The 59,214-nt window shown below is 38.5% G+C and overlaps 2 protein-coding genes across 4 annotated transcripts; both read right to left on the bottom strand.

Annotated features, from left to right (window-relative positions):
• Positions 1-1,540: 1,540 nt before the first annotated feature.
• Positions 1,541-20,059, bottom strand: prkcda (protein kinase C, delta a). 2 transcript variants are annotated; one of them, XM_061727615.1, is made up of 18 exons: positions 19,958-20,059; positions 16,956-17,090; positions 16,616-16,815; positions 16,471-16,537; positions 16,085-16,241; positions 13,198-13,229; positions 12,954-13,039; positions 12,104-12,233; positions 11,923-12,023; positions 9,823-9,919; positions 9,568-9,698; positions 9,258-9,431; positions 9,068-9,159; positions 4,941-5,003; positions 3,514-3,652; positions 3,226-3,414; positions 2,597-2,725; positions 1,541-2,478 (listed from the first exon to the last, which is right to left on the bottom strand). In XM_061727615.1, the coding sequence occupies exons 2-18, from the start codon at positions 17,062-17,064 to the stop codon at positions 2,320-2,322; spliced, it is 2,055 nt and encodes a 684-aa protein (XP_061583599.1). In that variant the 5' UTR covers positions 17,065-17,090; positions 19,958-20,059; the 3' UTR covers positions 1,541-2,319. The 2 variants fall into 2 exon arrangements, with proteins under 2 accessions (XP_061583599.1, XP_061583600.1); XM_061727616.1 differs by having other exon boundaries at positions 16,956-17,085; positions 19,958-20,042.
• A 4,301-nt stretch (positions 20,060-24,360) lies between these two features.
• LOC133448764 (FYVE, RhoGEF and PH domain-containing protein 5-like) lies at positions 24,361-56,098 on the bottom strand. 2 transcript variants are annotated; one of them, XM_061727614.1, is made up of 21 exons: positions 55,773-56,098; positions 52,013-54,536; positions 42,732-42,879; positions 42,320-42,378; positions 42,187-42,217; positions 39,556-39,707; positions 39,221-39,377; positions 36,323-36,407; positions 36,147-36,197; positions 35,642-35,700; positions 33,263-33,334; positions 32,949-33,017; positions 31,540-31,623; positions 31,177-31,256; positions 30,909-31,005; positions 30,642-30,779; positions 30,302-30,404; positions 26,841-26,977; positions 26,629-26,754; positions 26,413-26,471; positions 24,361-25,409 (listed from the first exon to the last, which is right to left on the bottom strand). In XM_061727614.1, the coding sequence occupies exons 1-21, from the start codon at positions 55,780-55,782 to the stop codon at positions 25,373-25,375; spliced, it is 4,278 nt and encodes a 1,425-aa protein (XP_061583598.1). In that variant the 5' UTR covers positions 55,783-56,098; the 3' UTR covers positions 24,361-25,372. The 2 variants fall into 2 exon arrangements, with proteins under 2 accessions (XP_061583598.1, XP_061583597.1); XM_061727613.1 differs by having other exon boundaries at positions 26,317-26,471; positions 55,773-56,095.
• Between the last annotated feature and the right edge of the window lie 3,116 nt (positions 56,099-59,214).

Below are 59,214 nucleotides of genomic sequence, written 5' to 3'. Positions count from 1 at the left end.
ATTAATCAAGAGAAAATCCTTCTTTTACAAAGAATGGATGGAGAATGGATATCTGGTCCATTAAACATATGTTGGATACTGTAGGTGATTATTTTAACATATGATGCTTTCATTGCAAAATACAACCTTGTTTGTACAATTACACAATATAACACAGTAATTAAGGCAGTTCCACAAGCAACGATTCTCCAACTTAAAGGAATGATGACTTATTCTGTGGTTAGTCCACAAATGCCTTCTTTAGTTATAGATGGTTGTATTTTTTTAGATAAAAAATGCAATAATACATTCTTGAGAACTAATTTTACTTTGGTTTGTTTCTCTTCACCTTTGAAGAGGAAACATATGATTCAACATTATACTATTAGTTTTTTAATTAAGATAAGAACCAATTACTTCTCCTTTCCACTTCCACCTAAGGGTAAATAAGTTCATTTTAAAATAATGAATGAGGTCTATCCATGTAATGATTTTTTACATAAAAGGTTTAATTTCCATCCATTATCTATACCTGCTTTTATCCTTTGCAGGGTCACAGGGATCTGCTGGAGCCTATCCCAGCTCGTATTCAGGTGAGAGGCAGGGGTTACACCCTGGACAGGTCTCCAGTCCATCGCAGGGCCACATATAAACACACAACCAGACATACTCACACACACCCTATGCATGTTTTTGGACTGTGGGAGGAAACCAGAGTACCCGGAGGGAACCCACGCAAGCACGGGGAGAACATGCAAATTCCACACAGAAAGGCCCCTGCCGGGCCTGGGAGTCGAACCGGGGACCTTCTTGCTGTGAGACAACAGTGCTAACCACTAAGCCACCCTTTTTGTAACGCAGACATTGAAACCTTAGAGCATCTTCTTTTCTCTTGTAGCCTAACTAGGACCTTTTTGGATGCTTTCCAATACTGGATAACCTATAATGATCAAACCATTCCTATTATTACATTTGAAAGCCTTACATTTGGTTTACAAGTTCGAGGACAAAAAAATAAACTTTGGAATCAATAATTTAATTATATTGGCTACATTTTTTATTCATAAATGTTGCTTTTTGAAAATGAATCCAATCTTTATTGCATATCTAAACAAAATAATTCAGTACAAAAAATATTTAAAATCTTGCACGATTCAAAAAGCCCAGCATCTTCATAAGTATCTTTGTATCCTAATTCCTGACTGATCACTTGCATTTTTTTATTTCATTGTTTATTCCTTTCTTTTTCGCTCTATCTTCTTTGTTTTTATATTTTTCAGTCGTATTTGGTATCAAAACTAGACACCTTGCTCCTATCTGATATATAATGACCCACCAACAATTCTTTTTATCAGAATTATGGAAAATTACTTAATTTACTTACTAAGAATGGGATAAATAGTCACATCTATCAGTAGTAGAATAACCATTAATTCATAATCCTGCACCACATATAATGTCTGAATTCATCTCTATTAGTTTCATAGTTTCAGAATGTTGGTTAATTCTTAAAATAGTGTGCTCTTAAATAATTCATCACACAACAATGCGCAAAGCCTTGGGAGCTGATGGTTTTTTAATCAGATGTAAAATATGGAGACAGTAAAAAAAAAAAGTACATCATCAGTAAACCAATATACATGTTACAATATACATCTAAAATGTTTCTGTACAGCATTTCAGTGATCTCTTACTCACTAACCAATCTAAAAATCAATAAACGTAACCATAGTAGTATCCACCATCTACAGACAGCTAATTTCTCTAAATCTGAGAACAGCTGTAGATCTCTTAATTTGATCAATACATAAGTCATCCATACAACCACCACCGCTTCTTCCTGTTAATTTTCTATTTTATCAAGTCAAATGAAAGAATTGAAATGTTTCAGACAGATAACATTCACTATTAACTTACATTTTTAACATTGGCCAGTTATTTATTTTTTTTATTGTTATACATGCAGTCACGTAATTTACACGATGATTCTATATCTAAAGTACACAATTCAGTGTTTACGGAGCATTTTCCCTTTCGTAACTTTCTATCCCTAGCTGGCTTGAGCTGCATGTAGAAGGAACACAACATGGTTACAGATGGTAGCAGTGATGTTACGTATAATGTTGGGATCTTCAACCTCCCACCATACGATTACTCAACGGTTTCACAGCCTCAACAAATAATAAGCATGCACACAAACATAATAACATCAATATAGACAGTGCAAGGGCTTATTCTATACGTAACCAAGGAAAAATGCTCACGCTTAAAAATAGTTACACGAATACTGACTAAAGAAATAGCCAGGGGGTCTTGTGAGTCAGGCTGATATTGCAACAATCATTTTTCTAGTAGGTGCTCCATCTTGGGGTTTATGAAGGAAAAACCAGCAAATGCAGACTGGTCCATGGAATCTATGAAGTTCTTGTCGCTGTAGGAGAGCCGCGGCTTCTCACTGAGGAACTCCCGATCAAAGTTACTGCAGTCATTCGGTGCTTTCTGCAGTTGAGAGAAAAAAAAATCTCAGTGAAATGATAAACAGCACAATCATCACCTAGCAGACATGTGTAAATAGAGCACAACAATGTCAATCCTCAGTGCGAGCCGTGGAGCATACCACTTTGGGTTTGAAGGGGGGTTCCAGCTCTCTCCTCTCCAAGGCTTGCCAGTTAATAGACTGAAAGAAGGAGTGTAACCGGACATTCCCCACAATTCCTAGCCTGCGGGTCGGGTCTCTCTCAAACAACTGAAGGGAAGCAAAGTCAGAAAGTTTAAGCAAGGAATATACACCATTACACCTCAAACACATTTTCAGTCACAGTTATTGCTATCGTAAATTTGGGAACATTTACTCATCAAGCTGTCATAGAGTGGAACCATCAATTTTAAGCAATAAAATAAGGAACCATGGAAATAAAATATTATCTATGCAGTAGCAATAGTGCCATGTAACGAAATGTGTACAGTCTTAAAGAAATTCATACACTTAAAATAAGTAATTCAACATCTTTATTACTAAACAATTGATATGTATTTAGAATATTAACAAAACCATAGCTGGACCAAGAGTAGTGTCACTAAAGATCTCATTTAATGATTAAATTTACCATCCATAATTAGGTGAAACTGCCCAAGCCTGTAATCACTTTGTCTTTTTTAATAACAGTAAAAGTTTCCTTCACAGTACAAAACTGCTAACATAGTTTCTGTTCATATGTCCACTACATAAAAAGGTATAGTACACACCTTCTCCATGAGATCTTTGGCATCCTTGTTGATCCATCGGGGATAGTGGGGAGTGTCCATGCGGATGGACTCAAACAACTCATCCTCGTCATCTCCATGAAAAGGCGACTGGCCAATCAGCATCTCGTAGAGCAACACCCCAAATGACCACCAGTCAACTGAGAATGAGTATTTCTGTCCCAGGAGGATCTGAGTTGAAGCACAAAAGAATAAAGAAATATTAAAAAGACAATAAAACGTGTGTGCATGTAGAGTGATGACAGCGTTTCTAACTGTTAAGTACTATACCTCTGGAGCGATGTAGTCAGGAGTGCCACAAAAAGTTGTGGCGCGATTTTCTCCAAAAACCTTCTCCTTGCACATACCAAAGTCAGCAATCTTTATGTGCCCCTCATGATCCAGCATCACATTGTCTAACTTCAGATCTCTGGAAACGAAACAAAAAAGGAGGATTGTAAATAAATGAGTGAAATCAGCTGAAGATGGCAGACTACGAGGTTTGAATTTAGCCCGAGAATTTTTTGATACGTTTTGCCAGCTAGACTGTGAAGTCATGCCAGTGAAAACAGAACAAATAAAAGGTTAAAAACAGCCCGTATGTTGGCTTTTCCACCAGAAAATAAGATTGTAGCTTTCCTGCACCTTCAGATCAGGTTACTGGTTCTGACTGTATTTAAACACCAAACAACAGTTCAGAGTATCCAGTGTTCTTGAAGTCCTTGGGGTGGACTGGAAAGGGGTCTACATTGTTATTCTGGTCGACTTCAACACTGGGTAACACAAGTGTTTCCTGGAGGGGTGTGATTGGGACGAACACAGTCTCTAATCTGATCAGAAGTGCTGTTTTGTGGTTTGACTTCTGTGCTGGTTACAGATTGTCCATAACAAACACCATGTTTGAACATAAGGTTTGCCATAAGTTTACACGGCACCAGAACACCGGAGGATGTAGTCCGATGATAAACTTTATATTTGTGTCTTCAGATTTGTGACATTATGTTTTAGATCAATGTTCCTTATTCCAGATCTTCAGGGCACAGTCTCCTGCCCTTTTTTAGATGTTTCTTTCGTCCAAACACACATTATTCAAATAAAGAGATCACTATCAGCTCGTCATCAAGGTCAGCAAAAGTCTGTTAATGACCCATCGATCTGAGCCTCCCTGTGGCAGTATCGGGGGCATGTCCGAGCTGGAGGACACCCTTGCGTAAACTCAGGACACGGCTGCTTTGGGAAGACCTCAGTAATGCTGAGGTAGAGCTGGGGGAGGTGGCCAGGCATCAGATAAGAAATAAGGAATCGTTTTTTTATCAGAAATCCAAATCTGGCAGAGATCTAAAAGCTGCTAATGCATGTAATCAAAGTAAACACTACATCCGCGTTATGTTGCTAGAAGGTCTATAGCTTACCACTAACACAAGAAAATGAAGTTGGAAGTTAGTAATCGGTTCTCTCCCACAGTCACTTTTTTCTCCTTCCTCAAAACTGCATTACCAAACAATGATATTTACAGAAAGGCAAAAAAAAAGTGTCAAAGTGTGTGGGATTACCTAACCAAGTTGCTCTACTGTTTCTAAACTCTTTATCACAAAAAAGCTGAAGTTGAACTGAAAAATTTGGCAAGTAAAATCTAAAACCATCAGCTGTAAAGACAGCAATGCCTCTCAAGTGCATGTACTGTACATTCAGAAGTATTTTATATTTTTTGCTCTGACCTGTAGATGATCCCTTTGGAGTGCAAGAACTGAAGGCCACATATGATCTCAGCTGAGTAGAACCTGGGAAGACAGATGGAGACAGTCAGATATCAGTCACTCAGCCCTGATGAAAAGCAGCAGTCTGGCAATCTCACTGCAGAGCTGGCAGCTGAACGCTGGTGTCACTGCAGACTCGCTTCAGCGTAGACCTGAATTATTGAGGAGGGCATTTGTATAGAGTAGAAGACAAGTGAATAACACTCTCATAATGTGAAACCCAAGAGCTTGGTGGGCTGAAGGATTAGCCTATTGCTGACCTGCTTCCCTTGCCATGTGTCAGGTGAGTTCTGAAAGCGGACAGACATGTAACTCACCTCCCTGTCATTCACTGTAGCTGATGCACTGAGTAAGCTGTCTGGTTTTAAACGATTAATACAACTCCCTGAACATCACTTGTCATAAATATATAACAGTGAAACTGTACCATGAAAAAAAACAAAGATGAAAAAGAAAAAGAAGTCTAGATTGTGCAGATAAGGCAGAAATATTGTAGGTTCTGGTTTTAAAACAAAAGAAAAAGTGAAATGATGGAATATTTTCTCTTTGATGGTTTAACAGGTTGGTTATATCTCCTGAGATAACAAGCTTTCTGTTGGTTACGGTGCTTATAACCACATACATGTGATACTTTCATTCTACTATGACAGCTTATTCAACATCATTTTACATTGTAATAATGTATAAATTATGGATCCGTCATACTGTGAATGATGTCAAAATTATATTCTGATACCAGCATCGCAAAAACAAAGGCATCAGGATCTGTGAGTATTTACATTTTTGCACCATCTGATACCGAATGTGTTTTATAAACGGAACCACAAAAGTGTTACAAAATTGATTTTGAGTTGCAAGTTAGGGGAACAGTGGCGCAAGCTGCTGGAGTGAGTCAGCAGCGCAGCGTTATCATTGTCACCAATATAAAGATGTTTTACATTGTGTTACACAAGCAAAGTAATAGCGTATCTAAGGAGCTGTCACATAAAAGTGGATGAGGAGTTTAGTCAACAGGAAAGCCAGATCAGATGCTGCAGCAATATATGCTTTTCAGAAACAAGAGAATTTCCTTGAAGAAAGCCAGAAAGCCACACCAATAATGGACAAAATTGATAAATTCATCATCATTTCTTGCTCATTTCTTGCTCCTACTGGTGGTTGAAAATGTCTGATTCCACAGATTAGTTAAACTTTTGGAATATCCATACATTTCGCCAGGTCCAGAATACACCTGTGAAACTCCTCTACCAAAACTGTATGAGACTGACTGGACATATGCATGTAAGCAAAAAGAGATGCAGGCAAGAAGCGTTACGATGGACATTTGGACATCCAATGTATTCCCCATGTCTTTTTTTTCAAGGTGGAGTCGATGTTGCCGTAAACTTTTAACTTTTTGCGAAACTGCAAATGATTTCTGTGGGTTAAATGCAGAAATGTAAATATTCATGGCAACGATGGGGATGCTGGCAAATCTTAGATGTCTTTATGTAACACATATTCAATAGATAATCTTTATTTGACATTAAATTAACATGACTGTCATAATAAATAATAGTGTGACAATTAGTCTTTGTATGTTTATCCATCAATCAATCTGAGCTAAGCTATACAATGACAGTCATAAACAACAATAATACTAAAAAAGTACAAAATAATATCAATTAAAATAACAATTTTAAAATAACACGACATCAGCTCTTGCTCAGGTGGTCTGAGTGTGTCCAACATGCTAAAGTGAGTTTACGAAGTGTAAGTGGTAATCCTTTTAAACCCGGATCATGGCAGAGTTGGAGTGTGGTGCTGTGACTTAAAGCAATAATGAAATATTTCACCAGGGCACTCATTCAGGAATGCAATAAAATTGGAAAAAAAAGAGAAGGAAGTGTTTGCTGATCATGCTGAGAAAAAAAGTTTCTTTGCAGATTAGTGGCACTAACACAGCCATCCACTATAAAATGGTTGAAACATTCCATGAAGGCATCTACACAAGCAAATTGCAAGTAATTAATAACGTAGAATTACCTAGAGAGAGGAAAAAAAAGCATGACATAAATCACTGTAGTTGCTTAAGTAGGTGAGAGTTTTATATGGGACAAAGGCCGCAGCAGAAGAGCTACCGACCCGCCTGTATGGGATGTGGATGTTTCATATCAGTCGATATTTGCTAACCAGCTCCTGATCCAAACTGGTCACAGTCCTGCAGCTCTGTGAGCAGTATGGATACAGAGTTGTGACTGAAGACAAGTGAAAGGAGCAGCCAGTTAGTTTCAGATTGAAGAAGAGGGTTAGATATCCTAAATGATCCTAATTAAAATGAATTATCTCATTATGCACCAATAAGCCTGAATGTTGGCCAGTGTTAATTGATATTTAAAGGTCTGTCTGAACACTCACCTTTTCTCCCCCTGTTGTGCTGCTACTGTCCTTAATAATAATGTGTCTGAAAGCAGCATGAATGACTTTGGCTCGTTAACTTTTAACAACAATGTAGTCAGAATGTCTTACTAAATATTGATTGAAAAATGCATCTCATGCATCCGATGCAGCATTGCTACACATGCAGCATTTATGAACACTTGCTTTTTTGGGCTAACACAATGACAGTTTACATCATAAACTGGGTCATATAATTAATATTGTATTGTTGATTTAGAATTTTGTATATAAAGCATATTTGGTGCTTTGTGTAAGTTTGTGGTTTAATGGCATTCTTAAGTAAAAGCAATTCTGAAAAGGACAAGCATGAAAAAAGAATAAATAAATAAATTATGAGATGATGAAATTGACCCCTTCACAGAGTTGCTCGCTGAGGAACAAATAGTCACTGAGTGAGCAGGATGTTACGAGATGCCAACACAAGATCGAGTTTAGTGTTTACAAGTACAGAGTTGCTCTTGTCATCTCACAAGACACAACTACATGTTTAACCACAGGAGAGACACCGTGAGAGGAGTCAGGGCACCCAGTGACCAGGTGAAAAAGCGATATACTGCTTTAAATAGGAGTGGACTTTTGATAACAAAAGTCTGATCTCTCATGGCTCTCAAAATACATTTAATTACCTTTTTTTTTTCTTCTTTTTTAAAATCGTTTATAGAGCTGTTGACTGTAGGCGCTAACATATTACTGTTCTGTAACATTCCTGTAAAAGTGAGGTACCAGTTTTACTCCATAGGCTGTTACATACTGGCCCAAGGAAGAGAGAAAAATCCTGCAAACGTGTGTCCTTACTGACACGAAACCGGCATCCCGGAAATGAAGCATGACTCGACTAGTGTGAGTGAAACGAGACGGCAAGGCTCAATCATGTTCATTGCGGTCATATTTATAATAATTCTTAAAACATAGCAGAGCTTTCAGCTTTCTTCATATTGTTATGGTCCTTTTAACAGGAAGGTGTGTAAGCGTGCACGCACAATTCCCGATGAGAGGCGCTTGGACGAGAGAATGGCGGTGTGTGTGGAGAAGTTGACCAGGCGGAAAAAACAGGTGATCAAATTGTACATACAGGCACCGAGACCGGCTAAAGGGGGAAATGTTACGGAAAGAAATACCAGTATGTAAGCGCCTTGTGTCATTTCCTTTAAACATCACATGACATCATTATTACTCTTTGATTCATCCAGCTTAAGCTTGATTGTTCAGTTTCACAGTGCCCAAACAATGTTACAAAATGTTTATAATTGCATGGTATTTTAAAAATCTAAGTGGTGGTTGATGTGTTACCAAGTTTTAAATGCTTTATTTCACCAGCTTGTAATGTTTTTCGGGTGATACTCCTTCAGTAAGATGAGAGCTGGGTGATTGTAACTGATACCGCCCCGTAAACACAGTACATGGGTACTAGTAATTTGTAACTCCTTACAAGGCATGTCTGCTAATGATCCCAAACAACTTTTAGACCATCTGCCTTCAGTATATCATGTACAAGAAAATGCCCAAATAACTTTAACAGGGCATAGTAATGACATGTTCTCTTCTTTACAAGTATCAGTTTCAATTATCATAATTCTTTTAAATGTGTGAAGTCCTGAGCAGCTAAATAAGCATGCGAGTACTCATAAATGATGGTAAGTGTGACTTACGTGGATCTGAAAAGTTCAAAGCGTCCTTTCTCCTGAATGTGAAACATCAGGTCGCCTCCATTCAGATATTCCATCACAAAGAACAGATGCTCCTGTAGACAAGATTCATTGTCGGTGTCAAGGAGTTAATCTCCATCAGGGCTGTAGGGAAAATGTGGTTTAACGGATCAAAGACATGGAGATTGAGTACCTTTGTCTGAAAGGTGGAGTAAAGGTGTGTGAGAAAGGGGTTTTCCCAGGCTAAAGCCAAGACTCTCTTCTCTACCATTGTGCACTCCACATCATCATCCATGAGAACAACATCCTTCTTCAGAGCCTTTACTGCAAAATACTCTCCACGCCCCTTCAGCTCTGCGAGGAGAACCTAAAAGAAGAGATAGATGTTGATAAATGTATGTATCTTTACTGCAGCTTACTACTTGATAGATCTTCAACATCTGTTTTAGAAAGTTAGTTTCCAGTGCAGTTGTAAAAGCTGATGAGTGTAACCTGGAGGTTACCTTGCCAAAGCTGCCTTTTCCTAACACTTTATGGAAGATAAAGTTGTCCACATTGATGCGGGTCAAATGGGTAAGGCGAGACTGTGGCCGTGGGCTGGATCCATCCCAAAGTCTGCCATAGTGTGACCCGTCTAATGGATAAACAATTAATAGACATAGCAATTACCAATTCACATAATTAGTTAAAACTCTAAACTATTATCCTCAACAATGCACGATGGTAACTGCACAAACAAACAAAAAATGCCCTCTCACCATTGATATCAAGCCCAGCAAGCTTGTTTACTTCATCATATATTCCAATTTCAGGCAGATTTGGCAGGTTTGGATCTGAGCGGCGAGTGGATGATTTCTGAAATACAGGTAAAAACATAAATGAATAAGCATAAAAGAGTCAGAAAACTAGTTTTCCACTAATGATTACACACTTGGCTATTGTGCATTCTAGACCAACACTTTCAATTTGATTTATCCTCTTAACAGTTTTAAAAATGTACTTAAAACAAATGCATTTCATTTTCGATTTTTGATTGTTGTTTGCTGGTTTTCAAGGGACAGACCTGAGTGATTTGATGCTCTGTCTCACAAAGGACTCATTTGAACACTGGCATAAATTCTACAACTTTAAAAGGGGGCCCAGTTGTGACATGGTTAGGGTAAAAATAAAAATAAATAAAAGCAAACTACATTGAACATCAGGACATTTATCTTTTGTAAGAAATCTTTTCGCTAAGAAATCTATTTGCTGTCTAGAGCTCTCCTTTCAATTTATGTTGCAATTATCTTGATAAGTTAAATGTAAATATTTGTATTATTTTACATAATTATTGAGCAGATCATTTAATACAGACACATTATTATAACTTTTTGATTGCTGTTTTTTCTGATCATTATCACTTATAATTAAGAAAAAATAAGTACTGTGAAATATTGGTAATTATTTGCATATTTCAGAAAACTCGTCAGGGCTTGGTCAAAGCATTAAAAAAAAAAAAAGACTGTTTCAAACATACACAGCTATGCATTAAATTGGTTGCGACTGAACAAGTCATGTCCCGTCCAAATTAACCCACTGGTGCACATTTTTTCCCAGGCTCCACTGATTAAGTCGGGTCTCGTATTCATTTCAACAGGGCACAAGTCTGAACTGCTCAGTCACATTCATGGACAGACATGCACAGAAGCTGTGGGTTAATCTAATATCTTATCAGCTGCTAAGAGAAATCCGACTGATCATATTATTATATGATAAAATGATAGAGTTGCCTAAACCTTCTTCCTTCATGGTTTCATCTATGATAAGTAGAGAGAGTACCAACTCGCGTTGCACAGCGTGAACCTGCACTTGAAGCTTCTGCTCTCTGTCTGATTGTAGATCAGTATCCTCAACTGCTCCCATCCATATATATTATATATATATATATATATATATATATATATATATATATATATATATATATATATACATACACACACACACACACTGTTTTTTCTAGCACATTTGCATTGCTGAGGATTGTGAGAATACCCCTATAATTGAAAACGAACTTCCAGAGCCCCATTATTAACAAGGGAGAACCATCACCCCATTCTGCCGATACAGAGGCACTGCAAGCAATGTCCCCCTGATGTTGCAGAGGAAACTCAGTCTCAGTCTGCACAAACAGAGTAAGAGTTTGGTTCAACTGTGCTGGTAGTAAGTTAAATTTGTTCGAGGAGCTAGTCGGAATCTGTCGGGGCTGCCCTTTGTCACAGATTCTGTTCACAACTTCTATGGACAGAACTTATAAATGCAGTCAAAGGGTGCAAGCGGTCTGATTTAGTGGCCTAAGGATTACATCTTTGCTTTTTGCAGATAATGTGGTGCTGTTAGCATCGTCAAGCAGCCAAGTGTGAAGTGGTGATGGTCGAAAACAGCACCTTTAAATCTAAGACTACGGTTCTCAGTTGGCAAAGGCTAGTAGTTTAATGACACTATGAGATATTCATTCTTTAATTATATGTATATCATGTCTGAAAAGTGCTCAAGAATGACTAAACTTAAAGACCTGCTTTCAGACTAACAAGTTTGGAAGAGGAAACAATTCAACTGATATAAGTAGATCTGTGCATAAATGTTTATAAAAAAAAAATGTTGCCTTTAAAAGGACATGGTAGTACTCTAAAAAAAAAAAAAACATTCCCAGTTTATAAATCATAACGTAATAGATTATAATTATAATGTATCTGGAGTGTATTAAAAGACATTTAATGAGGTGGCAGTTGAGTGGGACTGTGTTGCACTTGGCTCAAAAAGCAAAACACACCAGAGCTCACCATGCACTTACATACTCGAGACTATGCCCGTTAACTCACCTGACTGACTTGCGTTAGAGCTTCAGCTAGTAGTTTCTGGTTGATACCACAGAGGTTGGCTACTTTATCTTGACACTTGTGATGGACATTCATGCCACAATCTGCAAAAAGAATAATATGTGTCTTTCAAAAACACACATACGGGTCATTAACCACCTGCTTAATCATATCTGCAATGTACCTTCACACTTGAGGCCTTGTTTGACCAGACCCCACAGGAGGCTTCCACAGTGGTCGCAAAAGGTTGGACTCATGTAGTTGTGGATCTTGAAACGATGTGGCATGTCAATTTTAAACCGCTCCTTCTGGAACTGCGGAGAAAAAAAAAAAAAGGATTCATCATCTCCATGGATGACTAATGTTGTACCAGCTGGGAAGTGGCCTCATCTTTTTCTTTTTTGGGGGGGGGGCTTTGTTTTTTAATCATTATCACTCCGTTTAATCTATCTTGAGGGTTTGCAAGGCTGGATAAAAAAAGTTTATCCCCAAATCTTATTTAAAAAGAGGGAGTGTTATCATTTCCATGTGTCCTTCATCGAGGCCATTTTGACCGTAACCCTATAATGCCAGATGTATAATATTTGATACATGAAATTTGAAGACCTGTGAAGTACCCCCATAAGAGGAAAAAAAAAAGTTTTTTACAAAAAAAAAACGTTTTAAAATAAATAGAAACAATTAAATACAAAAAAATAGATAAACGTCCCTTATGTTTTCATAATGATAGGAAAAGTAATTATTTAGAAATGGTTAAATACAAAATTAGAAGTGTTTTTTATTTCATTATATAAACAACACTTCAAATAAAAATAAAAGAAACATTTTTGGGGTGTTAAAGGGTTAATCATCTCTAATCTTAAAATTGTGGTCATTAAAAATATTCAGTTGTGTGTTAAACTGATGAAATAGACACTTCTAAGAAAGAATACAGCGAAAAAAGAAAAAGCTCATCTGATTATTGGACACTAAACTTGAGGCATACGGAGAATGTTAACAGTATGTGGTGCGTTCCAGAAATGTGTGTTACATACCACAGTATCACGACTGTTGGCAGCAGTACCGGTACATCTGCCAATGATTTTGTCTATGCATTTCTTATGGATTGCCGCATTGCATTCTGTGAAAGAGCAGAGAGTTAAGGACTATATTTGTTATAGCTTTAACAGTGAGGAGGTATTTTCATCATTGTTCAAAAACACATTTTAATACATACACCATCAGGCTGCTATTTCAGTTTTATCTCAAATAATCTTTTCTTTAATTTAGTAAACTTACGTCTGCATTTATAGCCTTGCTTGTTGAGTCCCCTGTAGGAGATATAAAGATAGAAATGTTACGGGGATTTTTGTTTTCTCTTTTCACAACACTCTTTGATCGTGTGAATGAAACTGAAGTAGTTGACAATGAAGAGGAGCATGGAAAGTACAATATAATTATCTGTGCATCAGATCTCACTATTGCACCATTATGTTTTAAATGGGGACAAATGGAGGCAAAAAAATCCTCTAAAAAGAGTAGCACACAAACATCATTGCATTAATTTGGAGAGTGTGGTGCCAAAATATCTGACATACAGTCCAGACAGAGTGTAGGCTAATTTAATTTAGGATTATTATAATGTAGCATATTTGTATCATTGAGTATAACTTTCATGAATCAAGTGCTGAATGTTTAAATGTTCCTTAAAAACAATATTAGGAGACATTTTTTCTGTTTTTTGTGTACACTTCCAGGCCATGAAGCCTGTGTTATGTAAATGTCATCATTTGCACCGGTCCTCAAGGGTCTTTTGGGACCTTCATCAGTGGGACATCCATCTGAGACATGGATCGCATGTAGCCCTAAAATGTGTTATCACTCACACTTTGCAAGCCTACTTCATGTGTGCCTGGATCCATCTCTCATTCAGAAAAAAACTAACCATAAAAAGAAAAGATGAAACAAAACAACAAAATGGACATTTGTTTTGAGGGAAATCGCCCATTATCTACATTTCTACAATGCACTGATCGACCGAAGCTGACCTAAAGAATATTATGAAAAAGACGCAGAACGAAAAGCTAAAGATTTAATATCAAACAACAAATGTAAAAGCTTGCTTGCTTACTGCCTCCTAGATATATCACACTATCTATCCTGCTTGGTCTCTTCCCAGTAGCGAATAATAAATGTTTGTTGGTCTAATTGCTCTAGACACCCACCCGCCATCAATCATCCTGGGTTTTAGGATGTGGTCTCCTGAGAAGATAGGTGTCCTTTACCTGGGTGCCTCAGTGCTCCCCAGTGTGTCACAGTTAACGTTTTTCCTACAAGCACAATTGCAATGGTGTAATTGTTGCTGATGTCAAACTGGCTATTTGCAGTCAAACAGCCACACTTTTTGCTCGAAATGACATGATGTCAGCGTACGTATTGAGGCCATGCGCAGGTGCCCTTGTACTGTGATTTCCAGTCTGCCCCTAAAAACTTTAACCTCGACACTGTACTATAGTTTAACCCTGGCTGTCTTTTAATCCCATGCATGAGTGTCCAACTCTCCACTCTATCCTCCACCGGACAAACATTGGGTTTGATGTTAGAGGCTTCAGTGTGCCAGTTAAAGTTTTAAAAATGAGATCATTTGAAATACTATGGAAAGCTTTGGCATTATGGACCATGTTACAACCAAAAACGTAATAACGACCAATAACGTAATAACTGCCAATAATGTAATAATTTTGGCCATTTCAAATGTAATAAAGCCAATAGTGTAATAATGTGCCAATAATGTAATAAAACTTTTGAGTCAATAATGTAATAACTTTTTGCCGATAATGTAATAATTTTGTAATAATTTTTTAATACCAAGCCAATAACGTAATAACCAGCCAATAATGTAATGCCTTATTACATTATCGGCAAAAAGTTATTACGTTATTGGCTCAAAAGTTTTATTACATTATTGGCACATTATTACACTATTGGCCTTATTACATTTGAAATGGCCAAAATTATTACGTTATTGGCAGTTATTACGTTATTGGCCATTATTACGTTTTTGGTTGTAACAGACCACAATAGACAATACAGAGGGAAATGTTATGTCGAAAAATATCCTCCCATCCAAGCACTGCACCTTTAAACAACTTTTTTAACAGATTTTTTGTTTTCCACCATAACAAAACATGATTGACTGATACTGAAAATGTGCGCTCCCGCTAGTACAACCCAAAGCAAAAACAAATCAAGTGTTATGGACGAATAACACTATGGTATACATTTAAGCCGATACACATCTGTTCTTTGTAAATGCTTTGGCCTTAAAGCAAACGATGTTACTCAAGAACAGAATACATGCAAATTATACGCAAAGAGTGCTGAAGAGTTGTGGCTATGCCACAACGCAACACAGTAACTTATTTGACCACCTGAAAACGCAGCATAATATGATACTGAATGATGTATTTATGGAGGCTAATGAAAAATCCACTGGGCAAAGGTCCGTAAAGCAACAGTGCTATATTTTTCATTAATGTTTTTTTTTGTTTTTTTTCCCCATTTGTTTAAAAGGAAAAAAACAGTCATGTAGTTATTTGAAATAGCTGAAATAAACTCTATGCTGAGTCTGACTGTGGTTATGTCTGTGCTTGCTCCTTCATTTCAAAGGGGGTCACCACAGTGGATCATCTCAGTCCACATATTGATTTGGCACAGGGTTACACCAGATGCTGACGCCATCCTGCAAGCACGGGCAAAACACGCAAACCCACCAAATAAAGATCCCTGTCGGTAGTCAACGGTGCCAACAACTCAGCCACAACGATCCCCTGTAAATGTCTCTAAATACTAAAACTAATACAATAACTTCCCTCATTTCTGCTGCAGTTGTGGGGAACTAAAACATACTTTAAATGGAAATAAATATGAAAAGCAACTACAGTCTCATACTGGTTAAAATAATAATGATAGTCCTTTTGATTATAATAGTACAGCCCTTTCACTCTCTTCAAGGAATGAAAACTATTCAATACCTAATCTGACTTAACTTAATCTTAAAGAGATAACATCATGAGAGAGCTGTAAATAAGGAAGTTTCTGCCAGCTGTATCATTCTGTCTGGTGTTGCAATCTGTTCACGAGCTCTAAGGCATGTTTATAGAAGTGTAATGGAGACTGGATTTACCAGACAAATTCTCTGCACACAGAGCAGAAAGTGGGCTGTCGGAAGAATGTTGCGATGAACTCGTGGTTCTTTATGAAGTGGATCTTGGCCTGTTTGATGGCTCCTCGTCTACGGTTCAGGGTAGGGGCCTCTTCCTCTTTCGCAGCCTGCTTACTCTCTTCCAGATACAGAGAGAAACACAGATCAATTATTGCACAACACTGGAAAGAACCAAGGGCGTTATGCAGGTACAATTTGATAACCTCAATCATTATCTTTGGGGATATTTAGTAACTGCTCATGTCAACGCCTATGAACAATCTCTTGTGGTCTGTTTCAAAGCAAACACTTAAAATATTTGAGGAACGGAAGTAGAAAGAAGATGTTTCAATTGTATTTCCTTTTACCTGTATCCGCGTCCTCCAGGAAATACTGCACTGCCATCATCACTTTCCCAGAAGGATGGAGATCCACCTAACGGCAAAATACACAGTTAAACAAGACTCTCGGGCATGTGCCATAAGGGACAAGGAAGGATTTCCCATGTCTTACCCAGAATTCAGCACGTCCATTGGCTTTTTTGCATCGCTCAGCAAGTACAGACACGCCTACGGTGACCTCAGCCAAAGGTTCCTCTGCTGTCTTCATCAACAATATCTCTAGCACACGGCCCTCGTATATGTGTGCATCAAAGCTGGCCTTCCAGGCAGGGTACATGGTGGGTTTTCTCTGAACCAGGGTCTTACCCCGTTCTAATCAAAATAGAGGAGAGGATAAAGATATGGATCTTTCTGTTCTTTCTAGCACAGGAAACAAGATGATATGACAACTTTGTTTACATAAATGTCAACTTCTTTAAAATATAAAATGACATTAACTATGATTCTCTCACCAGTTGTCAAAGCTTCCTTCATCTTGATGGCACAGAAGGGCGCATCAGCCGTGGGAGACAGGATACCCAAGTCAAACGAATTAAAGGCAATCCTCAAAAAAGGAGCCATGGTGACGACTACCAGCACAACCTGTTCTGACACAAGGACAAACACAGTGTTATCCTGGCGGCATTCATGTATCACAACATACTAGTTACACAGACAGTTAGCTCATCTTCATATGCAGCTCATATTTCAGAACATGTGCACTGAGAGACCAAACAATGTTAGAGGAACAAGATAATGTTCCTGTTGTTGGTGTATCAGAAATATATCCCATTCCTCTTCGCCTGTGCAACACCTGCACTCAAAATCAACAGAAAAGATGCACTTTGAGGCATTCAAATGTCAAGACAATGCAATATTTAAACCCTTTCATCAACTGCCCTCCTTTCTGCATAGTACTACAAAGCTGCTATGTGCTTTCTTTGGTCAACTCAAAAACGAACTGTAGCGAAACACAAATAAAACTAAAGCATAATTATTCTAGTACCCTGATTTTGGATTTCACGTCTTCTTCAAAACAGCCACCCCCAATTAAACAGTAGAAAATATAGCTCCACCAGTTGTGCATCAAAGGTTAAATATCTGCTGATGGTAAAACACTAGGGAATGATCAATACCCCTTTTGTGCAGGGCATCAGTTACTGCTTGCATCATTTAGTGCTTGCATAAGCTTACACGTGCTGTAGAAAAGTCACATCATTTTCTATAACAGCCGATTTGTCTTTCATTTATCCGTGTGTAATACAGCGGATAACGCTCATTAATCACATGTTGGCCTGGCGTGCTAATACTGTTTTACATGATTATTATTTAAATTCAATGCTCAATAAGTAGAAATGCACAATGCCAGATGGATCCTGCATCATTATTGTGCTTCTGCTAATTGTTTACTTCTCTGTCACTGTGCGTTTGAAGTCTTAAGTCTCTCCAAGGTTGCAGCTGCAACAGTGGAGATGTTTGACTGTACTACAAAAGCACAACGAGCCTCAACACGTCCAAATAAAAACATGCTGTGCTCTGCAGTCAGCCTAGAAGATATTCGCATCCCCGAAACCATAACCACCCACACTGAGCAGGGAAAAGACAGAAGAAAAACAAACAACCCAAAACCACTCAAGAAAACAAGGATGCGCTAAAAGAGGAGGGGGGGTGGGCTCAACGACAATGTTCACCCACTCACTGCTACTGTCAGCTGTGATGTCTGGTTTTTGAAGTTAATCAATAGCAAGCACAGTGTGTGATTGAGGGCAGTAGTGATTGATTCCCTGGCAGACTATCCATGTGGAGTTTTGATTTATCCCATCTGTTAGATTCCCAAGTTACATCACATGCACAAACATAGTGAAGATGTAAATTTAAATGTCAGTTTCTTAAAGTCTATTTCCTGATCTCTGATATCAGACCAACAACCAAAAAATGTTTGTTTGGAGGAGAAAGATAGTATCAATATTATAGGCATACTAAAAATACCCTAATGCAGCCACAAGCTGTGCTTAAAAGCCATGAAATCAAAATGTAATGTTTGCTTGCATGTATTTATAGTTTTTTTTTAATTAGACAACATTAATACGGCTGCAAATATGATGTACGAGGCATCTGTAATAGTGTCATATGCAATAACAATAATGATCGTATGCTGATGAAGGTTCTTGTGGGTGTGTTGATGTGGAAGGGTGAATGTGTCATATATATATATATATATATATATATATATATATATATATATATATATATTTTTTTTTTTTTTCTTTTTTTTATTTATTTGTTTATATTTTAAATTACATTTTATTGGATTATTTCTCAGTTATTTCATTTTTTTATATATGATGTGCTGACTGGAGAGCACTTTTAATTTCGTTGTACATAAGTTATAATGACAATAAAGAACTATCTATCTATCTATCTATCTATCTATCTATCTATCTATCTATCTATCTATCTATCTATCTATCTATCTATATGCAGCATATCTAACACTAACATACTAACTAACATTATTATCAATCTATTATAAATTAAATAAATCAACAGGAACCAAAACTTGGAAAGTCAAGAAAAAAGATTGCAAAGTAATCAGCTGTTTGGAAATAGCACAATTTACAGCTATTTCTGGAGTTGCTCAAGTGGATACAGCGTGTTTGCATTTGACTGACTTCTTGCTGGTTGATGATGGAAATAAAAGGACCTGCAGGTGCCACACACTGCTCTCCAGCCACTTATATAGTCTCTGATTTTCTTTTTGTCAGCACGGATGTGGTTGGTTTTCAGTCAGTTGAGCAGATGTCACCTCACGTATGATGACTCGCACAGCAAGTTTGCAGCCAGATTTCTATATGAAGACATCTTTACACCCTCGTCCGTCTTTTTCCGGACTGGTTCTCCCCCCTTTGATGAGTCAATGTGGCCGTGAGACTTTTCTGGGACTGAAGGAGTCCCGTGTTGCCGCCGCAGCCGCCATGGCCACATCCCACACTAGTGTCACACACTTTGACAGCTTTTAAAGTCAGCCCCGAGACACCACCTGTCAACACCTGGCCATTTTGTGCCCTTTCTTCTTCTTCTTCTCCTTTGAACTCGTACCGCCTGATTTATGCTTCCGCGTTACACCGACGCAGAGCCTACGGCGTAGGCTCTGCGTCGGTGTAACGCGGAACCATAAATCAGCCTTGACAGGTCACAGTCACATTTCCAGCACAAGTTGTGAGTTAAAATCATCCTTGTCGGTATTTTTTTTTAAATCGGCCACACCAACACCATGTTTAAAGATGGAAACGTGGATAGACCGTAGACAAGTAAACAACTAGTTCCTGAACAGAAGAAGGAGACGGAGAGGAGGAGGAGGAGGAGGAGGTGAAGCTCAGGAGCTTCATCGTGTAACTTTCTGCAAAACTGCAAATGTGACAGAGTCCAAACCTGAGAAAAGTTCGACTGTAAAAGAGGATGTTGACTGTCTTACCTCAGCAGGATCAAAGCTGGGTCCGTTTCCCTCCACGTCCCGGTGAAACTTTACTCTTGTTTCTTCTCTGGTTTTTCACTCTGTGATTCCGTCGATTGAGGAAGTGTCTGTGGCGCGCGCTCGCGGGGGCTGTGACGTTTACCTGGTGCACGCGCACTCTCTCTCTCTCCCTCCCTCTTCTCTCTCTTTATTTGTGTAGTACAATTCAACACAAGGTTATTCAAAGTGCTTTACATCAACATTCAAAGTGGCAAGATACAATTAAACAGTAAATAACAAATAAAATGATAAGAAAAGAGGTAAAATAAGAGTAAAAAGTAAGGGCAGTAGAGTATAGCAGGCAAGTAAGGTGAGTACGCTTCAGTAAACAGTAATGTTTTTAGGCCTGATTTAAAGGGGACCTATTATGGCATCTAATACCTATTTTAATCAGGCTTTGAATGTCTTTTTTTTTTTGTTATTTATAATTTTTATTTTTCAAAATGAAGACAGGGACAATAAATAAAAAACAAAAAAGGTTAACAACACCACATTTCACATAATCAAAAAGAAACATTACAATAACACCAAAAAAAAAAGACAAGGGGGTGGGGGGAAGGGTTGGTACAGATAACTTTAAGAATGATGGTGCCTCTAGCGTCAGTTCAGGTCCAGCTCTAAAAGAAGAATAAGTCAAATAAAATAAGAAGCATGTGACCAACACAACAGGTCGTATTATTATTACCGTACATTATTTTCAACCCCTGTCTAATGACAGTCCATGGGGCAAATTGGTCATTTTCATTATCTTTGAGGATTGCGGTTGCCTTTTCCATTGATAATAAATCCAAAAAGTCCTTCAGCCAATTGTATTTGTGAAAGCAGTTTGGTTTGCGAATCTTCCAGTTCATAAGTATTGACCTCTTCACAGACAGAAAGGCGAGAGCAATGATACGTTACATAATCTTCCCATGCACGTTCTCCACTGCACTCCCCAATAAACACACAGGCCTTGAGTGTTTTAAAAACAAGCTTTTGATTGTTTTTGCCAAATAAATTAGAAATTCAGCCTCTGAGCCATGTCTTTATCATCCCTGTTTCTAACCTCATTATCTATGAGGGATTCTGAGTGGGCGGGGCTATGATAATGAGGCACTGTGCTGATTGGCTGCCTGAATGACGCGATGCACCGCTACGAAAAAATGGAGGAAGATCCGGCCGGCGGAGTTAGTTGTGGGCGTGGTTTCACGCATCGGAGGCCAACCTATGTAAATTGCGCCCGTCGTTTCGTAACGAAGGGAGCAGAATCTGAACGGCTCGTAGAAGCCACATCACACTGGAAGGATCATCCGGGCGGCTGTACAGACACTGCAGAATTTGGTTGCTTTCCTCCTTCTCTGAGTTGGCAGGCTGAGGGGAGACCACTTTATATATGTTAAAGCAAGAAAAAACGTGTTTTTCATAATAGGTCCCCTTTAAAGGAGCTGACAGTTGGAGCAGACCTCAGGTCTACAGGAAGTTTGTTCCACCGGTGAGGAGCAGAATAACTGAACGCTGCCTCACCTTGCTTGGTTCTTGTTCTTGGGACACACAACAAACCAGATGAACCTCAGGGGTTTGGGAGCTTCATAGGGAACTAACAGATCAAGCATTATTAGCAGTATTTTGGTCCAAGACCATTCAGTGCTTTGTAGACCAGCAGTAAGATTTTAAACTCCCACCCAATTAAATAGCAGTTATTACAATGTACATTTACACTTGGCAGTCTTTCCTTTCATATACAGATATACAGATCCTCTGGATGGGTGTGTAGATGCATCACCGCAGACCTGTTGATCACCTGAGATGGAAAAAAAAGGGCTGTGCAAATCTATTTCATCTGCAATGCTAGTGAGTCTGCCCTAGATTTATACCCTGATATATGAGGATATAGCACTTGAACTGTTCCTTTGGTAAAGGGGTGGAGTCACGTGGCTGGTACTCTAGGCTGCAAGGGTAGTTTTGAGGTTTGAGCAGAAGATTTTGCTTTTAAGGGGGACTCATCTGCTTCCTGCAGCCAAATGATATTGTCTTGTTCTAAATCAGCACATGCATTCCAAATTATATGTTTTCTTTATTTTTTCTTCTCCTATATGCCTCCATACTCACACATCCACACAGGAATGGGCAAAAGAAAAATCTCATTTGTGCCAAGCGAGCTATTGTGATGTGATTTTACTAAAATAAATATTGGCTGAAGTGAAAAGAGACCAAAATGGGTCATTATCCGAAGATGAGCCACAATTAAAGGCGCAGTTTACATTGAGCTCCATTTGCAGCTTTAAGTAAATAAAAGAAGCTGGTAGGGACAGGCTAACAGAGCATGGGTGTGCCAGTGTTCCCCTCTCACATTTGAGGAATTACATAACAGGCAGGTTCTGACTCATGGCAGACACAGGAAGTCTACAGAGGAGACTTGGTGCGAGTGCTCTCTGAAGATTTCTCTGACAGGCACGCCTTCAAAGCTCATGAAACCTGGTTCTTCTTGTTTTTTCTTCCTCTCACACACAACCACATTTGCGATCTCTGTCATGATCCACTGTGGGATGCATAGGCTGGAGAACAGACTTGTGTTAAATCTAGCACGCAGAGCCTGTTGATCTAGATAGAAAACCACGAGCACAGAGATATGTTTGGAGAAAGAAAGGAGAGCACAATGCATATTCCTTGTTTAGGCATCAAATACAGAGGTGTGGTGAACATTGTGTGTGTGGGTTTTAGTTTTTTCCATATTTGTCCCGTGAAGAGAGAGTGGGTTATTTAAAGCTTTAGGGGACGTGGTATAGGTTGAACATTGACTTGGCAGAGACAACATTAAGTTTACAAAGTGGGACAGAAGAGTGTGTCCTGCAGTTCCTCTAGCCTTTCTACTTCTTTTCTTTTCTCTCCTTCTCAGAAAGATGCAGAGAAACTCAAAAAGAGGGAACCTAAAAATGTCATGGCAATGTCAAGTGGACTGAGCTTTTTTTCTACTTTTTGTTAAATATCCTGCTATTGCGTAATGAACTATTTTCCTTTCCCCCTGAGGATATGCTGCCCACACAAGTATGAAATATGAGGAGCTGTGCTGTTGGAGCTCCAGACATCTTTTTTAAACACCACATTGCCTTTTCAGACTAACACTGTTGGGAGTGTGTGACTGTGGGTTTGTCATTTAATAAAGTGAAGTTTACAAAACTATGTTGTCATAAGAGTGTGGGTAAAAAAAAAAATCCACAAAGGAGGAAGTTCAGCGCAGAACATATTTCAACTTTTTTAGAAACAGTTAATGATTCCCGAGGCTGTGCACATATAACAGAGCTGAATATATTTGACCTCACTGAGTAGGATGTGTGAACAATTGATTATTTGCTTCTCTTTGTATTGTTCCTCCCTGCAGCAATGTAGAAGAAATATAAGACATTCCTCCTTCCGCATTACAAGAATTCCTATCACTTAAAGCATGCATTTCATGATGAAATTGCATATACAGAATAATTAAGAGAGTATCCAGGAAATGAGATACAGTCCTCATACATTATATTTGACAAACAGAAGCCAATACAATTTCCTGTTTCCAGAAAAAATATTCCAAGTCAAAGTATAAACAGGAATAGTCCATCTTGCACATTGTGCCAGATAATTTTCAAAAATTACCCTGTAACCCCCTCGAATTTTGACTATTGGCAGCCTTTAAGTTTTGGATTTGTTGGACTCATTGAATCTGGAGTAATGGGTAAATCATGAGATAATCCTTTTTTGGTGGCATTTGCATAGTACACTGACCCAATGATAATTAGGAGAACTTATTTGGTAAAGTTAAATGTCATTTGTAAGGAATTTATGCACTTCTTTCATGTAAAATAGTGGTTCTGGCAAGAAAAGATAAAACTGATGACAGTGACCGAAAAGAGAGAAATCATAACTGGGACAAGAAAGGGAGAGCAGAGTGATGAATGATCTGTCCTTTATATAGGACAAGGTGTCTGCAACTTTTCTGCAGCCCCAGAAAGCAAACTTTGTGCTTGATGTTATTCTGGGTCACGTAGCCTCAGGGGGGAGAGGGGGGTGGGTGGAGGCGTGCGGGCCTGGCCTTTCATTGGCCAAACAGCACTCAATCCCCCCAGTGTGCTCTCTCCAACAGCTCAGGGTGGGATTTGAGCCATTTGCCAGCATGATGTTTCCTCAGAACAGGCTACACATTGACCATGTATCAGCACAGACACCAAATGGGGGTCCTACAAGTGGGGCAGAAGGAGTTTAGCTGAGTGTGCTGAGCATCATTTGCAATGAGAGAGGAAGCGGGTGACGGCCCTCTAAACTTTCAAGTTTAAGCCACCTGCCATCTAGAGGACATTACAGGAATTAAAAAAGAAAAAGACAAAGACAAAAAGACTGTTTCCATCATTTTATGCACAATTGAAATGATACCATTGTAAATACATTTTGTCAATCAAGTACAGTACAAGATGAAGACACTGATTACGTAGGTCAGTGCAGACATGATTTAGTCCAAGTTAACACCTCTATGCTCAGATGGATGAGGAATCTTTACACAAATATAAATTTACATTGCACTTACTGTAGGAATTTAAATTATGTCTCCATTCTCCACGTAGTTAGTAAATCATGTGTAGTAGTTGATGTTTTCAGTTCCTGTGATGATGTCCACTCGTTCCTGTATTCTTTTAATGCTTTATATCAGTGCAAAACCCATCAAAAATATGGAGTCACTCACAGGATGAATGTCCAACAACACTGAACTTAGCTAAGCAACTCTTTTGTACATTCTTTGACACAACCTGTGCCTCCAAGTATTAGTCATGGAAATGGAGTGAAAGAGCACTTGTTGAAATTAAGGCATAACTAGTTCAAAAGTAAAAATTAGGCCATTACAGATTTGGACATTTCTGAGTTAGGCCTAAGTGTGTTGCTTATTTTTATTTTTTTCCACCCTCTATGTAAACAGTAGCAAGAATTCCTGTTCGTGAAAGTGTAGTTTTGTCAATTTTTTTTAAAACAAGTTAATATGTTCTACATGTCCGTAATATAGTTTAAAATGTATCTTCCTTTTCAAAAATGACGTGAATCGGAGGAATGTTGCCGCTGAGCTGCCGCGTGCATTGCAGTCCGGGTCATTGTTGTTCCACCCTGGCAGGTATCTGGGCCAATGCTTCTCATGGCTCTTAGTATTGCACCTGCTGTAACAGCAGGCAGGACACACCGGAGGTTGACAAAGTAGGTGATCGTGTCCTCTCCCAGAGAACACAATGTCTTCTTCTCCTTCATCCTGCTGGACAAGTTGCAACATGCAGACCTGTCGGGGTAGTGTCTCCGTGATCTCTCCATTTTGGTTTTCACAGTCAGTCACAGCCATCAGTAATTTGTTGGAGAAGAAAGACATCCGAGTGGTCGATTCTATAAATTTGTGGCTTCCTCCATGGCATTTACCCACCTGCACCAGGAAAAGACTTTAGATTAGGGAAAACAAATACATAATCAGCGGTTTTGCAGTAAGAGTAATTTTCAGCTATTTCACCAAGGTAGAGAGAAAGAGTAAAAAATAGGCTTTTCTGTGGAAGAAAACCAAGGAAGGTCCAAGGAAAAACCAGTGACTAATGTGCATGTTATAAACCTGACTTTTTTTCCCAAGAACTTGAATATTTATTTTCCAATAGCAAGACGGATGTCATTACTGCGACATTCCGTTTTTTTTTTAACAGAGTGACTATTTGCACCAGGGCACAAATAGCAAGTCCCCATCAGCTGAGCTATTCACACCCTGTTGACATATGAAAACAATATTAAAACAAATGCGTTGCCCATGCGCATGTGCACCAACGTGTCTGCACTGGAAGGCGCAATTTCATTCAATTTTCATTCGTTCACATTTCACTGCCCTGTGATGAAGAAAGAATGAAGAAAATTATTCTGAAACGGAATTCAGAGGTAACGTTACGCTTTGTATTTGTACGGAAGAGTATTAGGGCCATGCAGGAGAAAAATATTTGAGAGGGGAATATTTTTTTTATTGTGCACTTGAAAAAAGTCGAAATGTCGAGAAAAAATTTGAATTGTCGAGATTAATGTTGAAATATAATTTCGAGAAAAAAGTCGAAATCTCGTGAATAAAGTCGAAATTTTGTGAATAAAGTCGAAATTTCGAGAATAAAGTTGAATAAAGAAGTGCACAATAAACATTTTTTTTAATATTTTGCTTTCTAATAATACATGGGTGCAAATAGCATACGTTGATATTGGTAGCAGGGTGTAAATAGCCTAAGCCTCAGTACTTGCACCCAAATAGCCTAAGTCTTTTTTTAATGCCATATCATTATCGCTCATTTATTCACATTTCTCACCTTTGGGCTGTAAAGTTATCCTCAGCTTTAAAAGTGTAATACAAAGTGTTTTTGTGGTACAGCTGGAAGACGCTGGACTCCTCATCTCCCCCATACCTGTCAGGCAGCTTCACTGTGAAACCCAGTAGAGGTAAACTCTCCGATGCTACCTTCTCCTGCACATACAAGAGTCATCGCCAGAACAATGCATGGATCAGTCATAACAATCTGTAGTATTTTTTACATTCAGGCAATGGCTTTGAATAAAATTGATGCTTTCATGCTGAGTAAAGGTAAGGGTGAATATGTGCTGTTCAGGTTGTTTCCTCTCACCTCTTGGGCTCGGTAGGTGTAAAGCACCTTGTCTTTTAGAAGAAACCAAAGTCTCTTCCAGTTCCTTTTGGTCTTTTTGCTTCGCTGTAGACTGCCGCTGATGGAGCCTTCTTCTGACACTGTCACCTGCACATCAAAAGCAATTTTAGCAGTTAAAACAAATGCATAACCGTTTCATTTTGCAAGAGGACCTTTTTTTTTGTAAAAGTTACCCGGGTGAAGGTGACGGTGCCTTTCCGATGTCTCCAAATATTGGGAGGATGGATGTTTTGGAACATTGCAGAGAGTGGACGACTGGACCGGCTCACCTGGGGACTACCTTTGCCCGACAACGAGGTCACATCTCCTCCTTTAAAGACAAACAACGTACTTTCACCCAAAGTGAAACGCAGGAACAAGCATAATATTCCATAAATCTAGACAAAATGTTCATATTTTAGGCAAAAAATATCTTTGTCCATGGGGTAAGAGTTTTTTTCTTGTCTAAAACTCTTAAAACTAGCAAAACAGACTAAAATAGTATTTTTAATCTTCTTGAAACAATTTTTTTTTCTAACGTAGATATGAGTGTTTGCACTGTTGGTGAATGATTTGTTTCCGAGGCAGATTAGCGAGAGAATACATTTTCCTCAGTCTCACCTGGGATTGAATCTGGGAGCTAAAACAGACCAGAGCCAAAGTGGTGCTCACACTGATGAGTGAATGAAAAAGCGCCTCAGATAAGCTACACCTGTACTTTTGTCTTACCTGAACTACAGCGTCCACTGTCGGACGACTGACCAAGTCAGCAAAGACATCAACGTGAGTATTTTATTGAAATATTTAAAACTGTTCAAAGATTATTAGGGAGTAATTTGACCATTTTTTACATCATGTACATCTACGGTATCTCTACATATATCTACATATGTCTACATAATAGCTTGTGTAGACAATGTAGGTATGTTGTGCAACTTGGCATAAGAGGTGTCTATCGTATTACAAGATTATTCAAGCAGTAACAACAGAAATTATAGCGTGACAACATTTATATTTGGATATTTGTTTTGATGTAGTTATTATAATCCTTGCAGCATCCATCCATCCTTTTTCCGCCGCTTATGCATTACCGGGTAGCGGGGGCAGCAGTCTAAACAGAGATGCCCAGACTTCCCTCACCCCAGACACTTCCTCCAGCTAGATGTTCCCAGGCCAGCCGAGAGACATAGTCTCTCCAGCGTGTCCTGGGTCTTCCCCGGGGTCTCCTCCCGGTGGGACATGCCTGGAACACCTCCCTAGGGAGGAGGGACATGTCTGGAACACCTCCCTAGGGAGGAGGGACATGCCTGGAACACCTCCCTAGGGAGGAGGGACATGCCTGGAACACCTCCCTAGGGAGGAGGGACATGCCTGGAACACCTCCCTAGGGAGGCGTCCAGGAGGATCCGATACAGATGCCCAAGCCACCTCAGCTGACTCCTCTCAATGTGAAGGAGCAGCGGCTCGACTCCGAGCTCCTCCCGGGTAACCGAACTCCTCACCCTATCTCTAAGGGAGCGTCCAGCCACCCTGCGGAGGAAACTCATCTCAGCCGCTTGTATCCGCGATCTTGTCCTTTCGGTCACTACCCAAAGTGAGGGTGGGAGCGTAGATTGACCGGTAAATCGAGAGCTTCGCCTTTCGACTCAGATCTGTCAATTTCAGACTCCATCTTTCCCTCACTCAAGACCCCGAAATGCTTGAACTCCTCCACCTGAGGCAGGACTTCTCCACCCATCTGGAGAAGGCACGCCACCCTTTCCCGGTGGAGAACCATGGCCTCGGTTTTGGAGTTGCTGATTCTCATTCCCGCCGCGTCGCACTCGGCTTCAAACGGCCCCAGCACATGCTGAAGGTCCCGGTTTGAGGAAGCCAACAGGACAACGTCATCCGCAAAAAGCAGAGATGAAATCCTGAGGTTCCCAAACTGGATCCCCTCCGGTCCCTGGCTACGTCTAGAAATCCTGTCCATAGAAATTATGAACAGAATCAGTGACAAAGGGCAGCTCATTGTAGCATCCACCTCCATCTTATCCTACCGTCTGTATTGTTGTCTCTCACACCAAATAACTTCCATGTCCTCTTTCACTACATCCATAAATCTTCTTATTGCTCTTCCTCGTGGCAATCCTAACCTCATCATCCTTCTACCCAGACATTTGCTATCTCTCCTCTGTATATGTGCAAACCCTCTCAGTCTGGCCTCTCTGACCTTCTCACCAAAACATCAATCACATGCTGTCCTTCTGATATAATCATTCCCAATCCTGTCCTCGTCACTCCCAAAGAGAACTTCAACATTCTGATCTCTACTACTTCCAACCCTGGCTTTTCCTGTCTTATCCTCCCAGTGCCACAGTCTCTAAACCAGACAACGTTGTGGGTCTCTCCACTGTCTTGAACACGTTTCTTTTCATTCTTGAAGATACTCTTTTATCATACTTAACCTCTGACACTTTTCTCCACCTGTTCCAACCTACTTGCACATGCTTCTTCACTTCTTTGCTACCCGTTACTCTCGACCGTTGACCCTGAGTACTTAAAATTCTCCACCTTCTTTATCGGTGCTCCTTGTAGCCACACCTTTTCACTTGAGTCCCTCTCATTCAAACATGTAATTAGCCTGGGCATTTCCTCCATCATACACCCTGTCTGCTTCACCCGTATCACTTAGAGTGCAGCAATTATTTTCTATTTTACTAGCCTGAAAAATGGTCTCCAAGTATTGATAGTTAAGGGTAACCATGTTGCAACAACATTTAAAGATATGCGTATAACCTAAAAATGTAAAATGTAAATAAGAACAGAGTGCTGTGATTTAGCATAAACAACATACCAGATTTTATATATAAGTAAATAGGAGGAACATTTCAGAGTGGGAGCACCTCTCAGATGTAAAAATGGGCAGAGTTTCACCAATCTGTGTCCAAACATTGTGGAAGAGTTTCAGGAAAAAGTTCCCAACGTAAAATTGTGAAGCTTTTCAAGATCCCACCATGTACTACTGTACTACTGTATAATATCATCAAAAGGAATCTCTGTGTGTATGAGATAAGGCTGGAGGTCAAAACTGTACGCTCATGATCTTTGGGCCCTCTAGTGGCGCTGCATTAAAAACAGAGGTTTTGGAGAAGCATACAGTATGTGCCCTTCCAGACAATGTCTCTCTCAGAGAAGGCATTGCATATTTCATTAAGACAATTCTAAACCACATACTGGATCTACCACAGGAGGAGAGTCCTGGCGGTTATCTGGCCTGCCTGCAGTTCAGGTCTTTCACTAATAGAAAACATTTGGAGCATCATTTAATTGAAAATCCTGCAACAGAAGTCCAGGACTGTTCAGCAGCTAGAATTATGCATCAGACAAGAATGGGACAACAGTCCTCTTCTGAAACTGGTCTCCCCACTGCCCAGACGTTTACAGGTAAATATTACAGTTTCAACTTCTTTCAGATGTGTTGCAGGTATCAAATTCCAAATAAGCAATTTTTTTTATGAAATTGCAAACTGTCTCAGTTTCAATATCTATGTTTTTAACGGGGAATAAAATATGGGTTTATAAGATTTGGAAATCATTGCATTCTGGTTTATTTACATTTTATACTGTGTTGGAATTGGGGTTGTTGTTTAATTCTTCCAAACATTTTTCTTACCTCTCTTTTTTAGCTCGTTGTAGCAGTGATCACACACTTTGGCCATGCGGTCTTTCATGTATTTCAGTGGATACCTGTTCCTGGAGCAGCTTCGACAAACAATCTGTGTCAAACAAACAAAACGTAAACATGTAAAATTAAACAAGATCTGAAAACTTTACGTGAATTATGCACAGTCAATAATCTGATAACAAGGTTTTGTCAGTCCAGCAGAAATTCCTCTCAAGCCAGGTCCTAAATTTTGTAGAATAAAAATTCAATTTGATTCATTCATGAGTCATTTTGGAGGGCCTTGAAATTAGAATCTTAGATTATTTAGGTTTGTTTCAATGAGACGTACTCTTCCGCAGCCTTGGCAGTGGTGTCTGCGGAGAGTGAGGCTGAAATCAGAGGTGCAGTTCATGCACATCATCACTTGTGAGACAGGAACAAGGGTGGGAGCTTTCTCTCCAAGGAACAGTCTAAGACGATCTCTGGGCTGGGAGACACACACAAACAGATCCAATGCTTTATCACAACGACGTGCTGGATTACTAATAAATCTCATCCTGGTGAGTGCAAAAGAAGAATATTAGTCAAGATATGATAAAGGACAGAGTTTGTTCACCTCTCGTGAGCAGTTGTTGAAAGCTCCAGAGCCTCTTGTATTTTCAGTCACAGCACGGTTAAGAGTATAAAACCAGTCCTCTCTTTCAAGGAAGGAACTGCAAGAAGTACACAAGATCCCTCACACCAAATACCTTGACTGTGTTAATTTAAATGTCTTAACACAAAATATTTATTGTATTAGCGACACTAATTTAGTGTGTTAAAAGAGTATTATCTTTAGATCATCGTTACCATTATTACAATTTGAAGGTAACCGTGTGACCTACCTGGCAGATAAAGTGATCGAGATGTCTGCTCCCTCTATTTTCAGTGCATTTTGAACATTTTCTATAAAGGGCTTGGTGACCTAGGTTATAAAATAGACACATCAGTGATCAAGGATAAGACAAGACATTCAGAGCAAGGTGAAATGTAAAAAAAATGAAAATAAAAAATAAAAAATCAATCAGACCAGCAATAGCCACACACTTGCTATAAATTATCTAAAACTTTAATTGCTGCAGTGTGTGTGTATAGCACATGTTGGAATAACATTTGAATGCATGTTAGTCATGGAAATTTTGTGCGAGAAAGAAATATTGGAAATCAAAGCAATAACAACATCAGGTGATTTGATGAAAGACTTTGACCTTTAAGTCAGTGAGCGGGAGAGTATTCTTCAGCCTGTATTTTCCATTCTGCTGAGGGTAGGTGTAGAGCAGCACATCATTCATCTGACAAAAGACAAAACACTCACAGTAATCTTAGATAACACACAAGTCTTGCGTGCTAGCAGATAAAACAGACAAATGATCGCTCACTTCATTATTAATGTCTATACAACATCTCTCCAGTAGATGTCACTATAAGCATATGCAGAACGCTTTTGAGTCCATATACAGTCGTCTATGTCTATCTCTCATTGGGAGTAAAATATCCCTTTCTCTTGTTAACTTCAACAAGGTGGTTAACAGTTAAGAGTAAACGGCAAAACTTGAATCAATATAATTTATGTCTACCCGCTTAGATACAGGCACATGCTCGACAACTGTGTTCACATCGCTCAAAGCAGCAATTTGTTTACGCCTCATTTAAACCATAGATTTGACATTATTCATTAAAGTAAAAGTTTTTTTTTATTATTATTTTTAGGGCAATAATCAAGACAATCCATTAATGACACAAATGCGAAGCATGGGATTTAGTCTGTCTGTGAGGTGATTGATTTAAAACACATCCTGGATTTTTATAACAAACTATTGAGATATTTTAGTAAACGAGCGTCAAATTATATTAATGAAGTGTGTATAATTTTTGCACCACATAATTTTTCTTAGTGTCCCAGTGTATTTTAGGACTTGCTTTAGGGAATACCGGCTCCTCCAGATTTGTTTCATTATCCGTTCTCTGGCACTGATATTATCTAATGGCGCGTGATCTTCAGTTGGGGGGATTGAGTGGCAAAAGTTATGCAGCAATTATTAAAAGAGACATGTGTGAGCTTTCTTACAGAGCTGAACCCACACCACATCACAGGAGGGATAAGAAGTGCCATTTCTGTGTTAAGATTATGTTTATACGAGTCTGCAACCCTTCGTTGGCAAATTAATCATGTGGTGTTGACCCAGCTGTGACAGGTGGTGGAGAGTGACCTCAATTACATTTTTACTCAGCTCATACTTACAGCTTAATCAATTAAATCCCTCCCCCGCTCCCTCCTCAGCTGTTTTTTCTCACTTTGTCTTGGTGCGTTTACATTCAACGGGCTTGGGACACATTCACATTGAGCATCACAAAAGGTCTACATGGATCCTTAAGAATGTAGAGAACAGACCGTCTCCGTAAAGTAAAGAGCAAGCTCGGGAAGTCAACATTTAGAAACATCCTGCCAGGAAACCCTGCTTAATAGCTCAGTCTGGATGGAGAGAAAGCTCAGGCAGAAAATGCAAGACTCTAAATTTGACATTGATTTATATGATCAAAGAAATTATGATGAAGCAAGCCATATATATCTTACTTAAAAAAGCGATGAATAAGATAAACACAAAACATAATTTACCAAAAAAAGATGGCGGGGCTGGCGACTCTTTCTGCTGACCTTCATCAGGGTGCCCTCTTTCACAAAAACCTGATAGAAAAACAAATGTACACATCAAATGCACACAAACGCACTCATTAAATCAGACTGAGCACCTCACAGCTCATCTGATCCTGACGCATGTCGGGCATCAGCAGTCGTCTGTGTTATTTTAGACCAGGCTGGCTGGGGATTCCCAGAAGACTGATTGTATAAAGGCCAAGAGGGGTGGTGGAGGGCAGACAGGGTGGGTTGGCAAGGCTCAGGCAGAAACAATGCTGTTATCAGAGTCATACCCTGCCAGGATGAAGCAGGTCCCGCTGGCCATGAACACTGTATGCTATGTTGATTAGACGCAACAGATTCTCCTGAGAAGTAGAGGCAGGCAGAAACAGAAAGATAGAGAGAGAGAAACATGTAGTCAAAATAAGAGCCAAAGGATGAAAGAGCAGTATCAACATTTTCCTTATCTGCTGTCATGGTTAGTCATACAGTTGTTATCACCTGAATCGGGCAGGCAGAACCAGGTATTGTTCACTTCAGAGCAAGCTAGAAATGTCACTGTTTGCCATGTGAAGCTAAACTGTTAATGTTCTGGTGGCTGCTCAAGAAAAGACTAGAAAAGAATATGAGCAGCTCTGAAATCGTACAGGACCACTTTCACCTAAATGCTAACAAGCTCATGAGGTTGTTGTTTTTTCTCAATATTTAGCCAGTTTAGGCTGATCAACTGTTTTCGGTATATTAACCTTCTTAGAGCATTGTGTTAACAAGAAAATATGTTCTAAAAAAACTGAAATTGATGGTAGTTTTCTTGCTTTTGTGATCACAGGGCTGCATAGTTTTCCAGAAGAAATTTGATTTCATATATGAATTAGTAACTGTAGGAGTGATATAATGAAAATGTGCCCACTCCTCACTAAGACACAGAATATAGTATATGTTGCCTACAGATAAAACCAGACAAGCTCTGTGAAGTTATCAGCACATCAGAAGTGTAAATGAATCAAATTTAATTTAATTTTCCTTCATACAGGATAAATTATAATAACATCATGCTGTCTCTTGCAGGCCAATTTCACAGTGTAGAACATCATTGTGACATTATTCAGCACGTTTCAAGGTCTTTGTTTTAATATCTTATTTGAATCATGTTTAACTGGAGTTTAAGTCTCGGTTTTATTTGTGCTCAGCTGGTTTGACTCCTGTCTCGTGTTTAGCTCTACTTCCTGTTTGAATTTGGGTGGTTGGTTCTATTTGACCTGAATCTTCACACCTCTGTCTCCTCAACCCATGTAAGTTTGTATTGTCTTGTATTTCCAGTTTTCCCTGCCAATGTGTTACTTATCTTATTATAGTAATGTTTTCTTATTTTCAGTTAATTTCTTATTTCCTTGTAGTTGTTTTTTTTTTTCTGGCTTGGATTTCCTGTCTTTTCAGCTATTTTTGTTTAATAAAGGGCTTTTCTTGCTATTCTCACATTAAGAGCAAAGAAAAAAGATAAGAATTCATAAGTAACTCCTTAAATACCCACCTGCAACACCATCAGATTTGTTCCTCTTGCCAAAATTTGAGACTTTTCATATTTGTGATCTTCACTCTTAACATAAACTTATTTATAACCTCTTTTGTGAAATTGTGCTACCTAACTGAGTTGATTATCAGCATCATGACACTGTTTTGCATGACTGCATTAGTGAGGTTTATACTGCAGCTGTGGTAAATAATAAAAAACTGCTTTGGGGATGTTTAGGTTGCTTCATAGAGCAGGTCTTAGTAATGTAGCATGTGAAATAAATAATTGCAGAGATAGAAAGTTTAACATTCACGAGTCTAATTTCATGGAAATCTATCAACAGCTGTACAACCATATAATGCAAAAACTAAAAATGTATATTTAAAAGTGGGACTTGCAGGGCCCAAGCAGTCGCTACAGTCATAGATATACATGGTCATAGAAACAGTAATGTTTATTCAGGATATTTAAAACTAATCTATCAAGTATCTACTGGGACTTTTTAGTGAGGAGTAAGGAATAATTAAACTGACCACAAATCAATTTGATGATGATTTCCAGTTCTTGCAAAGGGATGTATTCAAAAGCTGACTGGAAAAAAGATTTTTAAAACCACATAATGTGCTATAATTTAATGTGCATCAATATTTCCCCCCTGACTGGTTGTTGGTGGAAGTTGCACTGAATTTCTTCGATGCTTCAAAATTTGGAATGAATTATTCAATTTTTGCATTAATCTGGAAAAACACTAGAGGTGCTCTTTCTAATATATCTTAGCAAAAATAAACAGTGAAGTCCAGAGTGAAAGATATTGAGGAAAACTGAAGAATTAAAATGTTAAGTGATGTTTAGAGTATTTTGGTGCCAGATTTTTAGGTCCTGTGTATTCAGTTTTCAGTGTGCTTCAGTGAGAGATCATTCAGATACAAGAGTATCTCTTCATGTAAACATAGTTTTGAAAAGTTCTTTCAGAGAAAAATATTGTTATGCTGTCGATCTTTGTGATGAAATGTGATGCTACTTTAATCTGGAAGTGGTTAACTTTCCAACATGGATCCATGACAATTAGCCGCCTTTATTACATTTATTTTTCAGATAAATAAATCTGGAATATTGTAGATGGCTGCTATTGGGTTTAAGAGTAATAGATCACACTTACCCCATGTTTCAAGCTGTCGTTGACTTGATCTGCAATGTCAGACATGACTGATACTGCAGCTAAACAAGACAAACGGACAAGATCAGGACAGGCAGACAGGTAACCGCAGTCATAACAAATATTCATAACATTTTCCTTGTCCGCACATGTACTAGGTAAAAACCATGAGTCTGGAAACGTCCATATGTTTAGACTGGAGTGCCTCCCTTATCAGAGATGCAGCATGAGATAGTGTTGCGGCAACTTGCCTTCTCGTGAATTATACTTTACAGTTTTCACAAAGAAAAGAGCTGGAATGGCTGCCTGGTGGGTTTCCAGCACAAACAAAGAAATCTAAATTGGCTCTCTCATGGCCGTTTCTTCATGCCAAATGAGCAGAAATAAATTCCCAGTAAACACAAAGCCACACATGGAGGGCGGTAAAGCTCTCCTGCAGGAAAACACAGGTTGGGCTGAGCAGCGGCTGTACACACTGCTGTTTGTTCCTCCGGCATGTTTACTGTACCTTGGGTGTCTTCATATTCCTTGGAATCAGGGGAGAGATTATTCAGATAATCTGTGAAAGGAGTGAAAGAAAATAAATACTTTTAGGGACTAATGCATGGAGTTGGGCTGTTATTTTACTTGGTAAGGACACTCCACCCTAATTTCATCAAATCTTGTCTTTTACTATTCACTCACCGGTGAGAAGCATACGATACTGAGCAACACGCACAATGACCTGCAGGAGCTGTTGCTTCAAAGAAACTTTCCCTGCAGCTTTCTCCTGAGGGGAGGGAAATAAAAATAAAAAAAACAAGCAAACAAACATTTTTCTCATAAACACCACTGAGCATTTGGGGCCCTTACATTTCATTGTCATATGAATTAAGAATACATACTTTTTTTCTGAAAGATATGCTACATTAAGGGCTTTCAGTGAAAGTTTGAACTACTGAATTGAAAGTTGTACTGACAAGAAAAGTATACAACAATACCAGACCTTTGAGCAGGAACACAAGTCATATTTTTAGTGTCAAGAGGTGCTGGTATAATACCCCAGACTGCCAGTCAGCAGAGCACAGCGAGTGGGTTTATTACACACGTTGTGGAGCCATAAATCAACTCATGCAGTCACACGGTGAAGACACATATTTCTTCTAGGGGCAAAAGGTAATCTCCAATGAAAAGATGAAAATATCATTATCTATGTGTGGATGCATTGTACAAAGTTCCCAAAATAGCCAAAATGTAGAAATTAAATCTGTGAATATATTAAATCCTGCGTTTAATTGAAAATAGTAAAAAAAAACATTATATCAAGTGTATTTTTTTGTATGAAGATGGGAAAGGAGGGATAAGAGAGATATGTTAATTTATGGTTTAAATTAAAGTAAGAAAGTAAGTTAGTAATGTTTATTTATATTTATAAAAGATGGATCGTACTTTCAATTGTTAGACCAAATGGGAGCAGACCAATTATTTGATAGAATATAGGATTCTGTCTCAGAGAAGCTTATTTATAGATGTTAAACATGCTGTGAAAGACTGCATGACCAAAAATATCTAACTGACTTTTATTTTTTCTTAATGATTTCATGATCATGGCACACTATTAGAAGATTAGAAGAAAAATGTATTTCCAAGCAATAAGACTTAAAACCTTTACTATGATCCTAACATCAGTAGTCTTAACGTTTTCAAACACATTCTCCAAGTATTACACCAGCATTGCTCTGTAATACATTTTTAGTCAGTCAGGTCCAGGTGCTGAAGTGATCGACCAACAGTCCTGCCCTGTCAGTAACCAAAAGCCTTTGCTCCACAAGGAAATGACAAATGGGACAAAGAGGGCAACACGACTGCTGGCCAGCTGAAAATCATATATCAATCAAGAAAGGGAAAACATCTAACTTTCAGTGATTGTTTTCTGTGCCCAAACACCTACATTAGAGGTTTGTTCCCCACTTCCATCTTCATTGAACTGAGATCACATTCAAAATGATAACAATTGTTCTAAATAAGAAAAATGCATCTCTCGTAACATATGATATTGCATTGTATTATTTATCATGATGATTTAATTTCATCTTAGAGTAACTATATATATATATATATATATATATATATATATATATATAGTTAATTTCATCTTAGAGTAACTATATATATATATATATATATATATATATATATATATATATATATATATATATATATATATATATATATATATATATATATATATATATATATATATATATATAAGGGTTCTGTGCAAGAATGATCTGTCTCTCCATCCATCCATTCAGCCATCCATCCATACCGCCTTATTCCTATCATGTAGATAAATGATTTGGTCAGCAACCTCCCATGTGCCAACAGCATTAATAAACAAAGACTTCATGGGGATCTGAGGACTTTTTCAAGAGTACTGCTCTTAAATCTGACAGACAAAACTGCCAAGCTCTGCAAAGACTCCTGCCAACTCTTCTCCTCTGTGGTCTATAAATTGGAAGCAAACCAATGAAAAGCTCTCTGTTTGTCAATGAAACATATGTACAGAGGGCCGCTGGACATTCATCTACAGTTCAGCTATTCTGTTACAAACGACTGTATTAGTCTGTGCCCTCGGTCCCGGAGGGGATAAACGACAGCACCCTTAAAATTGATCCCTGCCAGACTCTGAAGTTAGTGGTCGACTGGATAATATTTGATTGTGAATAAAACTGCGGAAAGTGAACAGACAATATTTTGGTTCACTAAACAACAATATTTTATATTTGTTACCATTATAGTTTCTATTGCAATATTACTTGCTGACTGGTTAGAAAAATGTATGAGTTCTGAATAAAACAGCTCAAACCTAAATTTCAGAGCGGTTCAGGCTCATATGATACACCGTTTTACAACGGACCGTTATACAGGCAGTCTGCAATATAAAATACACTGTTGGCCATACAGATGGAATAAAACACCTTTTTTTGTTGTTGTTGTTTTCACCTTTTCTAAATAAAGTAAATAAGTATCCGGTGCTCGGCTGTAAATATACATCTTAAAGCATTTACTTAAACTGACATGACCTTTTTAAGGTAGGAGAAGTTTAAAGATGGTGAACATTCTGAATAGGTGTTAACGTAACTTCCCGGCAGAGCTCCTCCCCGACTCTCTAGACTGAGTGCTCTGACTGCTGCCTACTGCAAGACATTTCCTACCAAACACAAATGTAGACTGCAATATCAAGTGATTCTCTTATTACCCACAAATCCATATCATTGCTGTGGAAGTGGTGGAAGAGCTGGGAAAAAGCCCCACTAATCATTCAGAGCAACAGACTTTCTCTGCTGGCAAGCCAAGTGATATGAAATGCATCTTCCTCATTTGTGTATTAGAGAAGGATCATTAAACAAGAAAAATTATTTATATGAGAGGGTGTATTCAGAAAAAATGAGGACAGAGTTGGTGTGGAGATAAATAAATGTATTCATAAATTAGTGTTTTTTTGACTTTCAGAGAAACTGATTAATATCACAGCTTTGTTTTAATGCATAATATTCCAAATGTTGACAGAAATAATGTGTGTATGTGTTTGATTCTGACCTCAAACGTTTGAGCGATGGCTGCGAAGGCCGGCGAAGTCTGGCAGCTGTCCTCCAGTAAACTCATGCTTCTGTCATAGTGGCCGATGTAGGTTGTGAAAACTACAAACTCTGCTCTCCTGGACAGGAATATGTCAGCAATCCTTGGGTTGTCTTCCCTGAACGGAGAGATGGACATATAAATGTGAGGGGGAAGCACTGTGCACCACTCTGCATATTAATCTCTGAGTCCCATTACGGAGCGTGTGGAAGGGAACATTGTTCTAGTTATAATATATGTTTAATGAGTGTCATTATTTTCTCTTTGACCGTGTTGTATGATGTCCCATCTCTCACCAGTGTCGGATTCGATTCTCCAGCTCAGTGAGGATTTTGCAGTGCAGATTGTAAACATCAGGCAGCTCATTGAGAATCTCTCGAAGCCTCTCATCAACCAACACTGGCTGACCTTGATCCCCAACTGCTGAGCCCACTGCTTCCCTAAAGTCCTGGTACATGGAGGAATGTAGTTTATGGTACAGTTAAAGGTACTTTATTGTACTCCAACATAACACTTTCCGATGTTTTTTATTTTTGATTTCTGTTTACAATCCGTTCTTTGACAGCTAATTAACCAATCATGTCAGAGAGCAATGAGTACATGAGCTTTTGTAGCTCAGTGGATTAGTTCTCTGATTTAATCCCTTAACACAGAGTTTAAAAAAAACCAAGGCAGAAATGTTCCCTCTTCAGTTATCACTTTTGGGAAACCCATAAGCAAATCCTTTTACTTTCTCAAGCTGCAGAATGTTTCAACCCTTTGCTCATGGCTTCTTGGTTCTTTTGCAGTTCTCCTGTTTGGTCAAGTCTTGTTTTCCTGTCCTCCTTTTTTGTTCTTCTGTTTTATGTTATCTGGTTTGTTTTATTTCCTGTTTTAGTTTGAAACTTGTATTCCTTGTATGTAAACTTCAGGCTTGATTTCCTTTGTGCCCCTCTGTCCTGGTTGTCCATGCTAGTGTCTCCTCAGAGCCAGTGTTAGGACTGAGATGTGGAGAACCCAAATGCAAGATACATGGAGACATGCACATCTAATAAGTAGGGGTGTAACGATACACTAATCTCACGATACGGTACGATACACGATATTGAGGTCACGATAACGATACAATACGATATTATAGCAGTATTTTTTTAACAACCTTGAATGAGGAACATATGACTGGAAAAAATGGTCTTTTATTTGAAAAACACAAAATACAAAACAATGCTGTGCGTTTGCCCTATTGTTCCAGTTTGTAATGCTTTATAACTGTTTAAGTTTTAAAGAGAAAGCCAGGCCGACCATTTTCCACAAACTGAACTAAAAGTAAATGTCAGGTTTGCATTATGCATCTTCAGTTTCATACAAGTACAAATATTTTGCCACAAACTGAATAGTTTCTCTCATGTATGATTTGACTTTCTTCTTTTTTCGGATGCGCGTTACTAGTCAACACAATAGATTAATATTAATATTCCAATATCGCGATACACTTTTTCACCTCCACGACACGTATTGTGACGTTTTTGTATCACGAAATTTTGTGGCACGATATATTGTTACACCCCTACTAATAAGTCTCTTTTTCAGAAGAATAAAAGAAAAAAACTAAGACCAACTGAATGACAATGGAGTGGCAGGGGAAGGGGAAAAGACAGGAAAATATATACGGACAAGTAGGTGAAACGATTCAGGGAAGACAACAAAACACAGTTGGCAATAACTAGCAGATAAGGAAGGAAAGACAAACACTTTCAAAGTAAAACAGGAAACAGGGCAAAGATTAAATTAAACCGAGCAAAGAACAGAGACTCCACAAAGACAAAAAGAACATTTCAGAAGATCAACAAAAACACAAGTCCTGAAACAACAGCAGAGAACTAGCCAAACCAGAGCAGAAAAGAACAAAGAAGAGAACCGGAAATATCCAGTGGCTCCCAAAGTGGGGGGGGCGCCATTGCAGGAGGGGCAGAGTATGAATGAATGAAAAATATGAATGCTTGGACACTGTTAGCATAATCAGAGGGGCCGCTTGCCAACAGGCATATCAGGCAAATGCTTGGGCCCCTGAGCCAGAAGGGGGCCCCCAAGGCCAGACCAACTTTGAATCACAGCAGAGCAGTGACAATGAGGAGAATTTGCAATAACAGAGATCGGCCTGCCAGTCGGCACAAAAATGTGCTTATAAACCAAAGGGGGGGCCACCAGAAAAAATCATGACACAGAGTTCAGACTCTGGGCACACTAAACCAGTTAATCCAAATGCACGGAAATTACATTTTGTTGTCAGTCGAGAGACACTGAAACATAAAAATATTAGACCTAAATCTGAGCTGAAAAAAATGAGATTAGCGACATCCTAATGTTTTGGTTGTAAAGACATTCATTTATGTAATCATGGAAACTCTAATTCAACATGCAAACATTTGTTTGTTGCAACAGTTTTAATAAAGAGGACATACTCAAACTAATTTCCTTCAGCATAATAAGAATTAAATATTTAAAAAAAAGCACTTTCCTCTGACCTAAAATATAAATGAATGAAGTTGGAGATACTCCGCCCCTCCATCATTTACTCTCAACTGTGCCTTCTTCTTACACAACTCTCACCGCCATTCAAAAAATGTAAGACATGTTGTTGATAAATATTGGCAAAATCAGCAATACATTTCTTACTGCAAGACCAGGAAATCCCATTTCCTGAGTCATTATATACTGTACTTTCTTCATACAGTTTTGCACTTTGTAACAACAGATGCAATGAGCTACAATGCCCATGCCTGCCAAGAGTTCTTGAATTCTGATAATATTTAATTTCACATTAAAAGAGGGTTTTGCACCAAGCACAAACCCCTAAGTTAAATGTTGCACATGGTGATTATCTTGATAAATTCAGGAGACACAAATTGGACCTGTTTTATGAAAAATGGTACGGAAACATCACTCACTTCCTGGAGCAGCTTGAGCGCAGTCACATGTCTACGGACAGAGAAAAACAAAAAAGATGTTTCATCAGGATAGTACAGGTTACTTTTGGTGCATAAGTATGTTTCAAAAGAAATATTAAAAATGTATACTTACAAGCGTTCTGTGTCCACCAGCTCTTTCACGATGTAAAAGGCTCTGGATCGACCATCAGGCTGTGAACAGTCATATTCTTTATTTGTATTAGCACTAACGTTTTGACCTCCTTTGTCCTGGCCTAAATCATGTTGGCCTGATTTCAACTTCTCTTCACAGCTTGTCTAACTCACAGACATTTAAAAAAAAAATGAGGAACGCCTTGTAGGGGTCCATTAAAATCCATTCATTTTAAGTCTTGCTGCCTGTACCTTGTTCTGCAGATGGCATATCCTTTAAGATGTATAATTAACATAACATGAAAAGTGATTTTGTAAGCAATACATGAGGAAAATGTGTAAAAGCTTTTTTTTTCTTTTTGCAGATTTACACAGTATTTTTTTTTTCATCTTTACTCCAGCTTCAAGCCAACCTGTCTGTCATAGTTGTCCACTGTCCCATCTTCCTCCTCGGAGGTGCGTCCTTGGTCCTCGTCACCCAAGGTCTCTCCTCGACCGTTGCCCACTGAACCAGTTTGTGGACTGACAGCCATAGGGCACACATAGGCTTCTGTATAGGCACTGTAGGGAGAGAAAAGGGCAGCCCAAATCAGAACATGATATTGTACACAGCCATGAATGTAGAGTCAGACTGAGAAACAATGTGACACTGCTACATTGTTTGTATGTGTTAAGAAAAAAAGGAAACAAATTATATTGCAATGCCTGTGTTTGGACATAAATAAGATTCAAGGGTGCATAAATACTACAGAAATGCTGTATTTATTGTAATAAGCAATATGTTGCTTTTTTTGCCAATTTTTGCATCAGTATATATCAATATCCTGTACATCATTCAAATAGGCATTTGTTTCTAGTGGAGTATCAGCCAACAGTTAAAAATCTGATTGGATTGTTTTTTTTTACTGTAATTTAAATACCATATTTTTTTACGATGACCACATAAAGATATGTAATTTTATGATCTTCATACAGCTATCAATCAGTAATACAGACACTGTTATACAATCATTGCAGTGTGTTGTAGCTGTGGCTGGAAATGATCCTCTGTAGCGATCTGTACTGCAGTAAGACTGAAGAAGTGTCTCACTAGAGAATCTCCGTTGTCTAATTATTATGTCTTGAGGAGGATGTGCAGTGTTGTCCAATATTTTTCATTTTATGCAGGAGTCTTCCTTTTTCAATCAGCCCTAGAGACTCCAGAACAGTCCCCAACACAAAGTCAGCTTTTGTTGTCAGTTTGTTCAATTTCTGCGAGTCACTGGCTCTGCTGCCCCCAGAAGAAATTGTTGTTTCCACCACATGCAGCCAACAGATATTTAGTTTACCAAAGTCCAAAGACTAGAAAGGAGTAGTAACAGTCAGTCTGACTCTGGTGGACGGTAAAAACATTTGAATATCAACTCTGTTAACTGCAATCCATCCTTTAGATACCTGCTTCATCCTATTCAAGATTACAGAGGACCGGAGCCCATCCCAGCTGTCATGAGGTGAGTGGTCATTCTAGACCGATCACAAGCCACACACCACACTGATTTCTACAGTCATTTTAAAAAGGTCAACCATTGGAGATTATTGCAGAGAGAAATACAAAGTACTGAAGAAAACCTGAACAGGCACACAGAAACTGAACCCAGAAAAGACCTCTGAAGTGTGAACCAGGAACCTTCTACGTGTGAGATAACAAGTGCAGAAAGGGTTCAAAGCAGCAAATCTTTAATTTGATTTGAAAAACTTTGATTATCACATAGTACAATTATCTGTTATGAAACCTCAGATCCTGGCATTCATGCTGATCTTTCTTTAAGACATACTACATACCAAAATGTTGTTGCAGACCAAACACACCCATCTGATTAAGCATTCTCAGGATGTGTCCGAACAAGCTCAATCCATGGAGGTCAAACCCTAAATCCACAAGACTTAAAGGATTCCCTGACGGTGATCTGGATCAAAGGACACCTCTAACTTTGCACGTCCCTATTGACCTGAGCAGAAGAAGGGCCTATTCAACAGAATATTCTCATGTTGTGGTATAATGGTTGTTACATGTCAAACTTTAGAAAAAGCCAGTTTTCTAACCTTTATAACAATAAAAAAAACACTTAGGTCTGAAAGCTTGAGATGTGTTATTTTTTTATTTTCTATGAGCTGTTTTCTGTTCCTTCATTCTATAAATCAGCTGGATTTCATTTCACCATCAAAGCCATCTTTATGGTTCTTCAAGATCCTCTTCATGGATATATCACTATAATAAACTAGTTCAGTACAAGCACAAAATGTGAATAAATAAAACATTGTAGGTCTACAAAAAAGCAATAAACTGCTCCTGAAAGGCCTGCGGTGACGACTGTGCACGACCAGGGACCAATGTCGATATTTTATGCTACGACATTTTCTTCTGCAGGGAACCCAAATGCATATGTTAATGAATGCAGTTCAGTGGGGAACGTATGTGTATCAAATAAAAACATGTGCTTAAGTTACATCGCTCATGCAGTATAGTCTTCTATATGTACAAATGCCAACATTTCTGCAGTTTTCACTTCAAGTGCCAGTGGATTAAACCCCACTGAGATACAAATTAACTACATATGAGCAACATATGGGGGCTGTTCATGTCTCTGCATCAATGCACTTTAGATCTACATGGCTCATTACCACGTACTGGAAACTGAACGAGAACCCGAGGATGCTTGAAACACAGAACTACAATATGAACAGTTTCTACACTTGACTTTAGTATCACTTCTAAAGTGCGACTACCACTTCTCACTTGTCTGCCATGTTGGATGACAGCTGAAGGCAAATAAATTCTAAGAGGTTTAAAAAAATATTACTTGTGCTTTTCCTCAGGCTACATCTCCGGTGAAGGCATAGATGATACATTTTCAAAACTATCTGCTGATATGGCTTCCTCAGGCTTTTGTTAAATTAACAGCTACAACCAATGACTCGACTGTACATCCAGACATTGCAGTACTCTGATTATATTCCCTAAACATTCACTTAGAAAATTGTCCAAAGAGTGTAGTGGACCTCTATTAAAAGTGATAAATCCACGGGAGGTTACATGATAGGTGCATCTATCGGTTATAAACATGAACTTGTGATTGAGTTAACTCATAGAATGTCTTTAAATAAATTGTACGGTTTACATTCAATACTTTTCTTATGGTGAAGCCGTGAAAATAAACTTCAGGGTGTCGTAGAGATTTCTGCAGATGTTATATTGTTATCTTTTGGGCCTCGTGTACCTTTTTCAGAACTGCTTTTGTGCTTAATGTGATGTTTACTGGAGGCTAACAACAAATCCAAATGTCCTCCTTTTTTGTGGATATTGATCTGCAAATACTTTTGTAACATTTTCCAGCGTTTTGTATCTCTGTAATGCTGTAGTTTAAAATGGTTAAAAAAAAAGCTATCAAAGTTGTAGTTTAGACACACACATTAAAAATATATCTTCTTAATTTTACACCTAAAACTAAGGGTTTTTTGTTTGCAAAACAGTATATTTTTGTTGTTGTGCACTGTGATACCTCCTTCAATAAGGGTTACAAAAACGGAAAAAAAATATGTACCTGTGCAGAGAGAGAAATGGTGCATCTGAGAATTTATCTTAATTGATTTTTATACCACTGTAAAACTTTGAGACTTGTTTTTGTAGGACCTGTAGTGTTTTGAAACAAAATGTCACATCGATTTAACAATTCATTGGTGCCAAGTACAATGTGACTATGTAAAAATGTACTAGTGACAGATACACTTCTGTACATGTTGAAGCATGTTGCTGGAGTACATTCTCAGCCATCCAGGTCATTGTAACCCTAAAAGACTTGACTTGAAGGCTACTGGACTCCAGTTATCCTTTAGTTGGGCATGTCAGCTTCTTGAACAATCAGTATTTTAATTAACCTATTACTTTGGATTACACTTACAGTAATATAATGTATTTAGCTGTTATCAGTTCAAGAAAGATATAAATGTTTTCACCTCTAGAGACTTTTTACTGTCCTTTGTGTTCTGTCGAATCTGTGTGAGAGGGGAAGCTACAGAAGTAACTGAACCTTGAACAGTTATCTTCCTGTTCATTTCAGTTCAGTTTATTAAATAGCGCAAACACACAACAAAAGTCATCTCAAGGCACTATAAGAAAATACATTCTGTAAATACATCCAATTAAACTCTATATTTGGTATATATGCTATGAACAAATACTTTGTCAATTAAAAAATATATATAAAACGCAGATAAACTGATGTTCAGGCTTCTTTACTGAAATAATATGGTAAAGAAAGCTTTGAACTATGAATGTTTTGACAGCAGCAATCTTCAGTTGTTTAATAATGGGTTTCTTCTGATTGCTGTAAACAGCAGTTCACAGACAAAATTATCACTTGCTTTTAAGGTTTGTTCCTTATGTCTGTTAACATAACTGGATCAGTTCTGACTGTATTTTTCTGAAAACAACAATGTCCAAAATGTGACCACTGTGTTGTTAAATTTGATACTTTTGCGATTTTTTGTCTTTATTTTAATTCACTTTATACTCTGGTATAACTATATGAGCTTTTCATGGGTCTTACATACACAGTAGATCAGAAAATGTATTGTTTGATATAGAAAGAATTAAGATCACACCCTACACTGCAGAAATACATTTTCAAGAAAATTAAAAGACTATTTAAGACTATTTTGCGAGGTTTAAAAATTCTAATGAAGACATTTTTTTTTAATCCAATTGGCAAACAACCAATACTACAGTCAGGAATATTACGCTGTTTTTGCAATGTAAACAGTAGCAGATATATTATTATTATGTATCCTAATTATACATAATTAAGTTATATATTACAACATTTACAGCACCAAATATTACATCTCGGTAGGTATCAGAGGGCATAACAATGAGAATGGATATTTAAAATCAAACCAAATTTGGTCATGCTTTGAACCAGAATTAATGATTTAAACCTCATGTTGTTCTGTTCTGTTTGCACATACAGTAATAAAAACACTAAAGCAGAGCAAAGAGGAGCTCTGTGGAGAACAACTGCTGACTACAGAACACTGAGATTGTATCTCAGATTGTTGTTCCTGACTGGTTGGAGAAGAGCAATGAGTCCAAAACGCTCTGACTATTAATCATCTTGAGCAGCCTGTATAATATGGGCACCACCAGTATGAATGAAGGGGGGGAGTTGGGTTCATGTCAGCAAAGAATGGTTGATCATACCAACGAATTGAACCACAACAGGGACCTACGTGCCACTACTTTCAACATCATCCAAAGAGGAGTCTGTTTCTGCACCTAAACAGATGGTTTATGGATGAAACCAGTCTGTTTTCACCTAGATCTAAAGAGACCACCCCCATACCAGCATTTCTTCTTTTCTCACCCAACATGCCCCAACAACACAGTGACAGATAACAACTGGAGTATATTAAATCTCACTGCAAGGCTAAAGGGGCTTCCTCTCTACCACTGATCACCACATACGCGTCCACAGCGATCACAGAAATCTAAGGGTAAGGGTAAATCCATCTCCCTGTAGACATTATGAAACATATACAGTGACCAAGAAGTAATAAGAATAAAAGACTCGTGCTTGGTGGAAACGGTGGAGGGGATCTCAGAGAGGATGTCCATCAATATGATGCCCAAATATACACTTGCAGGGAACCCCTGAGAATGCTAGAAGTGTTGATCTTTTTTCAGTCAGACCAGTGCACAGGTTTGGTAATGAAAACTATGAAATTAAATTTAGGATTCAGGAATTTGTTTCGGGTGTTGTATTGCTTTTTTGCCCAAAAGGAGCTGGAAAAAGGTCCAACAGACATCTGTAGACAGAACTTTCTTTGTAAGGTGTGTGCTGCAAATCAAATGATTTGCAAGCTTTGCTAGACTTGAATGGTGACTGTTAAGTCCCATTGAATCATCTTGCATAAAATAATCGCATAAAATGTTTGACGTATGAGGTACATGTTGCAAAACAAAAAAACAAAAAAGCCTTGTACTATTATTATTACTATTATAATATTCAGGCTTGTGTGAGATTGTTCTTCAAGAGAAGAACGGATAAACTTTGCTAATGCTGCAAACCAAGGGGTCTACTTATTCTTTTGGGTCATTGTCATGGCCAATGAAGTGATGATCAAGATCAGGTGGAAATGATTTTTATTTCACTAAATTACATTATTCGTTTATTTATTGTATATCAATAAGTTTCACCATTTACAGTTACAGTTTATGTCAGGCGAGGAGTAGACAATAGACTGTAAAAAAAAAAACAGTGGATGAAGCATTAAGTCACATGACACATTGGTTTCTGAAAATTGCTTTTAAAGCTTTTTTTTTCTTTTTATGAGTGAAACCATGTTGCCCAGTAAGCCAAGATAAAGATGCCCAACATATGTCCATCAGCTGCCGACATTTACAGCAGAATATATAGTTTCACATGTTGACTCGATGGCAAAATCAAAAATTACTGTTGCATTTAACTGATGCTGGGTTGGTACAAACTGCTTTTTGCTACGCTATGCATGGTAGTATGATGATTATGGATGACGAAGTGATAGCCATTGGTTGATCTAACTGTCAATCATGCAAAATAATTGTATTGCTTTATATAAATTGACCTGATGCGATACAAATAATTGACCCCGTCAGAGTTGTCATGGGTGTGAAATCAAACGTTTGAGACCAAAACGTTTGGAAGTTGGACATTTTAATATGGAAGTCAGTGGAGATTGACTCACTTTTTGAGCCAGAGTCTAGCAGCCAGTTCAGGAAATGCAACAAACCTTTCTTTCTTCCGGATGAGCCTCATCCCGGAAGTTTAATCTTTGGCGTTTGTATGAGTAATCTTCAACTATAGCAGTTGGAGCTTCTTGGCTGATCTCAGTGCTGCAAACTTAGCAACTTTGTGGCTATATTTAACCTCCCAAAGGCCTGGTGAAATGTTTTTTCTTGTCTTGTTGCTTTGGGCCCACGTTAATAAATTCGATATGACATAGACAACAACACATTTAACGTCCACATGTGTGTACACCTATGGAGGATTTTTTGTGCCAAAATTAAATAAATAAATACATCATTAATTAATTAAATTGGGAATGAAATATATCATTAATTAATTAAATGTGTCATTCATTAATTAAAATAAGAATGAAATATGTCATTAATTAATTAAAATACAATTCATTTTAAGTAAAAATATATATTTATTGTTTCAGCATTTAATTAATTAATGACACATTTAATTAATGATTTCGTGTTGCGTGTGAATCATGAAATGTAAAACTGCATTTAATTAATTAATGACACATTTAATTAATGATTTCGTGTTGCTGAATCATGAAATGTAAATGTAAAACTGTCAGTTTCACTCGTCAAACTCAGTGGGCGGAGCTAACGCAAATCTAGTGGAATCCACTGCTTTGGTCTGTACGGAGCCCTGGAGGTGACATGGAAATTGTTATCTCGTGCGCACGACTTTTTATCTCATGCCATTCACTTCAACATACACAGCTATTGATGCCAAGCATTTATCTAGTCGTCGAAGTCCGATCTCGGGAACCTGGCTTCACAAACGACGTTTTAAAAGTGGAACTATTTCCAGAGGCGGAGTTGACACAAAGTGTTTCGACATTGTCACGTGAGCTTGCTGGACCAATCAGAGTGGCCGCTGGTCCAAGATCGCTGCCTACAGTGCTGATTTTATTTGTAGAAATAAGCTTTAAATTGCACTAAAATGACTACAAACAATGTTATATGTAAACGAAAATTAATCTGAATTATAAACCTAAGAGACCTGCTGAAACAGTGATAATTCTGTCATTAGATAGAACATTAGACAGTGATGATTCTGTCATAGGGGTTCTCCCTAATGATGGAAATATAATACCCATATGCTCAAAACCTATGTTAAACCTGCAATAATAACATGTTTTCTATTTTCTATTTTAATAGAGTTGTATTATAGTTATTATATATATATATATATATATATATATATATATATATATATATATATATATATATATATATATATATATATATATAGTTATTATATATTATTATAGTTATAATATTTCTGGTTCGTTTTGTTAACTCTGAGCTTTGTTGGTTGGTTTGTTAGTTTGCTGGTGGTTTTGTTCTGAACACTTTTCTCTGGGACGCCGGGTCCCTCCGCCGAGACACAACTTTTACGGTATGCGTTCATTATTATGTCTAAAAATGATGCGCAGTGCCAATCAGAAACGGTACAGATATTTTGGGATTTTTTTTAATATATATAAAAAATACATATGACTTCACACAATACACCATGGGTGACACCTCCGCTCCGACGTCGTTGCTACAGCAACCCGTCAGATCAGTCAATGATGTGGCTCAGTCTGAACAGAGCCAGATCCGATTTGGACACTTGCTAAAAACAGTGTGGACAGTCAGCCCTGAAAATCGGATATGAGAAGGAATCAGATATGAATCAGATTTGCCTGCAGTCTGAACGCGGCCCTAGTTTATCGGAATGTGTCCCGAAGCCCTGCAACAATCCATTATGTGGATTCGATTTGCCTTGACTTGATGTCCAGGGGAACCAATCAGGTGTTTGGAATCCGCCCACTGAGTTTGACGAGTGAAACTGACAGTTTTACATTTACATTTCATGATTCAGCAACACGAAATCATTAATTAAATGTGTCATTAATTAATTAAATGCAGTTTTACATTTCATGATTCACACGCAATACGAAATCATTAATTAAATGTGTCATTAATTAATTAAATGCTGAAACAATAAATATATATTTTTACTTAAAATGAATTGTATTTTAATTAATTAATGACATATTTCATTCTAATTTTAATTAATTAATGACACATTTAATTAATTAATGATATATTTAATTCCCAATTTAATTAATTAATGATGTATTTATTTATTTAATTTTGGCACAAAAAATCCTCCATAGTACACCAGGTCTTAGGAGGTTAATGAGTTTGCAGAACGCGTAACTTATTTAAGGTGTTATTGAAGACTTTTATTGACTAACTTGGAGGCTTGCATTGTCCTCACTCAGCAACCAGCCAGTGCTGCTGTAGGCCCATCCACTACACAGAAACCACTCTCAGCTGCAGTAACAGCAGGAATCATTCACATGTTCCTGTATTCTCAATACTCAAAATCTAATGACCTGGACTAGGACTCAGGTGCAGGAAAATGGGATTGGAACACCCCTGTGTTGGAATTATTATACATTTCTGCATCTGAATATTCAACTAAAGCTCATTAAAACGCATATATAGCATTTATTCACAATAAATGTAATCTCAGGGAGCTTAAAGTAAAGAAATTCAACACATTTCCAATTAAACACAGGCCAGTTCAGTTAAATTATAATCCAAATAAAATAAATCTCGTTCCGTATACTCAAATGCAATCCGATTTTATAATCAAAGAATTCATATAAATCCATTTGCTACAAAAGAGTCAATATATTGCAGTAAATGATGATTTTAATTTAGCTAAATCTTGTCAAAATGTGTTTGTGTCACTTTCAATTTTGATTTAAACAAGAGGGGCCATGAAATTAAGTGTACATTTTTCATTAGAAAGCAGGAGAAACGGCTAATGAAATTAAATGAGCACTTACACCCTGAGCATGCAGTTGACCCGTGTTTACATACCTTTCTGATTCCTGTTCAGACGACTGAGTTTTCTTCTCAAACCCAGGGAGGCTGCTCATGTCCACATAACCATCTGTCTCATGGACAGAAGACATGACTCGACTGGGCCGATCGAAGAAGTCTGCGAGCGGCACCTGCCGAGCCGTCCGCCACTGTGGCACCTGGACATTCTCATAGTCTGAGCTGATGGCAGGAATATTCTCATAGTCAGAGGTATCTGTGTTGGGGAAGGAGATAGAGCGAGGCTTGGTAAGGGGAATGGGTATGAAAGGCACACGGGAGCGGTCCTCAAAGGACTCCACACGGATGACGCTGCGATTGAGGAAGGCCACAGAGTTCCCTTTCCTTTTACTCTCCTTGTAGAACAAGAAGGTGGAGGCTGTTTCAGGTGAAACTTGACGGTTACTAGACAAATGTTGGTTTAGCCGTGGAGAGCCACTAATGCTGTGTCTCTCTAAGTCCAGCAGTCTGCTTGGTGAGTGATGGCTGGACTCAGCCGAGGATTTAAAAGAGGATGGTTTAACATCCACCACTGGCTTGTTTTCTGTTTTCCGACCAAATTTAAGCATAAAAAAGCGCTTAATTGAGGATTTCTTTTTCCTGTTTTTCTCTTTCAAGTCTGACCCGATGAGAAGTGATGGGGAACTCTTCATTATCGGCTTCTTGGTAATGTAGGCCAATTCAAACGGGGGTGGGATGTCCACCAGAGATGTCGGCGTGGACACGGTACTGGATGACAGAGGTGAGCACCTTGAGAAGCTTTCTGACGGGCAAAGAGCATCCCTTTGTTCCCGGTAGACACAAAGAGGACGGTCCTGTCCCTCCATGGAGATTGAACGGGGGTACAAGGACAAATAGTGCGGTTTGGAAAGGCTTCTGTGTCGTGTTGAGCTTAACATGGGACTGCTGCTCAGCGCAGGTTGTCCGATTCCACTTTTGCAGGACTTCTGAAAAAACTGCCCTCCCATATCCTCTACATTATTGGCAACGCGGTGTGATAGAGAGTATGTTCGAATGCCAGTGGCTTTGCTATCCAAAGAAAAGAGGTTTTCCCCCTTAGAAACTCGTCCTGGCTCCTCGTAAAGGTGCTCATCGCTGTTGTCTTGCTCCGCGTCAGTGGTCTCGTCCAAAAATGGCACAATATAACCCTCCAGGTCGTCCTGATCTCTGAAGACGTCAGAGTTATTTGGGGAAAGCAACTGACTTCCTGAGAGAGAAGAAGTCAGCGACCTGTCCATGTCTGTTGGCACTGAGGCAGATACCTGCCTGAACATGGACTGGCAGCCCAAATGATTCAATACGTCCTCCAGTAAATTAAGTTTGGCTTCTTCAGCTTGAACAGATGGCTCTTTCTCACACGTCCCCACTTTGTTCTGATAACTGTGGTCGCTGCAGTATTCATCCCCCAAGTGGTAATCTATTTGTCCATTTTCTGCTGTTTCCTCATCTAAATCTACACTTTTGTTTGTAGAAGAAATGTTAGTTTCTGTAAGTGTACTCTCCGGCCCCAGCTCCGTGTTAATAATGTCCTCTGAAGAGATGTAAAAAGGTTCATGAGCTCGATCACTCTCTAAGGCAGCACGTCTTCGCATCGTATCACATGCCTTTTGTTTTTCAGGAACAGAGTCATAAAAGCAAATGTCCTGTCGGTTTTCACCCTTTTCCTTTACCTTGTGGCCACACCTCAACTTCAGGATGTTGCAAGTGAAACCGCAGTCACGCCCAGACTCTTCTTCTTTCTCCTCTTTTTCTTTTAGAATATTGTGTTTGGCACCAGCGTGCATCATGTTTTCTTTGACAAGATGACCAGGTTCGTCTGTAAGAGACCATGATAAATCCTCTGCTGTATTTCCATCCTTGTTGATCTGAAGCTTTTCTTGCTTTGAGTCTTGACTGTCAGCAGAATAGCAGCGTCCCTCCTCATCAGTGCTATTAACAGAAAAGTCTCCCACTGAGAGGCCATCTGTGTCAGCCAGTGCCTCGCCCGCATCACAACCTTCAGCATCCATGTTCTCCGCCACTTCTGTGTCAATCATCTTCTCCCCCTCCTCTGAGTTACATGGGAGTCTGGCATCTCCGACCCAAAGTGTTTCCAAGGAGTCCACTTCCTTTGTTAGGGCACTGTCAGGTAATCTCCAGTCCTCATCCATTTTCTGAATAACATTTTCTTCCTCTTCTTTGTCCTTTTCCTCCTCCCTCTCTTCTCTGTTTGACAAATGGTATAAATGTGTTGGTGGGGATTTAAGGATCTTGAGCTTTAATTGTTTCTCTGAGTGGGATGTGTCCATAATCACTTTATTTCGACCATTTCGTGTCTCATGATCCTCATTGGCCTCATGATCTGAAGTGAATATATTGCCGTTACAGAACCCTCCCCGGTTGCCATTTAGCCGCACTGTGACTTTAGGTTTTGGGGCCACATAAGGTTTAGGACCCCTGGCTGCAGATGTGAGAGGGGAGGGCAGCCTGAGACTGGCGTGACAAACAGCTCTTGGCTTTGGAGAAATAGAGGGCTTGTTGCAGTCTGAAAGAACAACAGGAAAAGGAAACTGTAAGATTATGTACTTTAAAATAGCTTACAGGTCATTTATGTGCTGTTCCTGTGACCTAAAACTGCTCAAAGACTTACAGATAATAAAGCACAAATGGCATAAGCTGAAGTCATATCTAGTTATCTGTAAGTTCACAGTTTGAAGTGTTTCTTCACAAAACATGTAGAACTTTCACTAAAGAAGTAATTTCAGTAAGGTAATCTACTGTGCCAATCACCCATGTAGAAAAAAATGATTTGGCATATAAAGGTGCAGATTAAGCACACCGAGAAAAAAAAAAGTTTAATTTGGTTCAATTATAGATGAGTAATGGCCCACAATCAGCTCAAGTGCACTGGCTCAGGTTTGGGTATTGAAAGCAAGCCATGTTTTTAACTTGCGCAATTTCAGGTACCACACATTATTCATAGTAACTCCAAATGTGTGTAAGTTTTCCAAATCTCAGCCAAAGCAAATACACATACACACAAAACCTGAGCAAATCTGGCAGCTATTACAACACCAGAGCCAGCTCACCTTTGGTTTAGGCTGCCATAAACAGACATGTGTGGTCTCACTGGCCTTCCCAAGCTAATGTCAATTAGTTAGATGATTCACCTTCCAAAAACACGATACGGCAGCTGGTCATGGTGAAATCTGATGGTATGACATTATAATACTGAGTATGCTTTAACAAAGGAAAAAAGAAAAAAAATCACAAAGAAGTCTGAGGGATTTCTCTGACTCACTTCCTGTGATTCAGGTTAGAAAGACCCTCTCAGGCATGCCTTCACTGCTGTAAGAATGGTACTTTCTCATGGAAAAAGGGTCAAACACGCCAAAACAAAAAAATAATTAAATTCTACTTTGTTATGTTTGGCCAAAGGTGATAATTATAATAATTAGACAACTATTAATATCTTTAAAAATCCCAATCTTCCTGAAAAATCGTTGGCGTGTCTTTAATTTAGCGTTAGGAAATACATGATAAAATACAACTGAACTAGACTACTTTGTCCTCTGAGAACAGATCAAAATACTGCGTAACACTTCGGTTTGTCTCACATCCTGCTGCCGGCCGGCTTCAGTCTTTTCACAGGGATTTGAAAAGAATGAAATACGAATAAAGAAGTCAAAACATTCAAGAGAAAAGAAAATAAATAAATAAAGTCTCCTCTGCTCTTCAAACAATGCCGAAAACAAAGTGAACGGATGAACTATACCCTCACCTGTGTTCATTTTTGCGAAGCGACCATCTCCAACATCGCGTTCACAGGGGCAGCTTCAACACCCAACACTTGGAAAAGCATCTAATCCCGGCAGAAAACTGCTAAATTGTCCAAAAGAGGAGGAAAAAAATGAATGCGAGCGAACACAGATGTGCCTGTTTTCCTCCGACAGTGAAGCTGCTCAGCTGATCCGCCTGTGCGTCCTGAAGCGCGCAGGACGCGACTGGAAACTAAATGCAGAGGCTCGATCCGCGCCTTGATAAGACACAAACCCCTGGCATCCTCCTGCAGCAGCAGCTCCTGCGGGTCCAGTCCGGGGTTGGATACGTTTACATCCTCCTGCAACTCAAATTCGAGTCTGTTTACAAGGTTTGCAGGCTGCTGCTCCGGTTGATGCACCGACGGAGCAAATGTTGAGGTTGCAGCTGATGGGGGGGCGTTTTAATGACCTTAAATCTCTGTGATAATCCTATTACGAAGATGACCCCGATTAAGAGAGACACTAGGCAATGATAACTTTTCACGAACCTTTGACCTCCATGTATTTAAAATACCTACTAAATATGTTGTTTTTTTTAAACCCAGATTATTTCAAAGGTCATTTTGTATAGCTGAAGCATTTTAAATGGGTAGTACATGAAACCTGCAGATGCATTTATGAGACATCAACAGGAGCCATTCATGGGAATGGCCATGAGGTGATTGTGTGATCGCTATCAGCATTTTTGAATAGGATATACATTAATTGCTTTGTGACACATAAACACAGAATAGTAAAATCAAAAACTGAGATCACTGTAACATTTGATCTATAGGAATGATTTGATTTTCTAATGTCCTGTTTATTTACAAAGTCGAAGGTATAGCCAAATGAAGTGACACAACATGGAAATGTATTAATATCTTAAATAGAAATGGGTTACACCTAAACACCTACATAACACAGCACATAATCAAGTTATGATCATAGACAGAATAAATCATCAGATCCCCACTAGCTTTATTTTACTAAGACAAAATCATATTATATATTAAAGTAAAGTGTTCTGGCTCTAAAGTCCATTCTCCTGCATTGATAATCCAGCCTTGTGTTCCCTGCACGCCCATCTGCCTGTCTGATTGCTGCACAACAGGCTTTTTTTTATTATTCAAAACAGGAAACAGCTCTCCCTGTTTCCTGCACAACCCAACTTCACATCCTTAGCAGCTCATGGACACAATTTAACCCCTTAATACATTCACTGTGACTCACTGGGAACGGGGTAACTGAGTTTTTTTTTTTTTTATCTTTAACTGTAGTCAGCAGGGGAAGATTGGCTACACTAAAAGAATAATGTAAGTAGTGTACCACAGCGACAAACAGCAGTATAAATTGGGTGGTCACTTTGGTTGATCAGTGGTGCAGCAAGAAGAAAAGAAGAGGGAGTCTGGTCTTGGCCAATTTGACTTCAAATCTTACATAGAGCTGACACATGTATCCAATTTGTTTCAGTAGATCGACTGACATGCTCGTAAAGTGTCCCCTTCTCAGGTCATACATCATGAGCATTATTAAATGTTATCCAAGTGTTACATGCTTTGCAAATTGTTTAAGAGAGGCTTAACCTGGGTAAATAACCCTCTCAGTATTCAAAATCAGTCTATTGTTCATTTATTCACTCAATGATTGATGCCGTTAATTTCATCGTTGTAGAACATCATCATTTATGCATCATCCCTGTCAGCAGGAGAGTCATGCAACAGTAATTTTAAAATTTACTATAAAAGGATTTTGTTTTTGGCAGAAAGCACCTGACGTGTCAGGGACACCACTATCTTAATTTATTGAATTTCTTTTTTCAGAGCTCTATTGAGAGGGTGCATTTATATACCAAGATTAGCTACAGACTCAAATAAATGACAGAGCAAATACAATCTATCTGGAGCTTTACTGAGCATTAAGCAGAAGCTTTTCATTTCACAGCAACAAAATGATAAATGAATCACACTTATAGGACAAAAATCAATCCACAGAACCAGGTATTCAGTCTATAGCACCGTCCATGTGATTGTTGCTCTCTGATGAGCTCCCTGCCACTTCACTAGAAATTGGATTTTCAAATACAATTGGCATAGTGTTGAGATTATTTAAATCCTGGTCAATTCTCTTGTTTTGTTTTATTCTGGATTTACCTGAGTGTTTTTTGTCTTATTTTTGTAGTTTGGGATTTTTTATTGTTGTAGAAACTACAATGCATACTTTGCATACAATAAAGATATTTACATGATGTTATAAAAAAAAAATTTTTTGCATTAGTCTGGCTAAAATTATAGATTTAAAATACACGTGAACATGTTAGTCCACCTGAAATTGAACAAAACTAAAGTTCTGCTAACCCACCCAGATAATGAGGTAGCAGCACTCGCAATCCCTGCTCGTAAATGTTCCTGTAGGTGCGCTGAGCGTGCGCCCCACTGTGTGCCCCAAGTTTCAACACACAAGTACTGATAGAAGCCAATAGTGAGCAATAATAAGGAAATTAAATTAAAAAAAAAAAAAGCTGGTGTGCACAGGACATCGTAAGTCTTGCAATTTTATCAGTTTTCTTTTCAGCCTGCAAAAACAAGATGTATCTGTTATTTTGGTGTGCGGTGTAATAAGGTAACCAGAAATGCCCCAAACTAACAAGCTCAAAGGAGGCACTATTGCCACATTTTATGGCAGTTTGACATGCTTTAATTGGTAATTCCTTTCATGTGCATGTATACTTGGAAAAAGAAAGGAGTTCAATTAAACAGCCTACAGTTCAACTAAACAGTACATGTGAATATATTGAGTGTAATAGCTACAGTATGTGCCGTATACTGGTCCAGAAATTATTGTTAGTAAGTAGCAGGCCATTGTAAAAACAAATGTGCTAGAGTACAAGTGGGTCATGTGACTGCTCTGACCAACCTCCACTGGGTTGGCACATTTCATTATGGGGTATAATATGTAAGGTCGACTAGTCAGTGGCACACCAGAAATTTTCCTGGAAGTAGCAAGCCATCCCAATACTCTTTGGATCGTGCAGACTGTGCAGTTGTTTTTAAGCTGCATACTACATTTTGAAAAAAATCTGTATGCACAAGTAGTATAGTGTGCAGTTTTGAAAACTGTCAATGTTTATGTTTTGCTTGATTTTATTTTGAAAGTGTTTTCCCTTCTGTCGCTTCCATTTTTGCTTGGTATTTTGTTCACACGTGTGTGTACTGTATATAGCCCTGTGTTTATCCCTTGTTCCTTTGCAGATTCATTTTCATCATTCTGTTTGTCGTGCTTAGTGTTGTTCTTCTTAATTTAGAATAACCTCTGGTTAGTTGAGCCAAACTCAGTTTTTTTGGCCACAATTGCTCCTGGTCTCTTTGGTTTTCAAAGAAAATGAATGGGTTCCATGCAATGAGCAATTTGTTACTTAAAGTG

Source organism: Cololabis saira, chromosome 8 (assembly GCF_033807715.1).
Source record: "Cololabis saira isolate AMF1-May2022 chromosome 8, fColSai1.1, whole genome shotgun sequence".
NCBI lineage: Eukaryota > Metazoa > Chordata > Actinopteri > Beloniformes > Belonidae > Cololabis > Cololabis saira.
Note: the sequence above shows the minus strand (reverse complement) of the source record. Positions and strands in the feature narration are given on the sequence as shown.

Excerpts from the sequence above, each read along its gene's own strand:
- prkcda (XM_061727615.1), bottom strand. The coding sequence starts at position 17,064 with ATGGCTCCTTTTTTGAGGATTGCCTTTAATTCGTTTGACTTGGGTATC. Across the intron at positions 9,920-11,922 it reads CTCTAACGCAAGTCAGTCAG|AAATCATCCACTCGCCGCTC; the intron begins GTGAGTTAACGG and ends CCTGTATTTCAG. Across the intron at positions 9,432-9,567 it reads GAAAAGGCAGCTTTGGCAAG|GTTCTCCTCGCAGAGCTGAA; the intron begins GTAACCTCCAGG and ends CTCTTCTTTTAG.
- LOC133448764 (XM_061727613.1), bottom strand. Across the intron at positions 42,379-42,731 it reads TGGACAACTATGACAGACAG|CCTGATGGTCGATCCAGAGC; the intron begins GTTGGCTTGAAG and ends GACTGTTCACAG. Across the intron at positions 26,472-26,628 it reads ACACCTACCGAGCCCAAGAG|GAGAAGGTAGCATCGGAGAG; the intron begins GTGAGAGGAAAC and ends TTGTATGTGCAG.